This window comes from Cupressus sempervirens, chromosome 5, assembly GCF_028749045.1.
Source record: "Cupressus sempervirens isolate cs-2001-9-10 chromosome 5, ASM2874904v1, whole genome shotgun sequence".
In the NCBI taxonomy this organism is placed as follows: Eukaryota; Viridiplantae; Streptophyta; class Pinopsida; order Cupressales; family Cupressaceae; genus Cupressus; species Cupressus sempervirens.
In genome coordinates this window covers 324,776,099-324,848,187 of record NC_143122.1, presented here as the reverse complement: position 1 = coordinate 324,848,187, position 72,089 = coordinate 324,776,099, and the positions used below count along the sequence as shown (strand labels likewise).

Below are 72,089 nucleotides of genomic sequence, written 5' to 3'. Positions count from 1 at the left end.
TCTTCCACTAGCTCTCTTACATAGTGATACTTAATTGCAATATGCTTGGTTTTAGCATGCATTAATGGATTCTTTGATATATTGATAGCACTTGTATTATCACAATAAAGTGACATAGGCTCAATTACCTCTTCCTTTATACCTTGCAGCAAATGTTTGATCCACACAATATTAGTGCAGTTTATAGTAGCTGCCACATATTCAGCTTTAGCAGTAGACTGTGAGGTTCAACTTTGTTTTTATCTTGTCCATGTAATCAACCTTTTTCCTAAGAAAAGTGCTCCTTCACTGGTGCTTTTTCTATCATCAATGTTACCTCCCCAATATGCATTAGTATAAGCTCTCAATTCAAATTTCTCATTCTTTTTGTAGTACAAACCAAATTCATCAGCTCCTTTCAAGTATCTCAATATATTCTCTTTACTACCATTAAGTGGTTTTCTCTTGGATTGGCAAAAAATCTAGCGACTATTCCAATAGCTAATGCAATGTCTAGTCTACTCTATACAACATATTGTAGCTTTCCAATCATTGACCTATACAATGTCCGATTTACTTCAGTAGACTCATCATTTTTGGATAGCTTATGTTCGGTTACCATTGGTGTGCTAACTAGTTTTGAGTCTTCTAGCCCAAATGTTTTGAGTACTTCCTTGATGTATTTGGATTGGGTTATAAATATTCCATGCTTCAACTAATGTACTTGTAATCCAACAAAGAATTTGATTTCTCCAAATATTGACATCTCAAACTCATGCTTCATTTGGTCAGCAAAATCTTTGCATAAAACATCTTTTCCTCCAAATATTATGTCATCAACAAAGATTTCTAAAATCAAAATGTCTTTACCTTCCTTAACTTTGATGTACACGTTTTTGTTGTCATCTAGTCTTTCAAATCCTATCTTCACAAGATATTTGTGTAGCCTATCATACCATGCTCTTAGCACTTGCTTCAATCCATAGAATGCTTTGTGTAGTTTGCAGACCATGTTCTTGTTCTTCTCATCAACAAACCCTTCTGGTTGTTCTATGTAGACTTCCTCTTCCAGTATACCATTTAGAAAAGTTGACTTTACATCCATCTAGTAAAATTTGAAACCTTTATATGCAGCATATGCAAGTAATGTTCTTACTCCTTCCATTCTTGCAATAGGAGCAAATGTCTCTCCATAAACCAATCCTTCTTCTTGTGCATAGCCTTTGCAAACTAGTCTAGCTTTGTTTCTTGTTATTTCACCATTCTCATCAAGTTTTTTTCTGAACACCCACTTGATACCAATCACATTCTTATTAGTTGGTCTAGGGACTAGAGACTAAGCTTTGGTTTTTTCAATCTAATCTATCTCCTCTTTCATGGCCTTAAACTAGTCATCATCTTGTAGTGCATCTTTGATTGTTTTGGGTTCAACCTTTCTCAATAGACATGATTCATTTCTGAGTCTATTCCTTGTCATTGGTCTAGCATCCTTATCACCAATGATTTTATCTATAGGGTGATGTCTTCTTACATACTTAGCTAATCTAGGTTCAATCCTTCTTTCCACGTTTCATTCTTCAGCTTCAGAGTCGTTTTGTTCTTCTTCATCAGATAATTCACCATTTCTTTCATGTATACTATTTTCAAAACTAATTTGTTCATTCTCTCCATCTTGCAGCTCGACTTTTGAATGTAACTTGGCATTCACATGCTGAGACTCAATAGATACTGAAGTTTGTTGCTAATTCCCAACTTGATTTGCAGCATTGTCTTTAGCTATCATTCCTTCATAGAAGTACACAAAGGATCTATAGTCCTCTATTTTCTTTGACTCATCATCTTGGACTTCTGCATGCTCATCAAAATTTACATTTGTACTCTTCACAACTTTGTTGGTGTTAGTATTCAAACACTTATATATCTTACTTTTAGTGGAGTACCCAACAAATATTCCTTCATTACTTTTTGCATCAAACTTTCCATTTCTAGTGTCTTTTAGAATATAGCATTTACAACCAAACACTTTGAAATGTTTAACATTAGGTGAATGACCATACCATAATTCAAAGGGTGTTGCATTTGTACCTTTTTTGACTTGAACTCTATTTAGTGTGTAGATTGCAGTACTTATAGCTTCCCTCTAGTACTTAAGTGCAACATTTTTCTCCATCATCAAGGTTTTGGCACAGTTAATCACTGACCTATTTCTCCTTTCAGCAACACCATTCTGTGGTGGAGTTCTTGGTGCTGACATTTTCCTTTTGATACCTCTTTCATTGCAAAATACCTCAAGTTCTCTTGATGTGAATTCATCTCCTCTGTCTAACCTTAGGCATTTCAGGTTCTTTCCTATTTCCTTCTCAATTCTAGCTAGATACCACTTGAACATTTGAAATGCATCAGATTTTTTTTTAAAGAACATAATAGTCATCATTTTGGAATAATCATCTACAAATAGCATTATGTATCTATCTCCTAGGTATCTTTGTACTTCTATTAGGCCACACAAATCTGTATGAACTAACTCTAGAACTTCATTAGAAGTGTATGCTTTACTTTTGAAACTAGATCTAGTCATCTTCCCTAGTTGACATTGTTTACACTCTATGTTTTCAAGTTTTTTTAACTTGGGCAATCCTCTAACTTTGTTCTTTCTACTAATGCTGATCAAATTATCAAAATCATGACAGAGCCTTTTATGCCACAACCACACATCATCAAGTCTAACAATAAGACATTTTACTTCTTTCGTATCTAGGTAAAATAGATTACTCCTAGTTTTTTCACCTTTTCCTATAAGATTTTCATCAATATCATAGATCTTGGTTGTTTTGTTTCCAAATTCCACTTTGCAACCTACATTGCTGAACTGAGATACACTCAACAAGTTGTAGTTAAATCCTTAAACATAGTATGCATTGTCAAAATAATTTTTTCTCTATAGTTTTGATAGAGCCTTTTCCTTTGATTTGACATGGGGCATCATTACCTAATCTAACGCTATTTCCATTATATTGAGTAAAGGTAATGAACTTACTTTTATCTCATGTCATGTGATGTGAGCACCCACTTTCTATGATCCAATTATCATTCTTGCTCACATAGGTAACCAATGTTGTTGCTTCATCTTCATCTTTGTCTGATTCATCCTTCATGGATACATAGACTACTTCATCATCATTTTCATCAGAATCTTCTTCAACAATGTATCATCTCTTGCCTTTCTCTTTGCTATCATCTTCTCTTTTGTTTTTGGACTTGCTTCCTACTTTAAAGTTTTTCTTCTGTAGGCATCTTGTAGCTATATGACCTACTTCATTACAATTGAAACATATGCTAGGAAGCTTACCTTTGAATTTACCTTTACCTCTATGAAATCTCCTAGCCAGTAGTGCTTATAACTATTTCACATCTTCCTCATCTATCCTGCTATCACTAGATGCATGTTTTCCTTTTCTTCTTCTTTTTCTTGATGTGTCCTCCTCAGTATCTTTTATTGTCATTTTGGCCTTGAAAGTAGTTTCAAGGCTCTTAGGTCTATAATTGTCAAAATTGGATAGCTCAAATGTGGTTAGTTTTCCAACTATTCCTTCAAAAGTTAGTGTGTCCCTTGTACACATCTTAGCTCTTGAATGGCTGAAACTCTTATGCCATAGATAGGAAGCAGATTTCTCAAGTATTTGCTCATGGATCTTTCTTCTTCTAGTTGACCACCTGGACTCCTTACTCACTACTTCTTTTATTCTTGGAACATACTGAGCAACATTCTCACCTTCCTCCATCTTAATGTCATCAAAATTCCCTACTAGGCTTTCTCCTTTTCCTCTCTGGACATTCTGATCTCCTCCATAGATTTTTGAAAAAAATTTCCACATCTTGAATGCAATGTCACAGTCTTTGACATCATCATATTTGACATAGCTAAGTGTAGAGGTAATCTCCAACATTTCTTGATTGTGCTCCTTCTTCTTGTTCAAATCATCTATAGTAATAGGTCCTGTTGGAGTTACATGTTCTATTCCAATTGAAGTTTGTGCATAGTCACCTATTGATCCAAAGTGCAACTTCATCAAACTCTGCCATGCAGCAAAGTTGTCTTTGTTAAGCTTGGGAACTTCTCTCTTAGACATCTTGATCTTCATGCTTCTAATACCTTGAAACTAAATCAGCAGAAGGCTTTGATACCAATTGTTAGAATTGCTTTAGAGTAACTAAGAGGGGGAGCGGGTGAATTAGTTATTCAAGGTCTAGATGTCCCTTGTACACTTTTTCTCCTGAGTGTGATAAATCCATTCAATCATTTATTCATGCAAACTTTACCTTTTCTAATTAGCAAGTTACTATAAATCAACATGCAAGTACAACAGATAGGAAATCAACACATGACACAGTGATTTACGTGCGAACCCAATTTGGGAAAAACCACCAGTAACATGTTACTCAATTCTCACCCTTCTGAAGTGATGCCCTATGAAAGGCCTACCCTATTAAAGGCTTACAGCACACACTATTAAATGTGACCTCGTTGGAGGATTTAACCACCCTATTAAAAGTGGGCCTAGTAAAAGGACTTTAGAACATTCTCTTGAAATGCCACCCTATTAAAGTATTTACAAATGGCTATTAGGCCAACCTAATTCCATAAGATTTTTAGATCTAATACAATTGCTAGAGAGTATTATAAAATCTTGACCTAATTACAACATACAACTTATCTTGCATATTTTAGATCACTTCTTAGCTCATATCCTTGCCTAGCCTTCTATCTCTCCAATTCTTAACTACTTTCCTTTTCTTTCAAGCTTTGTCTTTTTGAGTCTCCATACTCAATTTACCAGTGCAATCATCTCTTCATGACCACTTGTAGAAGTAGAGTCTATGTGTTCTTCCTTCTCCTAGATGTCTCCTTCTTGACACCCTTTCAATCACTTCATAGATTTTGGCACTTTTGTAGCAACAGGATCAACAGCTTCTTGCTTCTTGGTCTATGACTTCTTAAATAGAAGTCTTGAAGTTCCTTTTCCCACTCGATTCTTCCATTTTTCAATTTTAGTTCGCATGGATTAGGTAGGATACATTGTATCTATCCCATATTCTATTTCCTCTAGAAACTTCTTGATTAATCTTTTAGAATTCACCCAAAAATAGTTTACATAAGATTCTATGCCAACAACTCGCCATCCTTATCTTCCAACTTGTTCAAAAAATTCAATGCAACCACTATGTTGGCTCAGATTTGGCAAATCTTCATCATTTGAAATAATGCAGTAACTCAACACTATTGAAATACTAGTGCTCGGCACATACTATGTTACTCAGCATCAATTATGTTTATCCTGATGCTCGACACCTGAATATCACTCGACACTAACTGAAAATTTTTCTGATGCTCGGCACCTGATCTTTTACTTTGCACTTGAAGATCACTCAACACTAACTGAAATTTTTTGTTACTCAGGTCTATTAAGAATTTGATCAGCTTCAACTAACTTGCTCGGCACCTTCTAATGATCAAAGTTAAAGCTTCGTAGTCAACCTTGTTGTAACTTCTTCTTCCAATGTATCTAAGTGTGACCAACCTCTATATCTTTGAGTATGTCATCAATACATTTCTTGACCATTGTCTTAACTAATTCTTCCACTTCATTACAATATCATAACTCAACCCTTCCTTTAGGTGCTCTTATTACATCTTGTTGAACAAATCCTCTTCATCAATCAACTAAGTGATAGTGCATGGATCTTGTAAGCAAATATCATCTCTTCATATAGTAGGTTTGACATTAATGGAAAAAAAATGATTGAAAACAATCTTTTACAACAATCTCCCTCTTTGATCTTCAACAACAATAAGCTTTTCAATCAAATTTTCAACACTCGAACATGTCAAACTGAAACATCCCTAAGGATCACTAAATGCCATAGGGTAGTGATGATTGATGGATCATATCTTGGAGCTCGTACAAGGTATGGATGCGATTCTAGGTCCTATAGGACCATATTGTAGAGACCTACAATAACTTTTGTCACTTTTTGGAAATCTTACTCCATTTTGATTTTGCAATGCCATTTCGGGTGATGTTGAAACTCATGGTGTTGGCTAGTACAAAGTTTCCAACTACCAAATCTCCCTCACCATTCATCATCGGATCAAAATATCTATTTTTTTAGCTCCAAGTGGTTGGGTAAACCTTGGCCCCAAGCCTTTCCTATCCCATTGAGTGCTTGAACATTCTCAGGCATGTCGAACCAAAATGTCCCAAAGGGTCACTAAATACCATAGGGCAGTGATCTTTGACAGGGCATATCTTAGGGCTCATGTGAGGTATAGATGTTATTCTAGGTCCTAAAGAACCATGTTGTGGAGACTTACAATAAACTCTCTCATTTTTTGGAGATCTTACTTCATTTTGATTTTGTGATGCCATCTTTGGTGATGTTGAAACTCATACTATTGGCCAGTACAAAGTTTCCAACTTCCAAATCTCCCTCACCATTAGCCATCAAATTAAATTTTCTATTCTATTAGCTCCAAGTAGTCAAGTAAACCCTAGCCCCAAGCTCATCCTTCCTATTGAGCACTCAAACATTCTTAGGCATGCCAAATCGAAACATCCCTAAGGGTCACTAAATGCCATAGGGAAACGATCTTTGACGGGGCATATCTTAGAGCTTGTGCAAGGTATGGATGTGATTCTAGGTCCTATATGACTATGATGTTGCTGGAAATAGAGATGGAGTAACTAAGAGGGGAGGGGTGAATTAGTTACCACAAAAATAAATCCACAGATCCTTGGATGTCTTAAAATAAAGTTGTTGCTAACACTCGGTAACCACACAAATAAATGTTGAAACTAGATAGATGTTCTGTTAACTTGTTAAGCATTTAAAATGGTTAACATGCATGCATAAAGAAATAATCATGAACACAAGAGACACTAGATTTAATGTTGAAACCCAATTTGGGAAAACCACCAAGTAACTAGTTACCAATTTTCACTCTTCTGAAGTGAGCCCTATTAGGAGCCAACCCTGTTAAAGGTTACAAAACACACTATTAGGTGTGACCCTATTAGAGGATTTAATCACCCTGTTAGAAGTGGCATTGTCAGAGGTCTTTAAAACAATTCAACTAAATTGTCACCTTGTTAGAGGATATACAAAATGGCTATCAAACCAACTCTATTAAGAGGTTTTGAATCACTGTTACAATGATTAGAAAGCAACAATGAAGTGATCTAAAATATATGCAACTTATCTTTGCTGAATACAGATCTTTGTTCTACTTCACTAGATCCTTACTGATCGAACACAACTTTGCAGCTTCATAAGGATATCTAATCCTTCTTCAACATTCGCTCATATATCCTCTTATTCATACATTCACACTCTTATGCATCCACACTCTCACACCTTATGAATTCACAACTTGACCTTTCATATATACTTTTCAGATTGTCAAGTCGACTCAAATACAAGTTACAACAACTAAAAAAACATTAAATCAGTCGGCTCCACAAGACAATTAAACTTAATTCTTTAGAACAATAAAATTCTTTGCTAGCTGACCCAGCTCGGTGACCATTTCTCTAGAATGGTATCCCCAGTTTTAACCAAGTGAAGCTCGGTAAACATTGCAAACTTTGCAACTTTCTTCGCAGACCGAGTTAACTTGGTAAACACTGACCTTCCTTCATTTACCAAGTGAGCTTGGTAAAAGCTAAGCTTCCTTTGCTTACTGAGTGAGCTCGGTAAAAGCTAACCTTCCTTTGCTTACCGAGTGAGCTCAGTAAAAGCTAACTTTTCTCTTTGATGACCGAGTGAACTCGGTAGACATTGAACTCGATAGACATTGAATTTCCCTTTGTTAACCTTGGGAGATTAGTTAACATTAAATTTCTGCTACAAGATCCTTTAATGCCCGAGTGAACTCGGTAAGAGCTAACTTACTGTGTAATTTACATGAATGTTTGGACAACACTATAAATTGCTTTACCGACCATTTGAGCTTGGTAGACTTTGTCTGATGGCTGATATGACATTTGTGTAACATCAAAAACAATACACAATTAACAATTGTATCCAACAGTTGTAGAGATCTATAATAACCTCTCTTTCTTTTCAGAGATCTTACCCATTTTGATTTTGTGACGCCATCTCGAGTGATGCTAAAACTCGTAGTGTTGGCTAGTACAAAGTTACCAACTACCAAATCTCCCTCAACATTTGTTGTGGGATCAAACAGTCTATTCTATTAGCTCTAGATAGCCAGGTAAACCCTACCCTTAATCTTTTCCCATCTCATTGAGCACTTGAACATTCTTGGGCATGCCAAATCAAAAAGTCCTTAAGGGTCACTAAATGCCATAGGGAAGTGATCTTTGATAGGGCATATCTTAGAGCTCGTGTGAGGTATGGATGTGATTCTAGGTTTTATAAGACCATGTTGTAGGACCTAAAATAACCTCTCTCACTTTTTGGAGATCTTACTCCATTTTGATTTTGTGATGCCATCTCAGGTGATGTTGAAAATTGTAGTGTTGGCTAATACAAAGTTACCAACTACCAAATCTCCCTCATTGTTCATCATGGGATTGAACTATCTATTTTTTTAGCTCTAAGTGGCCAAGAAAACCCTAGCCCCAAGATCATCCCATCTCATTAAGCACTCAAACATTCTTGGATAGGTCGAACCAAAATGTCCTTAAGGGTCACTAAATGCCATAGGGCAGTGATATTTTATAGGGCATATCTCGAAGCTTGTGTGAGGTATGGATGTAATTCTAGGTCCTCTTGGACTATGTTATAGAGACCTACAATAACCTTTCTCACTTTTTGGAGATATTACTCCATTTTGATTTTGTGATGCCATCTTAGGTGATGTTGAAACTTGTAGTATTCGCCAATACAAAGTTGCCAACTACCAAATCTCCCTCATGTTTGCTGTGGAATCAAATTGTCTATTCCATTAGCTCTTAGTGGCTTTGTAAACCCTAGGTCCAAAATCATCCCATCCTATTGAGCACTCTAACATTCTCAAGCATGTCAAACCAAAACATCCCTAAGGGTCACCAAATGCCATAGGGCAGTGATCTTTGATGGGGCATAACTCAGAGCTCATGTGAGGTATGGATGCAATTCTAGGTCCTATAGGACTATGTTGTAGAGACCTACAATAACCTTTCTAACTTTTTGGAAATCTTACTCCATTTTGATTTTGTGATGTCATCTCAAGTGATCTTGAAACTCGTAGTGTTGGCTAGTACAAAGTTGCCAATTGCCAAATCTCCCTCACCGTTCATCATGGGATCAAACTATCTATTCCATTAGCTCCAAGTGGCTAGGTAAACCCTAGCCCCAAGCTTGTCCTATCTTGTTGAGCACTCGAACATTCTCGGGCATGCCAAACCAAAACATCCCTAAGGGTCACTAAATGTCATAGGGTAGCAATCTTTGACAGGGAATATCTCAGAGCTCATGTGAGGTATAGATGCGATTCTAGATCCTATAGGGCCATGTTGCAAAGACCTACAATAACCTCTCTCACTTTTTGGTAATATTACTCCATTTTGATTTTGCAACGTCATCTTAGATGATGCTGAAACTCGTAGTGTTGGTGAGTACAAAGTTGTCAATGGCCAAATCTCTCTCACCTTTTGTCATGGGATCAAACTATATATTCTATTAGCTCTGGGTGGCTAGGTAAACACTAGCCCCAAGCTCGTCCTATCTTGTTGAGTGCTCAAACATTCTTGGGAACATTGAACCAAAATGTCCCTAAGGGTCACTAAATGCCATAGGGTAGCGATCTTTGACTATGGCACCTAGATATGTCATCTCATCAAATGATGGAGAATCATGATAGAAGGTAAAGGGGTGATCATACACATCATTTTGAACATGTTATTTTTTTATGGTAATAAGGTAATCCTCAAATCTTTCTACTTCATCCCATGCCCTATTTTGATACTTCTTCAACCTTGGGGTTTTCACATTTAATATTCCACTAATAACAAGGCTTCATACTCCATTGTTGTATTTGTGTTATTTTATTCTAGTTCAAAAGAATAAGGGAATTTATCACTTGCGCTGATATCAAAACTATACCAAATCCTATACTATTGGATGAATAGATACCATTGAACTCAATATCCTATAGGGAATCCTTATTATTAAGTTTAGATTCAACAACCTCTTCCCCCACTAAAAAAATGTAGTTAGAAATTTAACACCTATTGCATAGAATTTGGGCTCGGGGATCTTCTGATGAAAGGAATGTACATAGACTTTCCATTTGGTTGGAGTGTCACAATTTCCTTACCCACTAGTATAGTATCTTGGGACCAATCCAATTTAACTTTTCCTCCTAGGTCCCTACAAAAACTCTTTCTCAACATGTCATTACTAACTAGGATATTAGGAACCAAAATAGTTATCTTTAGTGTCTTTCTTGGATGAGTGGCTAATGCAAATTGAGCATTTTTTATTTGTTATACTAGGGGGGCCTTCTTATAATCCATAAAAGACCATTTACCAAAGATTTTAGTTAGGAGGGAGGGGAGTGGATCAAATGATTTCAAAACATACAAGGCATTGTGTTGTTAGAGGCCCTAGAGTCAGTTATACAATTATTGATCTTATGATTGTGTATGAATATAGAAATTTAGAATGGTTTGTGCTTCATATTTAATGAGATGTATTTGTCATATGAAACAACTTTAGCCTCAAATTTAACAATGGAGGAATGAATTGCATAATTTTGACCAATTTCTAAAGATAAAACATTAGTTAATTATTTATCAACAACTTTAGGCACAAATTGATGATGAATAATTCAATCAACTTATCCAATTTGTTAGGGTTCAATCTAAGGTACTCATAGGGAGAATTTTTTAACTTTTGGATGACTTACAAAAGTATGGATTTTTTTAGCAAATGAGATTTTGGAGTCATTTAACTTTGAAATTTTGAACCAAAGGTTTGACAAAAATGATGTTTACCTTCGTTTAGCTACTTTGGGCATAATGTATCGCCCCGAGTCTTAAGGATCTATTGGCTTCTTGTTGGAATAGTGCATGAAGGATATTATGACATTACCAAGATATTGCCCCATTTTTTTACATCAAATTTATATTCAAGATGACAAACTCCAATTTTCCAAACAACGGTTCATAGACTAAGATATTTTGGATTCTTGGTTTCTAGAGGTTATTCGGTTTTGTCTTTGTCTTTATTGTTGTAGTTGTCTAAGAACATCATCTATATCTTCTTCCTCCCTAAGAATTCTACTAGCTCTATGCCAATCTTCTCGAGTTGTCCTAGACTACCAAGCATGAATATTTAACTAACTAAAAATATCTTCTTTCTTGTCATGAAAACCAATATTGGGCTCCAACATAGGTATAATATTTTTGTGTACTTTGTAAAGAAGCTTTGAAAAATCCCTAAAACCTATCCCTAACCTCAGGAGAAACCTATTTATTCTTGGAGGAGCCCTAATATAGGGTTCAAAATTCATTTCTTGTATGAATCTGTATTGTTGGAATGTATGCAACAAACTATGATAATTTTAGCACAAATTTTACTAGTTTTTAATCGTTTTTGGAGGCAAATCACATGGCTATTATCATTTTTTTGCATGTTGTAGTTGTCTTATTGTTTTTTTTTCATTTTCTATGCATTATTTATAGTTTGTGACCAAGTTATGAAAGGTTTTCTAAATTTCTTCAAAGATGTCTACTGCTAGTTTTGGACTTGTATATCATGAAAGGGTTGTAAGTCTTGTCTCCACCATGGAAATTCCATGGTCTTCTGGATTTCAAGGATAAATACCCTAATGTATTATATTATGCAATCAAGGGCCCTAAAATTGAGTGAAAATAATTCTTTGACCAAGCCCTAGGAAAGCTAAGTGATGCCTGGGTAGGGATTGTCGACAAAGAAATAGCTCTCGAGAGCAACGCTTGAAGAATGAAGACTTTCCCTTTTGAGGAATTGAAGAGGGGTATGAGGAAGTTCTAACTTTTGGAGGAGGAGTCTTGATGAAGTGTTTAAGGTTTCTTAATAGTGGGGATGGTAGATAGCCAAGAAAACCCTACCAAACCCTCAATTTTGCTATTTTTACTGTACAACCTGTATGCACCCTAAGACCCTAAAAATCCTTGAGCATAGATCCTATATCTCATTTTTTCTTAAGGCCAGAGGTGTTGAAACTCTAAGAAAAAGGAGCTATTGGCCCTAGAAATTTGGGTGGAGGCCTAATTAGGGGCTCTCCCGGTAGCCCTTTTGTGAAGAAATCTTGAAATCAAGTACAAACCCATTGTTATTATCCATTCAAGCATAGTAAAAGTGTTCCAATAACACCTTTGGACATCATGGAAACCTTGGTTCGACTAGGGAGTTCTATGGTACCCAAGTAAACCTATAAAACCTTTGGAGGGATACTGTTCCTAAAAGAGTAAGGGAGTGATGCTGCAAGGTTGGATTAGTTAACTTGGTGAGGAGGTTGGGCAAGGTTAGGGGATGTTCTAAGTAGCAAGAGATCCTATAGACCACATAGGTGTAGAGAAAACACTAAGATCCACATATAATATACAGGATTGCATAGGGACGGGGGTACTTGGGGTACTTAGGGTACAAGTATAGGTACAACTATATTTTATAATAGGGGACGGGGGTACTTGGGTATGTCAAACTTTATTTTTAATTATACTTTTATATTTATAGAAAAACTAAACATATGAGTCATGACAATGATTTTTCAAATCAAGAATAGTGATAATGTTTGCAAATGTAATGTATTGTTTTTAGTTTCAATTTTTTTATATGTTTGTAATAGTAATTAATGATAAATGTTTAGATGCATAACATAGAAGGTAGGCATTAAACATGAAAAAGAAGATCATAAATCATATGAAAATGGCATATTGTAAATGATAAATTTCTATTTTTAACACTGATAAAGTTTATTGTTGATCAATATTGTATCAAAGTTTCAAACTAATTAGTTATTGAATTAAGCTTGATAAAAAATAATAGAGAAGGAAAAATTTGAACATGAACAAGATCATAAATCATATGATGATGACATATTGGAAATGATAAAGTTATGCTTGAACAATGATAAAGTTTATTGTTAATCAATATTCTATCAAATTTTTGAACTGATTGGGTATTGAATTAAGCTTGATAAACAATGAGATGATACACAAACAAAAAACCAAAAAAAAAAAATCTAAAATCTCAGTCAAGGTCCTTAGCTATGATGCTCTCCACTGAGTACCCAATACTTGGTATATGTGTACTCAGTATATGGGTACATGGGTACAACTATCAGGGGTGTGGGTACAAGTACCCATGCAACCTCATAATATATTATGATAACGAATAATTTCATACATGAATGAACATATAATATATTATGATAACCAATAATGTCATACATGAACAAACATATAATATATTATGTTAACCAATAATGTCATACATGAAAGAACATATAATATAGTATGATAACCAATAATGTCATACATGAACAAACATATAATATAAAATGATAACCAATAATATCATACATTAACAAACACATAATATATTATGATAACCAATAATGTTGTACATGAACAAACATATCATATGTTAACCAATAATTTCATAAGTCTAATAATGTCATGCATCAAATAAATGTCATACATCAAATATAAAATGTCATATATGCATCAAATGTATATCGAATATGTCCACTAACATAAAATCCAACATATATATCCATTGATGCCCATACATGTGTGTCTATCAACTATATCTTCTCCTTCCCATGAGGGGAAGGAAACAAATCTCTAGAGGTCCTCGATCGTCATGTGGAGGGAGATGATGGGGATGATGGGGTCTTCCTCACAAGCTCGCTCATCCTCTTGTTGAGGATCTTCTCTAACTTGAGATGATACAAACAAAGTAGATATGATTCAATAATTATTATAGATTGAAATCAAATATATATACACTTAAAATTAATTATTTTCTTACTGCCATCAAATAGTCACTCTGTAAGTCCACCTCAAAGGCTCATGGACAATTGGGTGTAACAAGACCCTACAAAAATTCAATCAATATAATCACTTATAAATAAAATTAGAAATTTCAATAATAACTATTATAAACAACTAAAACCAAGAAATTTTTTTCATGTCTTAGTCAATGGCTATGAACTAGCCATAGTTGCAGCCGCTCCATGATCGATGGAATGCTAAAGATGACGAAGAGTCTTAGATGTCAAGAGCTAAATGTCATACAATAAAAATTACATATAACATGGAACATGAAATAAATATAATAAAATGAATTAAATAAACATGAAACAAATGTACCTCTACAAAGCTCATATCATGTCTAGGCTCAAAGTTCCTAGTGAATTTCAACGGTCCTATAGAGAACTGATGCACATGCATAATTTTTTTTGTCAATCCTTAATATTAAATCACTTAATAAATATATGTATTAATTTAAATGATTAAATTGATACATACCTCTGGGCTTGTTGACAGGACAAAAAATGGGGTCAGGGGATCACTACTAGGGTTGTCAAAACTTTGACCCTAAATTTTGAACAATGTCAATACATGCTAATTAATTAGTCATTCGCTATACAAATGAAATGTGATCAAATTAGTTTATTATAATTGTAATTTACCTATGTGTCAATGTCGAGTGTCTCATTCAAGAATTGATTAGTGACTAGCTAATCATCCACACCATCTCCAATGTGACTGCCAAATGTGCATAAGGATCTACATGATATGCACATGTGACCACAATACACAGAAGGATCCTCCTCAATTAATGGACTCATGCAATGAATGAGGGTTTACATCAGAGAATTAATAGTCCCTAGAGTGTTGGCCTCTACATGTTCCTTCACAACTAAAGGAATAGTCAGATGCTTACTCTATAGCTTGACAACAGGTGCCCTAACTACATTAGGGTCATGACATTCCCCTAGCCTCTCAAATGATGAACCCCCCACCTCTACCCTGAGATTCTAATATATCAAAATAATTGGGGATCTCCCCAAGGACAAACTCATGATAGAATTTCTTTAAAAAATAAATTGGGACTTCATGATTATTGTAGGGAGGGGCATAAAAAACCATCCACCATCTATCTCAAAAATTATTTCTAATACCATCTGTATGCACCAATGGATGGGGAACCATTTAGTTGTCTCTCTAATAGTATTTTGTTCACCATGCTTTCTAAACAATGCACAAATGCCACCTTTTGGTATTTCTTTTTTTTAACACCTTGATATGATAATTTGTTTGCATAATATATTTTTTGTTCATCACTCTTAACCTGCCAAATATCCAACTGAACACTAACAAAAGCTACGTGGGTTTTAATGGACTCAAGGGAGGATGCCAATTGAGCTCTCATTAGATTAGGTTTTCAGCAAGATTTCAACCTACCAATGAGTGCTTCTAATTCATTTTTGCCTCTTTCTATTTCATTTATTATGATCTCTTATGTGCTAGGAGGAGGTCTTCCAATTAGTGCACATTGTGGAATTTCTTGTTCTTGTTGTGGAGGGTTTTGATTCTCATCTTGTTGAGGGTTTTAGTTTGGATCTTGTTGAGGGTTTTTTTTTAATCTTGTTGGGGATTTTCCAATTCATTATTCACATTTTGTGATAAGAAACCAATTGCAATCTAAATAAATAAACAAATTTAAAGAAAATTTGAATAAAGCCTACAAAACAATACAAAAACATATAAAACAATGCAAAAAGAAGGCTAGACAACATACGGCGTGATCATGATCTCGAAGTTCAATGTTGAGGAGGTATATTGAGGAGGTAGGTGGAAAAAATCTTCAATTTTATGAATTCATGTACGCATTGTAAGGAGAGAAAGTTTCAAAATAAGGAAAAAATGAATGGATTGTGGGTTTACAACCCATTTATAATTTTTTTGGGTTTTAAAAAGCACGTATACCCTATAGCACATATGTGTTATGGCTTGGGATACCCAAGCCATAGTGTGGACACACTTTGTAAAGTTAGGAAAAAAAAGGGTGTCATCTTTTTGGCACCACAACTCGGTCCACTTACCCTAGAGTTGCAACTACTTTGATCAACAATAGTGTCAATAGCCAACCAATCAATAGGAACTCCCTTATTCTATTTGGTGTCCTATGTCAACAACCAGCCAGGTCAGTGGCATAGAATTGGTGGAGGGCATTTCCCAAGGATTTTCCTCCCATTGTTTATAAAGAAAAATACAACTATCTAAGAATGACACATGCAAAAGAATCCATCTAGGTACTTAATGAATCCCCCATTAAGTAGGATTGTGGTATACTAATGCCATAGTGGGAAATTAGGATGCAAACCATATTTTTTCTCTGGCACAAGTAGCAATGTGAGGAATTCCCAGTGGGCTTTCACCTAGGGGAAAGCCTATTGGCTAAATATTTAGTGAAGGAACCTACAGTGATTAAATTGTAGTCAACGTGTATGTCCATACTATAACATTTCCATTACCACCATGATATGTTAGACTAATATAGAAGTATGATCATGCCAGTTACATTACAACCAACTTGGTAGGGCACTCATAAGACATGTAAAAGATCATAATTTGGAGTAGAACATTGATAAGGATAGAAAAAGGAGATTGGAGTATTAGAACCATACAAAGACCATATCCCACTTGTCAAAGGCAGTCAAGTACATTAAGGTATGAATTCTTATTAATTACTAAAGGTATGAATGTATATCTTGTGAATTAAGGTATGAATGTTTTATTAAGGTATGAATATCACTTGGTGAATAACTTATATTTATATGCAAATGTATATGTATACATCAATATGGTGTACTAGGAAAATGCTAAACTTAATATGGTTAGTAATTTAAGATGAAGATGTTGAAAAAAATTGATCAATTATATATTGTCTTTGATGTTACACAAAATGTCATATATTTACCAATCAGTGTCAACCAAGCTCACTCGGGCGATGAAGATAGTTTCATGTGTCTGTTGAGAATTCCAGTGTTTTCTAATTTTAGAAGATAGTGTCTACTAAGTTCACTTTGGTGCCAAAGAGAAGTTCATAAAAAATCAATGTTATCTGAGCTCACTCGGTTAACAAAGGAAAGTTGGCATGGAACCAGTGTTAAATGAGATCACTCGGTTACAATAGGAAGTTTATGAAGTTGTAGTGTTAACCAAGTTCACTTGGTTAACATAGGAAAATCATTTCAAACTTAATGTGTACCAAGATGGGTTAGCTAATAAAAGATTTTCTTGTTTTGGCATATTGAAATTAATGTATTTGTTTATTGGTTTGAGCTAACTAAAGAAATGAAGAATTATTGTTATAAGTTGTTTTCAAGCTAACTTGACAATGTATATGATATAAGTATAAGGTCAAGTTGAGAATTTAAGGTGTGTGAGTATGTGTGAAAGATAATAAGATTCTTAGAGGAAGAAAATTGGAAGGATAAGAAAAATATCCATGTTGGGTGGAAAAGACTAATCTGATCAAGAAGGATCAAGTATTCAAGCTAGAATTGTGCTCTAAAATCAGCAATACAATTGCATCAACAATCATGTCATATCATTTTTACTCTCTAACCATTGTATTAGTGTATGAAATCTCTTAACAAAGTTAGCCTAATAGCTATTTTTAAATCCTCTAACAAGGTGGCATTCCTAGATTGAATTGTCTAAAGACCTCTAACAAGGCCATTCCTAACAAGGTGATTAAATCCTCCAATAAGGTCACACCTAATAGTGTGTTTTGTAACCTTTAACAGGGTTGGATCCTAATAGGGCTCACTTCAAAAGAGTGAAAAACAATAACTACTTGCAATTGGTGGTTTTTCCTAGATAGGGTTTCATGTTAATTCTTGGATGCCATTTATTGTATGTGTATGCAACTAAATTAATTAAGGTTAATCTCATTTATCCTCTTAAGATCTTCATGTTCAATATTTACCAAGTTACAGTTGATATTATAGTGCTTGCCAAGTTTCAACATATTGATAGTGTTAACTAATTGCATGTGTGTTAATCGAGTACAACAATAGTTTCAGCGGAGTTTATGTTTTGTACTGACATCTAAGGGATCTGGGATTTATTTTTGTGCTAATTGATTCACCCCTTCCCTCTTAGTTACTCCTCTTATATTTCCAACAAAAGGGAGTTTCATTGGGAAGACAATGATCTTAATACCTTAAGATCAAGAGAGTCCATTTGGAAAGACAGTGATCTTAATATGATTATAATGATGGAATATTCTATAGATGTTAACATATGCATATGTGATAAGGGCCCTAGATAGAAAATGTCTCTTCTAGGAAGGACCTTAAGGGGAGCACTTCATAGAAGACATATGATTAACCAAGAACCTATGAGTCCTCAAGAGGTTTATTTATCTTGATGTGGAGACATCCTTAATTTTTGGGTTAGGATAGAGGGAGAAATAGTATAGTTAGTTTTATTATTGTTTAAATTCTAACATTTATTTTGTAGGTATTCTTTATCCCAAAGTAACCCTAGTAGTGAGGGCATTATAGTGGTATCATAGCATGATCTTTCCTCCTATAGAGTGAATACAATCATAAAAAATTCAATCAATAAAAAGATCAGTTATTGAATACAAGTGATTTATTGTCAAGATGGGAGAGGTAGAGTAAACCTCCTTGAGATCAGTAGATTCCAAGATGGGCAAGGACATGAGATTCTATGCCTCAAGGAAAGATTCCAAGATGGGTGAAGACATGGTTTCCAAATCCTTGAGGAAAGAATCCAAGATGGGGATGAACACAATTCTAAAATCCTTGAGGAAAAAGTCCAAGATGGGTACGAACTTGCAGTTCCAATCCCTTAAGGGAGCCTACTTGTAGATGAGTATTTAGCACCCTGTGACAATAAAATTTTCCATACTCAAAAGAGGTCATGTAAGAAGCAAAAATGACTAAGAGATCTTGTAACTACTAATTTTAAAACATACTAATGTTCCTAAAAGAGACCATTAAATGAATCATCAAAGCACAACAAAAAATGCTTTAGACTTTAAAGATCAAGTTCTATATCTTTCAATTATAAAAATTATTAATCAAATTATGCCCATTCAAACATTTCATTAACCTTGACATCATGAAATCTATTATTCAATCACCAACTATAAATCAGTAATACAAAGTTAAAATGCTCACAAAATGCACCATAACAATTTATCATGTAACTCATGGTTATATTATCAAACTTAATATTTGGAATTGAAGAAAGTCATATAATAAATCCAAGGGTAAAAATTGCAATTGCTTGAGGACAAGCAATTTCGAGAGGGTAAGACTGTAATGCGCCCTCCTTGAGTTAAAATATAAATAATAAATAAAATAAATAAATAGTACTTATCTATTAGAAGCATGGAGACATATAAATAAAATTGATAACATTAAACATAGATAATTCAGCAATTATAAATTATTAAATATTATTAATATTGACAAACATATATAATACTAATTAATCTATATTTAAATGAGTGGCTAACATCGTCAATTATATAAATACATTGAGCCTAAATAAATATTCCTAAGAACATTAAAATAACTACCACTAAAGAAAACTTGCATTGGTCAAAGGGATAAAACCGATCATAAGGGTGGACCCACATACTATAAACTGGCACTGGCTAAACAAAAAAATATTTGCACCTGCTCATAGCTAGTGTCATTACATTTTTGTCCATTATTTTTTTCAATGCCAAGTACTAATCACCTATGGCTTGATGCTCTATGCTATAATGATACCTATTTTTTAATTTTATCCTGTTGTATTTGATTTAATAGGTTAAATGGTGCTATTACTAATGGGAAAAATAAAATAATAATTTGTTACACTATTTTATTTTTCTTGTAATCTAAAACATAATTAAAATTTGTATAAACTTTATTGAAAAGAACTTATAATTGTAGACAATTTATGTTTACAAATGTTAAAATTATATTAATTACTATTTTTAAAACTATTATTAATTAATAATAATTTTACAATTCAAAAATAATTAATATGTAATTTTCAAAATATGATTAAAATAAAAATCTATTATTTTTTCTAAGAATATAAAAAATAAAATAAATTTTAAATTTTCCTCAAGATGAAGAATATGGAAGTCAAATTTATGTTATTAAATATAATATTAAAAAAATCTTAAATGATATAATATAAGTAATTAATATTTTAAGATTTTTTTAATTTTTTTAATTGAATTAGTGTTAAATTGTACTTAACTAAACTAAGTATATCAAGTTTAGAAAATTATTTGGAACGAAAAGTTGAATATCTTAAAATTTTATATATTTTATAAACATTAAAAAGATATTTATTTAAGCTATTTAAGAATCTCGTAACTATTATTATACAATCATTTAAATTGATAACTAATCATAAAATATTTAATTTTTGAAATCTCTTCAACGATTTTCATTTCTAATACACATAAAAACTATCTCACCTTTTTCATTAATTAAAAAATTTAACATTTTTTTAACTCAATTTTAACATTCAATAATTAATTGTAAAAATATTACTAATTAAATGAATACTAAATTACTAAATTTTTTTAACTCAACTTTAACATTCCATTAGTATGAATTGTAAAAATATATATTAATTAATTGAATACTAAATCACTTAGTTTTAAAATAAACATAATTTTAATATACCTTTTTAAAATATAAATTTATTTTACAGAATGATAAATTTACTTATCCACTTAATATTATAATATATTTTAAAATAAGTATAAATATAATTTCAAAATAGTAATTAATTATTTTTTCAAATATATACATACACGCACGCACGCACACACACATACTAACAATTGTTATTTTTTAATAAATTTTATAAATATAATATAATATTTTCCAATATATTTGTTATTACTTACCTTCATTAAAGGATAAAATGAAATGTAAAATCAAAAGATAAAGGATAAAATAAAATAAAAAACTATAATATGAGTAAGCATATACGGGTCGATCAAATCACATCTAAGTAAGTACAGACAACAAATTGAAAACTGGCAGAAGTGAAAATAATGACACTGACGACACTAGCTATAAGTTGGTAAAAATATTTAGCTATTTAGCCAGTGCCCTATAAATATAATGAACATCAACACAAATGAGGCATGGAGTAAGTTAGAAGAAATAATAAATCAAAATTCAAATGACAAACCAATATTGGGTTATCCCATTCACATACTAAAAATATATAGAAAATAAGTAAATAACAAATAGTTATACCCTACCAATAGAAAAATGTAAAGAAGAATGTAATAACATCTATGACACACATCATGGCCTACTAAGTATCATGCCCTTGCTTACAAAATGATGGTGATATAAATACTGGATAAGTGGGATGAGTTGGGCATCAAATAATAAAGATATAATATAATAAAAAGAAGAATATATAAATGGGACAACACCCCAATCAATTGACAAGCAAAAGACATAATCCTACAAGAATAAGATAAGTAATGACATGTAAACCTCAAGGTATGCACAAGAGTTTGTAAATATTTAGTGGGAGAAACCTGGGGTGATTTAAGGGTCAATGTGTATGTTCATGCCATAACATTGGCATTACCACCATGATATGTCAAACTGACATGGAAGTACAATCCTTCCAGTCACATCACAAAAAACTTGGTGGGGCACAAATAAGACATGTAAAAGATTGTAATTTGGAGTAGAACATTGATAATGATAGAAAAAGGAGATTGGAGTATTTGAACCATACAAATATTGTGTCCCACTTGTCAAAGGTATGAATGTATATCTTAATTCTATATCTTTTGAATTAAGGTATGAATGTTTTATTAAAGAAGGTATGAATCTTATTTCTAGTGAATAACTTATATTAATATGAAAATGTATATATGTGCATGAATATGATGTAGAAGGAAAATGCTGAACTCAATATAGTTAGTGACTTAAGATCAAGAGAGTCCCTTTGGAAAGAGAGTCATCTTAATATGATTAAAGGCCAGAATATTATTTAGATGTTGAAATATGCATATGTGACAAGGGCCCAGGGTACAGAATGTCTCTTCTAGGAAAGAATTTAAATGGAGGAGTCCACATAAGACAAATGAGTAATCGAGAACCCAAGAGTCCTCAAGAGGGTTGTTGACCAAAATGTGAAGACATATTTAAGGTTGGCACTAGGATAGAGGTAGAATAGTATAGTTATTTTTATTATTTTTTATATTCTAACATTTATTTTGCAAGTATTATTTGTCCCAAACTAACCGTAGGAGTGAGGACATTACAATAATTTTGGGTCAGTTATGTACCTTCATCTAAAGATTATGTGCCTTGGCAATAAGATGTGAAAGATGGAATATCACATACTTGGTATGTTGATGTAGTTCCTTAAACATGGCATGATAGAGTATGTACACCATCAAATGTAGAACATGATTTCTCTTTAACATAAGATAACAATGTGACTCCACTATTTGAAGATTGTGTACGTTTACAATTCAATCAAGTCTTGTTGATTGTAAGAGTCTCATTGATTATTTATCTTTCCAATTCCAAATTTTTTTTCCTTCTCTTGGTGGTTCAATTTCCTCTTCCAAAGACAATTTTTCACTAATGGATTGGAATTTTATTTGTTCATTTAATAATCCCATTTTATTCCTTTCAATTGCCAAATCTCTCTCCTTCTCTTTTGTTGTTTTATTTTTTACTTTATTCCTTGGCATGATGATGATTTCTAAATTTCATATCAGTAAAACATACAAATTGCAATGAATCCTAAATATAAAATCATTCAAACATACTACTTACAATGATTTTTATGTGTTCAATATACAACAACTTGTCAACTTAAAATAAACTGTCTCTATAGTCACATTCTCCATTTAAAAGACCACACTAACCTCAAGTATGTTGCGATGTTGGTTAACACTTGAAAAATTATAGAAAATCATTGAATTTGGTGATTTATGACCTCTAGCACCATGACAAGTGTGTTTTTATCAAAATAGTAGAGAAAATCAAACAATAAAATAAAGAATGAGGGTCCTTCTCTATAGTAAGATTCCTACTTGGTATTTATCTATAATAAGATTTCTACTTTACCATTTTCTGTATTTTCACATAGTGTAATTGCACTACATAAATAAATAAATGTCCCCCTTCCACTCTCTCTCTCTCTCTCTCTCTCTATCTCTCTCTCTCTCTCTCTCTCTCTCTCTCTCTCTCTCTCTCTCTCTCACCACCTCTCCCTCTTCATATCCATTGCCCTATCTCTCTATCCATCAATCACTCTCTTCATTATATATCATCTCTCTCTCTCTCTATCACACATATTCTCTCTCTTTTCCTCCTTATTAAATTTCTACCTCTCTCTTCAAATCTCATTCCCTCCCTTCATTCCTCTCTTTTTCCTTTATAAAAAGTCATATCTATCATGTATGCTCTAAATTGTGCTCACACAATATTTTATTTACCATCCACGTACAATAGTGCAATCACATTATAGGGCATATATACTTCATAATTCATTAGAATTCACCATGTGTAACACTTGGATTTTCCTTGGAGCCTCAATCCAAAGGTTTGGTTGTTTCAAATAGGTCTGAGACATGTTTTTCAATGAGCATAACAAAAATCCAAAATATGGGATTCTTATTATGGCTACAAAGAAGAATTACATAATTTTGAAATACAATATGAAAACCCAAATGGGCACCTTCCTTACAATTATCTCCAAGATGGAGCTACAAAATATCCCCCTGAGCTATCCTAAAAATTCTACAAACCTTCCTTATATAGGAAATTTTACACCACCCATAAAGTTTCTAGACATCAACCCCTAAACCCTAAGGCTAACCATCTCTAAAACTACATATAGAGTCATCTCAAATTGATTATGACATTTATTTTGGAAATTTCCCAACTTCAGAATCCCTACAACTTGTGAATCATTGATCTGATTGGCCAATATAACCTCATTTTACAATCCACAACTTATGGAATCCACCATCATTAATTTTGTCAAATTTGTCAAACTTACATAGATCACCAATCATGTTATGTGAGAAATTACTATCAATAATCCAAAAGTCATTCTTACTAACATGTGAAATTGGGGATGCTCCATTCTCCTACCTTTTACCATTTGGATCTTCCTTGATTGCAACATAAACCATTTCAACTACTTCCTTATCATCATCAGAAATTGACTTAGTATGTTCTTCCTCAAAAATATAGCATGATTTCTTTCCTTTTTCATTTTAATCCATGCTCTTCTTGTACTTATTATCTTTCTTGTCATTTCTATTAGTTCTATCAGACTTGCTTTTCTCAAGACTTTTAGTAGCAAACTTACCAACCTCATTACATTTGAAATAGATAAAGGGAATGTTAACTTTGTATTTACCTTTACGTCTTGATAAACTTCTTGCAAGTAATGCTTCAAGTTCATCCAGATCATCTTAAGTTTCAAACTCACTTTCTTCTTTACTTTTCTTCTATTTCTTTGAATTATTGGTGGTTAGTGAAGACTTCAATTCATTTTCCATTATAACCATATTATTTTCATAATTTCTCAGTTCAAATGTAGTCAACTGACCAACCAAACTATCAAGTATCAAATCATTTCTAGGCATATCTCTTACTTCTTGAATTGCAAAAACTTCAATATCATAAATAGGTAGAAGAGTTTTGAGAACCTTACTTACAATTTCATAATCCATGATAGTTCCTCTAGAAGCTATGATTGCATTTCCAACATCCTTTATTTGGTTCACAATTGTGTAGCATCCTCACCTTATTTCATTCTCATATCATTGTAGTTACCTCTAAAACTTCCATCTTTGGATCTTCTCACATTGTTGTCTCCAACATGTACAACTTATGGTTAATCCCATATTTTTTTACCATTGGCACAGTTCTTGATATTATCAAACTCAACATCATTAAGAGAAGATGCAATCCCAATCATAAAACTATTGTGATTATGTTTCTCATTCATTTATTCCATAGTCAGGGGACCACTAGGTGCAGTATATTCATTCTCTAACCAATGTGTAACATTGTCTCTAATACCAGAAAGATGTAGTTTCATTCGATCTTATCAGGTGGAAAAGTTCTCCTTGTTAATATTTGGTGTCTCTCTCTTATACATCTTTGATCTTTAGCTCAAGTTTCTTTGAAATTCTTTCTCCAAGCACTTAGCTCTGATACCAATTGTTAGATAATTGAGAGGGGGGTGAATTACTTATATTTAGTTATCATGCAATCCCTTCAAACTATTTTAGTACCAACAAATCATCATAAACATTATCAACAATCACTTGGTCTAGTCATTCAACTTAAATCTTAACTATGTCATTCACTTCTTTGCAAAACTATTAAATCATTTTTCCTTGCATTATCAAGTATCATTAAACTTTCTAATTATTACTTAGTTATTATCAAATTGTATTAAACTATTAAAATATGTAAAACAAATTGCAACACAAATAATATTCACATATTTGACACCATAATTTTAATGTTGAAATCCTATGAAGGGAAAACCCACTTGGGACTAGCAACCCAAAAAAATTCACTCTTCTAAAGTGAACTTTGCTAGGAGCCAACCTACTTAAAGGTTACATACACATTATTAATGTGACCTTGTTAGAGGTTTCACCAAAATATCATCTATACCTTATCACTCCTTGTTCCTGACTAAAGAGTGGCATGATTTAAAGGATATACAAACACCACTAATCAATGCTATGATATAGGATTTCATAAACCCATTAGGTCCACTCACTTCTTCTGGTATTTTCTGCTACAATGCTTAAATAGTAATAGTAGAAATGATCTATTCATAATGGTAGCTATCTTTTCTTGTTTCGATCTTTGTTCTTGTTCTTTCTTGATCTGATCTCTCTCTCTCTTGGATCTCCTTTCACCTTGTACTTTTGACTTGGCTGATTAACCATTTATTTTTCTATTTCCTATGCTCAATTCACCTATCTCAACAATCATCTTTCACCTTCTTCAACTTTACATTCACAGCAACTCAATACTGCATCAATATAATCAGCAACAAACTCAACAACTAGCGACCTAAATTTTTTTTCTTTTCCTTAGATATTTTTCTCAATGCCTCCATATTCTTTGAATTTTTTCTCTTAATCACCATCGTCGATCTTAGATTCATACCATTTTTCTAGATTCAAAACTTCAAACAATGAATTAAGACACTTAAAAAATGGTTTTTTCATATAACTTTGTGTCCATCCTTAACTTCATTCAATCTTCACCATCAGATCCTTCTTGAATTTTCCTAGTTGTAAATCTTATAAAGAACTTTTGCTTGTGACTTAGACCATCTCAAACTTTCCATAAAGTGGGCCTTAGATTCCAATTCTCTAATCTTTTTCATCCATTTATCACTCAATAAACATAATATTTACTTTGGAAACATATCACTTGATTAATATTGACTCTCTCGAGCAATATTTTGTTTCTCTTTTTCTTTGTCAATCATTCAAGAAATATTGTAGTCACTCGGTGAATACACCCTCCCTTCACTAACCTTTCTACTTAGTAAGGCTTGTGTTCTTTTATACTTTACAACAATACATGATTGTAAAACAATCAAACCATTATTACTTTACCATTTTCCAACTTATCTAAGTACACATCAAATACCTTACATATTACTTCTATCTTTATCATACTTTCATCAAATCCTCTTCATCAATCAAATCCTCTTCATCATCTAATGATATAGTACTCTACTGAGTTAGTATACTATCTAGCCAACTAAGACTTTGACATTAATGATAATATAACAACTGATATGACTCTACTACATACATTCGTAGAATCATCTAATAGTCTCCCACTTATCAATTTCATTATCAGTCAGGGCTAACAATCTCCCCATTTTGAACTGATGACAACATCTACCATATGATTTTACATTACAAAACATTACATATGATAATCAAATGTATGTATTGAAAACAATACAACTTTTTAGCTCTTTTTCTATAGCTGCATAAACTCTATAAATCGATATGTACCTTCTATAGCAACAATGTCCTCAATATTTCTAACATTTATCCCTTAGGATATGATCTCTTAGTGTAGGTTTAGTCTTCAATCTCATATTCAACTCTCTGACATCTTTCTCTTTCTAGTGCGTGTTCTCTCCCTTTGCATAATAATTTCTCTTACTTGTTCTCTTTACTTTAGTTACTCTCTCCCTTTTCACTATTTGGTCATCTCATTATCTTTAATTATTTTCCCCACTCTGATTACTCTCTCCCCATTTGACAAAAAGGCCAAAGGTGATTATAAATTTCAATATGAAACTTATAAAACCTTGTAGTTATCCTTGTTAGGTCTACATATTTGTTCCAAGATTTTCTACTAAAATGGTTAAATAGTAACAATAGAAATGATCTATTAAGAATAACAACTACCTATACTTGTTCAAATGTCTATTCTTTCTCTTCTATATATGATCTCTCTCTAGGATCTCCTTTCACTTTTTACTTTTTATTTGGCTAATTAACATTTAATTTTTTTTCCTTCCACTACTCACTTAACATGGCTCAACAACCCAACACTCCATCAATATGATCAACAACAAACACAACAACTAGAAACCTAAAACTATCTTGTTCTCCTCCTTAAATAGTTTTCTCAATTCTTCGATATTCTTCCATCTTAATATGCAGAATCACCATCATTGATCTTAAGTTCATACTATATTTATAGATTCAAAACTTCATAGAATAAATATAGGTACTCAAAAAATGTAATGTTCATAGAACTTTGTGTCCATCATTATCTTCATTTAGTCTCCATCATGATATCCTTCTTGAATTTTCTCAATTGTATATCTTGTAACAAGCATTGACTCATTCCTTAAACCATCTCAAACTCTCCATATTTTCATCAAAATTCAGCCTTAGATTCCAATTATCCAACCTTGTTCATCTAGTTGTTACAAGTGGCAAACAAAAACATATCACTCAATTAATACTAACACAGTCAAGCAATACTATGTTTCTCCTTTTCTTTGTCAATCACTTGGGAAATATCCCTTCATTAACCGTACTTCTCAGTTAGGCTTGTGTTCTTCAATACTTTTCAATAATACATGATTGTAAAACAAATAAATTAGTATTACATTACTATTGTCCATCTCATTCAAGTACCTATTGAATACCTTACATATCACTTGTGTCTTCATCATATTTTCTTCAAATCCTCTTCATTAATCTAATGATATGGTACTAGCATAATGTCTAGCCAACTAAGACCTTGACATCAATGAAAATATAACAAGTGATATGTCTCTCTTACATTCATTTATAGCATCATCATCTAAAAATATGTTACTTATCAATTGCATTATTAGTTGGGGCTAACAAGAAGCACTAAATAGCTTTTCATAAGTATCCTTCAATGGCTTAATCTTATACTTTACTTCATTTTTTGTCAAAGTGTAGGTATTTGCACAACTATCATGCACAACATGTCAGTCAAACTACCATAGCCTACCTAGAAGCATATGACATATGTCCATAGGTATGATATCACATAGCTCCTCATCCTAGTAGCTTCCAATATTGAACTTCACTAAGCACTATTCATTGACCATGACCTGTAGTCATTGTGCACCTAAACAATATAGTATAGATGTGGGTGTTTATGCCTATTAATTTTTAATTTCATGACCATTTCTATGACACCATGTTGTCAGTAATTCCACTACCAATGATCACATCACAACAATTATCTTCACATTTTCACCTTGTGCAAAATAGAGTCCTCATAATTTGATCAAGTTCATTCTCACCACTCAACGAGACTCTTCTACTAACTAGGACTTTTCCTCTTTTAGCATCTTCATCAATATGAGAAACTCTTGTTTGACCTTTGGTTCTCCCATCTTTCCTTCTTTGGTGCTAAGGACACTCAAATGCTCTATGCCCTTCTTCTCTACAATGAAAACAAGTTCCACAAAAAAATTCATCTACTAGACCCCTTCCCTCTTCCTCTTCCTCTATGATCTCTATTATTCTAGTCATGAAAATTATTGGAATTGTTTCCACTCTAGTTTTGACTACTATTATTGCCTCGTCCTTCTTATTTGGATCTTCATTTTGACCTCCATAAGACAATTTGCCAAATCTTCCACCATGACCTCTATCACTATTCTTGTTATCAAACTTCTTCTTTATCTTTTCCTCAACCCTTAGGGAAAACTTGTATGCCTCTTCAATATTGTTCATTCAAATCAGACTCAATTCCTCTTAATACTTGGCCTCAAACCATTAAGATAACATATAACTTTCTCCTTTTCAGCTTCTGCATGACCCATTATGGTGAGAACTTGGTAGAGCTCTTTTCTATACTCTTGGAAATATTTTCCCTCTTTCTTTAATCCTTGCATTTTCTTCAACAAATCAAGCTCACAATCCATGAGAATGAATTTTTACTTTAGTTTAGCTATCAACCAATCACATCTTGTGATTATGTCCTTTACCCTTCTATTTCACTCTGATTGAATCTTGTGCCACCAGATCTTAGCATGACCCTTAAGTTTGGCCTTAACAAATTTCACGATATTATGATCCTCAATATCTTCATACTCAAAGTATTTTTTCAATTTATTAATCCAATCAATCAACTCCTATGGGTTAAGATTTCTTGAAAATGTGGGAACCTCAAACTTAGATTCTTTTCCAATCTTGGAGATGGCCCTAAAAAGCCTCTCATCTTGTAGGTTCAGAACTCCCTATTCTTCAAAATTTTCTTCTTCTTCTTCTTCCTCACTTTCATCTCTCATAGCAAGATTCATTCCTCTACACATTTGTTCCTCCAATGCTTGCATCTATCCCTAGAGGGCTCTAAAACCCTCAAGAATAACACATATGACTCTTCTACCATGCTCTCTTTGTAAAGGCATTTTTTCACTTTCATTGAAACCCTGGTAGAAATTGCCTCACAATTGGTGATTTGTCTATATGCTCAACCCAAACCACGGTCCTAGTGCAAACTACCTCATGGTTAGTGATCTATTTATACACTCAAGAACTCCTACTCTAATACCACTTGATGAAGGGTTCTCCCCTTAATACCTAAAACACATAATAGAAATAAAGAAATAACAAAAATATGTGAGAATAAGCTATGTGATTCTTACTATCACTCCAAATGCATAATTACAAAATTTTGAAATACAACATGAAAACCTACATGGGCACCTTACTTACAATAATCTACAAGATAAAACTAGTAACTATCACCAAGAGTTATCCTAGAAAATATACGAGCCATCTTTATAAAGGAAATTTTACACCACCTGGGAAGTTTCAAGACATCAAAACCTAACCCCTAAGTCTAATTAACCCTAAAATTACATATAGAGTTTTCTCAAAAAATTATGACAACTATTTTGGAAATTTTGGGTGGCCCAACTGTGAAAGACCATAATATGCAAACTATTGATCTGATTGGCTTTTATAGCCCCATTCTAGAAACCTCTTCTTTTGAACTCCAGTGCCTCAGTCATGAAAAGCTCCAATTGACCCCACTTCAAAGCCCATATAAATCCTTTAGGGCCTAAAAAAACAAGCCTAAAGTTTTTCTACCAAAATTACACACTAAAAGTCTTCAATAACTTCCTGAAAACTCATGATATGGTACTGAGCCTTAGTGGGTAGGGTAACATATCCAAGATGAACCTCCACCTCTAAAATTAGGACATTCTAAGCTCATATAACTGACTTACTAAGTAGTAAGCCTTAGAAAACAACAACTTTGCACTGAAACAACCCTTATCCATGAAATGTAAAAGAAATATTTTTAGGTGATGCAAGATTTATCTTACACCCAAGATGCTCCTACATCATTTTGTCATTGTTGAATATCAATATAATCCAATAATAGAATACACTAGATCTCTATGTTAGCTATATCACCATATAATTTATTTTGAATTTAGACTATTTTAAGCTATTCAACCTTAATTTCTTTTAAATGTATGTCTATTGAGATAATGGGTGTTGCACACATTGCATAGTATTGTTAATTTGTATCATTTTATTTTATTATGAAATGTTTTACCTAAATGGACTTGCAACATATAAAGATTCCCATGGGATATACTTTATGAGCTATACTGTAACATTGTGATAATATTTCATGTAATTATTTAATATTGGAGAAAAGAATTAAATACCTAATATTAAATGTGGGGTCAATGAATTAGGTAGCACATCATTTATGTAATACCACTTAGTCATTTTGTCGGACTTGCTGCTATATAAGCAGACACAAGGGTAGTTGTTGTATGAAAAAAAAAGATAGAAGGCAAAATAGTGAAAAAGGCAAAGAGCCGAGTGGGACAAGGCTTGACAGGTTAGCCAAGGGAGCATTTGTGAAGGTTGGAAGTATGGCATGGGATGTGTGGATTCATGCTTGTTCACATGGATTGTTTGGTTGTGGCTATAGCTTTGATGGCTTCTATGGTTGTATTACAATAGTATTTTTTTCTAAATAATGCATGGTGATGGATTCCTTTGGAGGTTGGGTTTTTCCCTCAATGAGGGTTTACCATGGTATATCTTATGCCACAATTTTTGTGGGTATGTTATCTATTCCCTTATATGTGGTTTTCAAATGCATATTTATTTTAGATCTATTGTGGGTTATGTGGAAACAATTATATAATTTGTTGTAAGTTTTTGTACAAGTGGTATAAGAGGTATGGTAGTGTTGTTGTAACCCTAGATTAAATCCATGGGAATGCATGAGAGGATTAAAAAAAAAGCAAGATATATGAGTTGTTTATTACAAATCTAAGGGTTTTGGGTTTTCCAAATTATGATGGATGTTGGTAAATTTTGGGCATATGAAATTGTTGGACAAAAGGGTTTTTTTAGATGTTTCATTTCAATGAGAATTTTAGGGGGAGCTTGCAAAAATGACCTTCTTAGTAAAAACAAACCTTGCCATTGGATCCGGGTCAATGTTTTCCTAAGTTTTGATATATAATATGCCTCAGTTTGGCCATATTCATGGGAAACCAAAGATTTTTTTAGTTTCAACATGTGATGGCCATCAAATTTAATCTAGTCAAAAAATTTGTCACAAAAGAAAATTACACTAAAAATGGTAAAAAGACTATCTTAGTAAAATATTCATAACTTTCTCTCAGATTTTTTGATTTTAGACTTCTTACAGGCATTGGAAAGCTAATTCAAAGCACTACAACTTAGTGTGGTTTTTTTTTTTGTGATTTTGACATTTTGTCAGATTTAAGAGCCTCAAATTTATATATTTTTTATTTTGAGCACAAATTAGGGAATAACATGGGAATACAAAATTGTATTTTGGACTTTGAGTATTCAACAGAAAGCTCTTGAAGATCTCTACACATTGGTTTAGATTTGCTATAGGTTTGGCATGGTTTATTTGGTGATATATTGATCTAAACAGTTTATGATATATATTGACTATGGTAGCATTTTAAGTTTATGACATTGTATATTTGGAGATTTAAGAGTTGATGTCATTGTATCCTTAGTTCATATTTCATATTGGTCTCATTATGATATGGTTATTAGTATTTGGTTTTGATATGTATGATGACTTGTTGGGTCTACAAGTTGTGCAGTGATGTAAGCGGTCTATACTTAAAGGTTGCAATTATAGCTTGGTTATGAGTTGCCTTTGCCCATTGATCTTTCATTATTGGTACATATTCAAATTGGTGGTTTAGATTTGGATTCTCTATGCCTTAAGTCACATGATTTGCTAATTTTTCTTCATGTAGAAGGGATGAGATGTTGTTAACAGGTACAATCATGGTGGAAGATTTTGGTTGACTATTTTATGTTGATAGGTCGAACATTTTGAGAATCAAATGTTTGGTTTATGGATGTGATCATGGTTCCATGAATTTTGGCATGACATGATTGGATATATAGGTACATCCTTGATGTTCATTGGTTTGGACTCCTAATTTAGTTATGGTGATATATCTTCTTGGTTGAAGATTATGGTTATTTTGGTTTCTTTTGAGGAGCTCATGATGTGCACATTGAGTTCTATGATGGTTTGATGCCTTGGTTGATTCTCATGGTTAGAGGATGGTTTTTCATCATGATATCATGGATAGCTTGGATACACAGTTTAGTGGGAGCTTGTGATAGTAATGAGGTGACATTACAAGATTAATTTCTAGTTTGTTTTGTATCTTCATGGGTTTGAAGATCTTGGTTTCACTTGGTACTGACACTTTGGTTGTGTGAGTGTAGACCTAGAGGATCTTTATGTAGGAGATGGATTTTATGATTCCATGGGTGACTTGGTACCATAGTTGAGTGAGAGTTCTTGGCATTGATATATTTATTGAGTCTTTGTAGATGTTGGAGGGTTGTCTTAGATCCTATTGTTGTAGAAGTATCTTTGACATTTGCATGTTGCACTTGGTTATCATAATGGTATATGGAGATGGTTTTCTTCATGATGTGTGGAGATGGTTACATTTTGAGGACTAATGGGTTCTTGGTAAAGGTGTGGTTTATGCTTTCATTTGACATGTTATCCTTAGTGCTAGGATGGTTTCTTTTTTATGTCATGATATACTCTTGATACACGTTTAGAGTTTTGACATGTTATAGTATGTTCATATGGAGCATGTTATCTCTTTGGTTGAGATGGTTAGATCATGGTGTTATGTTTATGTTCCTAAGGCCATGGTTGGAACTTTGACATTGATCTTGGTTTAGTTTCTTGGTATTTAGTACATTGATCATAACCTAGATACTTCATGATATTTATATGTTGCATTTGGAGTTGGCATGGATTGATTGGTTATAGGAACTCATGGATACTTAGAGACGGTAGTGATGTTGATTTCTCTTGGATTAGAGATGTATTTGTTATGATGATTAATGGTTTTAGTAGGAAGTCTGAGAAGAATTCACCTAATATGGACTTGAGAGGATATTGTTCTTAGATGAGTCTTGGTTTGGGACTTGGATATCTTGATGAGCATTCGCATTCGCCACTCTTGGTCTACTTGGTAGTTTTTTGCTATATGAGAGGTATAGCCCATTGTTTCTCTCAGGTGCATTATGGTTATGGATCTCTTTCATGGATATGGATCTTGAGCTATAGTACATGAGTTAGTTTTGGAGGGTTCATTTGAGAGATGGTTTAGCATTGGTTATCTATATTTTCATATGTTGTTATGCTAGTTGAGTTTGGAAGATGATTTTATATTAGGCATATTCCTTGGATTAGGAATGGTTTATGAGTTTGATCTTCTTGTGAGAGGCTTACATCCATGATTAGTTATATGGTATGGTTTGGGTGTTGTTATGGCTTCTTGGTTGGGGTTTTATGGAGCAGACCATACTTACATAGTTTGCATCTAGAGGTATGTACATAGAAGGACATTATACAGGTTATGATTTGCATGTTTTCTCATTGGTCTTGGTTATTGTTACCAATTTTTCATATCATTAAAATTGGTGAAACTTAGTAGCCTAAAATATAAAGGATTATAGACAAAGAATACAAGGAAAAAATAATAATATTTATTGGCTTAGGAGCTTTCATGGTGACAAGAATTTCATCATAGGCTAAAAATTGCATAAGCCCAATGCTACAGGAGAAAACATAATGAAGGCTATTGAAGAAAGTAAAGTGTAGCTATAGGAATAAAATGGAGAAATACATGATACAAGAAATTTGGAACCTTAAGTAGTGAATATTTTCATCAAAGGGAGTTGCTACAAGAAATCTAAAGTTACGTGATGCTATAGGAAGTGTACAATTTTACTATTATGACTACTTAAAATTTTTGGTACGGATACATATGGACTCATATAACCCTATAAATTGGTGATAAAGATATGATATTAGGAAAAAACTTTGTTCTTTCCATAAAAAATTATATGGAGTTTTAGAGGGTCATTTAGTTCATTTTCTAAAAACTACCTACTGAGAAATTAATTTTGAGCCTAGAACAAAGAAAGACAATTTTTGTACAGCCACATATCGATTCCTATGACTATAAGTTTTTTAGGAGCTATATATTGATGTTGGGAAAAAAAAAAATTCTTTCTAGAAAAATTTTCAGCAACATATAAGGGGCCATATAATTCCTTTTTTTTAAATTGTCCTCTTGAAATAGATGTTGATGCATGTTTTTAAATGGCTGAATATTTGAATTGTAAATGCCCAGATTGCAAGAAATTATGATGCATTTATTATTATTATGAAATATTAAATAAAATGATGTCTTATACATCATTTTATTTAAATTTTATCTTTAAATGCATATTTAAGTATTTGGAAAGTTAAATATGCAAGTTTTAGAATGGGATGTGTTTGGTGAATTATGCAAGATATATTAGCTGATTATGTAGGGGTATCCAAAGTTTAGATATTGGGAAGCAAGATTCATGGACTTGACTTCCTTTAGTCATGTTTTTAGATGTTGATGGATATTATTTTCCTTATTCATTCCCCAATTTGGTAGAGATGATAGATATCTGATTCAGTTTGTAGCATGATTCATGAGGATGATAGTTTGCAGTCTTCATCTGATTTGATGGAAATTATTGATTGGTTTCTAATATTGGGGATAATGCAGATTTGTGGGTTTTGGACCTATTTATAACCCATTCTTGGGCATTATTCTAGGGAGCTCTTGCATTCTATCTCATTGCAAGAGGCCTTGTTTTTCCTTGCAAGGATAGTCTTGTTTGTAGCTCATGTCTCATATTGTGATGCAACTCTTGAACCTTTGATTCTTTTGAAATAATATAGCAGTGATCCTCTTTGGTCCTATTGTTAAATTTTCATTGTCTTTTAAGCATTTCTAGCTTTAAGTTAGTGTGTTTTGCATGAAACCTTGGCTTAAGTTAAGTGTTTCAAAGATACTTGAGAGGTTGTTTATGAGAAGAGTAAGTGTGATTTGTGTGCAATATAAGTTTGAAAGTTGTGAACAAGTTTCCTGCTTTCAAACCCCGCACTTTGTTATGTTTCATGCACTTAATGTTAATATGATTTTTTTGTGATCAAACTATTATAGTCATTTCAAATTGTGAGTTTCATTCAAGGTTACATCACTCCATAGTTCTGGTGAATCACCTTCATTTTCATTTAAATTTTATTTTATGTTTACTCTCTCTACCCTTTTCCTACAAAGTTAAAGTCAATTTCAAGAGGTGATTCAAGGGAAGTCGGCCCTTTGTATTGGAGGTTGATCCTTAACATGGCACACCCATAGGCCAAGGATCATACCATGCTTCACTAGATTTCTAAAAGTTAAACTTCAACATAAGGGTGGAATCTAGGTGACAATAGTTATCTTCCTGGATGTTTGGTTTTGCTTACATTGGATTTGAGATTTTTTAGAGATTGTGATCACTAGTTTGTGCTCATGTATGTCATGTGAGAGATAACATGGTTATTCTTTTGTCTCTTTCCTCTATTGGTTGTGAATAGCTTGGGAGACTATTGGAGATTTTTTTATAAGATTTGTTCTTGCAGGTTATTGGTCTATGTATTGTAGATGTCCTTGAGACTACATGGATTCACTTCTTTGAAATTTTGTGAGTACATTGGTTATAGATTTGACATTATCTTTTGTAGTAAGAGCTTCTTGGTATATATGTGGTAGATATTTCTCTTGAGGCTTGTGATTGTAGGTTATAGATTGGATATGTTGATGATGTGAGATTCACTTGGTATACCTTTTGAGGTATGGATAGTTGGATGGGTTTGCAAGTTGTTGTGGGTGTTATTTTAGCTATGGATATTTTGACAACTATAGATAAATGTGATTAATTTTAGATCAAATTTTTTGTTCTTGGCATTTCAGTTGGTACAAGATTTTATGATCTTCTAATGTGAAAGGTTGGGTGGCTTTCTCTTTGGATGGCTTCTATGTATGTTCAATGGTAGTGGCATAATAGGAGGTGAGATCATTCATGTTTGAGATGTTGGATACTTTGATTTTGTTGTGGGTACCAAGATGGAGCACTTTATGTACTTTGATCCATGATGGTGGATGTGCTAGGAGGGATTGTTCCCTTGTTCATTTATGTGGCTACAGATTGACCCTATGCAATGTATACAACAAGTGGGAGATTGTTGAGATAATGGGTGTTGCACACATTGCATTGTATTTTTATATTGTATTATTTTATTTTATTATGTAATGTTGCACCTAGATGGACATGCAACATATAAATATTCCCATGGGATATGATTTATGAGTTGTATTGTAACATTTTGATAATATTTCATGTAATTATTAAATATTAGGGAAAAGAATTAAATGTCAAATATTAAATGTGGGGTCAATGGCTTAGGTAGCACATGGTTTATGTAATACCACTTAGTGGTTTTGTGGGACTTGCTACTATATAAGCAGACATAAGGGTAGTTGTTGTATGGAAAAAAAAAGATAGAATGCAAAAAGGTGAAAAAGGAAAAGTGCCAAGCGGGACAAGGCTTGACAAGTTAGCCAAGCGAGCATTTGTGAAGGTTGAAAGTATGTCATGAATGTGTGGATTCATGCTTGTTCACATGGATTGCTTGGTTGTGACTGTGGATTTGAAGGCTTCCGTGGTTGTATTGCAATAGTATTTTTGCTAATAATACATGGTGATGGATGCTTTTGGAGGGTGGGTTTTTCCCTCAATGAGGGTTTCCCAAGGTATATCTTGCATCATAATTTTTGTGGGTATGTTGTCTATTCTCTTGCATGTGGATTTCAAATGCATATTTGTTTTAGATCTGTTATAGATTATGTGGAAACATTTATATTCTTTGTTGCAAGTTTTCTTACAATTCCTACACCACTTGTTTGGCAAGTAAGAGTCTGAACTCAGTTTAAAAAATAGTAGATCAAACCCCTTTTCTATGGAGTCCTTGTTTTCCTTAGCTTGCCTCTCTTTCTATGTGTTCTTTCTTGATTTGTACTCAATGTTTTCATATTTAATCTAATAATTTAAATGCATGTTAATTACTATCAATTTCACACATTTGTTCTTATATCTAATACTTAACTTACATCTTTCAATACCATATTTTTTAATCAAACAAGCAATAACTAGCCTTACATTGTGATTTTTTAAAAATAATAATAATATAGGTTGAGCCAAGTGGAATTAATCTCCTAAATGTAATAATTGCAAAAAGGGTTTAGTTCCTAGTTTGTCTACATAAGCTCGTGAACACCCATTTCAATACATTATAGGTATACTAATTCTCACACCCTTGATTTTATAGCTTGCTATAGAAACAAATATTTTTAAACACATTTCTTCCTTCATAAAACTATAATATAAGAAACCCCATCATCCAAATCAATTAAATTAGAGAGATGGGATGGAAAACCTTGTTGGAGATCCCACCCAAGGTTGAAACATGAGGAGAGAAATGTTTGATTAGATAGGTTGACCATCAATTTGAACCTACAACACATCTAATAGGATATGCAAATTAAGATTAGCAATATTGAGGGTTCATTGTTCAACAAAGGATTAGTGGGAGTATCAAGCACCACGGTAGGAACCTCCATGGTCTAAATGGCTAAAGGCATAGAAAAATCCTAGTCTTAGCTACCATCAACTACATCTATTATAAGTTGAGTGAGTATGTATTTTTTACACCACGAGGAAGATATTGAGACCTTATCACATGATAAACCAAATACAAAAGAAAATCATGTTAAAGAAATGAAAAAATTATAGGGAAATAGATTTATACTTTAAAAAATGTGTCAAATAATGGTCTATGACCTACAAAAAAAAATTCACTTGAAGTGACATTTAAAGGTCCGATTCTACACGAACGTAAGCATGTGCTCTATCATATAAGAATATATTTTATTTTTCACTTTAATTGAATATGTAAAATAGTATTCCTAATACTAGGATAGTTTCAAGCTACATTGTAAATAATAAAAAATATTAGGGAGGAAAATCCAAATTGGAAAAAGTCAAGAATTCAGTGAGGATTAAGAATGAAAACCAAGGCTCCATGAAGAGAACATTATCCCCTCAAAACCATAAATGATCAAGAAGAAAGTCACTATTGGTCAAATACAGTGTGAATCTCAATTTTTCTTTCCATAATATGTCACAACTACTTAGAAATTCATAGATTAGATCTCAAAGTTAAGGTCATAGTATATTGAATTTAAGAATTAATCTCTTTTAAAGAAAAAAGAAAAAGTATTCTTTATTGATGACCTCCTCACTCATAACCACAATTATGTTAGAAAATATGCACCCATATATTGACAATTTCCACATAACCCAAAAGATAAATATATACAAACAAGTAACCAAAATCTATATGGAAAAAATGATCACACCCATAAAAAATGATAGAAGATGTGTCCTAGAAAAATGTTCATGGGGTACAAAACTAACATCTAAAAGCATCCATCCTCTAATGTACTATTCAATAATGCAACATTGCAATATATCAATAGATGCTTCTGAATCAAAAGCTCTCTACAAGAATGTCATGTGAACAAACATGTATTCAAATATCACATTTCATGCTTCAAAATCTCACAATTGATAAACAGATTGGCACTCTCAACCACTTTACCAAATTAGCCAACTCGCTAGCTTCACAAAAATAAACTTGAAAACCACAGAGTGGCATTACATAAAACCATCAGAATACAAACCATTGGACTCATCTTTAATAGTAGCTATGAATTAGAAATAGAAAACTAACAAGTAATCATAAACTTGAACAAGGGATCAATCCCTGTACTCACATATACCATGAAGGACTCAACATGATTTCATGTGCTTTATCAAGATACTTGCAACAAGAAACAATATGATATCCATTTGAAGTTACATGAATGTTCTCATCCTCCATCATGTGACTACCACCACACAAGCATAACAAGACATCCAACAAGAAGCCACACATGTCCTTCCTTAACAATCAATATTCCAAACACAAGCACTTAATCCAGAGTTATAAATATGCCTTAGTAGTTGTTGATAAATTTATCAACATTTAAAATATCACCCACAACAATTCCTGACAAACAACTAATCCTATCTCATAGGTACACAAATTATATAAAGTGAATCTCATGTCATCAACATATACAACTCACAAAATGCAATCATAAGTTCCAAATGTCAAACCTATAAATGCTAAGAGCTCCCAAAAAGAAATGTAAAAACATGATCTTCAAATAAGAACATACACCACAATAATCATTCATTAAAAACCCAAAGATAACATCTCTCACATTCCCTACTCCATCTCTTCCTTCCACTAAACACCACTCTTATAAAGTAGAACTAAATTGCACAACATTCCATAATATTCTATTTTATCCAGCCAACTTGTTTCGATACAAATTTTGGAAAGGGTTTATTATCAAACAAAATCATATTAGACTGTCAGTTACTTGAGCATATCCATGTGAGCGTAAATCATGAAATAAATATTGAAAATCAATGTATCCTGCAAAGCACTCGGAATATGAGCGGCAGCCCCATCCTCAGCTTGTATCGAAAGGCAAGGTCATTGATGGATACATATAACCCTGGGATGTTTAAGGAAACGCCAATACATGAGATTCATTAGCTGTACTGTTTTTGTTCTAAGAAAAAACGACAAATAATATGATGGAAGTGCTTGCGTCAATGTTAGGGTTGTGTATCTCCTCACCATGAACTAAGCCACAAAGTGTGGGTACTGTTATCCCATCGGGTAGTTTGCACAGTAGTTAAGGACGCTCAAGAGAAAAGGAAACGTGGTATTTTATATAAAATCTACGCTTCTCCTTAACAACATTCAGATATGCCCGTGTGTGTTGACTAACACGGTCGGACGCACGTTACAAAGAGACAAATAAAAAGCAGTTTTGTAGGACTTAAAGATGAAAGATTGACAGTGTTGAAAATAATATTATGTAACATAATTTATTAATATAGGTGTAAATTATTTTGTAGCTTCGAGACTAGGTCGTAAACGTGTACTTGTCCAAAAAGAATTATAGATACCGAGTCTGATATGGTTTGGTACCGAGAGCAATATATGTTCATATTATATTACTAGCAATCGCACTTTAGTGTGCAATAGGTACGTTGTAATTATTTGTAATACAAAAAGTTTAATCATTTTTAATTCAATCTTCAATCTATTACAATTTCAAAAATCTTATTTGGTCTACGATGTACATTTTTATTTGCAAATTCAAATTGATAATCATTGAATAAGATGGAATTGTAAAAGTGTTAGAACTATTATTTTCATAAAGTTTCATAATAATTGCAATAGATGGAAATTTTAATTTTGACTCTAGTTTGCAGAATTTCTCTAGTGGTAATTAGTTTATCTCTTTATATTTATGCATATACTATTTATGAAGCCAACGAAATCAGTAAACAAACAATAACAATATCATAAGCATTTGTCTACATTTTTTAGATAAAGTGAAGTTTTCCTAGGTTCATGAATCTCCAAACAAAATTTTGAAAAAATTAAATATTTAAAATTCAAAACAATTTTAAATTTTACAATAAAAAATATTAAAGAAAGATCCTCTCTAAAATTTGAATACACATGACATAACTCTTTTCCTTATAACTAAATATTAGGAATAATAATCTTATCAATCAATATATTTAATTATCTTTCATATTTACTTTTTATTAATAAATATACAAATAAAAAGAACTATATCTATACAAATTTGTCATAAAGATAAAAATTGTAACAAAACAATATTTGAAATAATGTTGATATAAATGACCAAAACCAATGAAACAAAAATGTTGAAATTCTAAATACCCATATTTGCTAGGTGATTGTTGTCTCTCTTTCAACCTTAAGAATATTAGGCAAAAATAAAGAGTTTCTTATTAAGTATGACAAACCATGTGGAATATGACAAGTAGCCATTTTTGACAGGGTGTTCTTTTATTTAAAAAAATAGTAATTACAATAACATCATAGTAATTATAATAACATCAGGTACTATTATCTCATATATTGCACATTATCATAAAATAAAGACAATAAAAGAAAGCTCTTTCTTAAGGTTGTATGCCTTTTTAGATTCGTACAAATGTGGTTGTGCTCCATTATGACTATATCATATTATTAGAATTTATTATCTACCCTTTTGCAATATCGATATTACTATTATATTATATTATTTGAGATCAATGAGATTAAATTTCATTTCAGTTATCTATTAAATTATGGAGCTAACCACCTGACCAGATTCTTTAAACCCAAATTTGAGATGTTATAATTTTTGGTCTATGTAGTGTGGCTTAGATCTTTTTGTTCAAATTATTCTAGATACGATCATGCTAATCTACCAATAACATCACTAATCCAAAGTAGTGGTAAAAAACATCATCTAGCAATATGATACAACATAATGATAAAGGAATGCATCAAGTAACATACTAATCATCATCGAAACATGATATCAAATGCATCCAAAGTAAAGAATACATCACAATAAAATAACTTCAAATACACCAAAGTACCGAGTGAATATGCAAGATGAAAGGAGAAGATGGTGTTGCAATGATGGATGTTTATCCCGAGAACCCATTTTAATTTGTAGAATTGACCAAATCTTATTGAAGGTGTTTGTGAATAATTGGATGATCTTATGACACAAAACATGAAACAATTGAAAGAACAATGGGTAAGAGGAAGGTACACAAGAAACACACAGAAATAGTGTTACAAGATTGAGAACATGAATGAAGTTGGATGATCTTATGACACACAACATGAAACAATTCAAAGAACAATGGGTAAGAGGAAGGTACACATGAAACACACACAAATAGTGTTACAAAATTGAGAACATGAATGAAGTTGGGTGCATTCTCATTAACTTTTTCCTTTAGTCGCTAATGTTTCTCACCAATTTTAAACCCTTAAGAATTAAAAAAAAAACCTAAAAACTCAAATATCTCTTAGCCCAAAGAAACCCAATGTGTGTATGCATTCTAAACTAACTCAACTATGAATAAGAGCAATCTAGGTATTAGAAAACCTAAATAAAATCTTCCTAGGTGTTGCTTTACTAAATTAATTTGGAGAGACAAATTTATTTGTGTTTATTCTTAATATATTGTTATTTCTTCTAGGGGATTGTAAAAGTGTAAAGAGAATGAAGGAAGACAACTTAAAAAATAGAAGAAGGGAAATTCAAAAGAAAGAGAATGAGAGAGTATAAATAGAGAAAGTATAATTTACATTTAAGACTTCTTTCATGTACTAAGTACACTCTTATTATAATTCTGGTACAAAACCTCTATCTATATCTCTCAACATTTCTCCATTTATTTTTGTTTGTTTTATAAACATAGTAGATTTGTTATCACAGAATTGGCACATGATATTCAAATAAAATTGCAATATCATGACAATCAGATTTATATAAGGACTAAGATAAGAAATCAACTGAAAGGAGCTTTCTCAAAACAACAATGTTAATCAAAATTTGATAGAGCTATGGAGGATTGATTATCACCAAAAGTAGATTATCATTGATTTTAATATATAAGGCAAATGAGAGGATCCTCCAAGAATTACTTTAACATGGTAAAATCCTAACTACCCATATTTATTAGGTGATTGTTGTCTCTCTTTCAACCTTGAGAATATTAGGAAAAAATAAAGAGTTTTTTATTTAAGTATGACAAACCAAGTGGAATCTAATAAGTAGCCATTTTTTACAAGGTGTTCTTTTATTTAAAAAATAGTAATTATAATAACATCTTACTATTATCTTGTTCTTGGACTACATAAGCAGCATATGAGTTCTTTTTTCCTCTATCTATTCACACATACAATTCACGCCCAACTAACCCTAATTCTATTTTAATTTCTCAAAATCTTAGGAAAGAAGAATAAAAGATTGTTAAGAGAAAGGTTTTTTCAGAGGGCCTCATTTTAGGGTCATCTCATATACTGCACATTATCATGAAATAAAGCAATGAAAGAAAAATCTTTCTTAAGGTTGTATGCCTTTTTAGATTTGTACAAATGTGGTTGTGCTCCATTATGACTATATCATATTATTGGAATTTATTATCTGCCCTTTTGAAATATGGATATTGATATTATATTATATTATCTAAGATCAATAAGATTAAATTTCATTTCATTTTTCTATGAAAATTATGGAGCTAACCACCTGACCAAATTCTTCAAACCCATATTTAAGATGCTATAATTATTGATATATGTAGCATGGCTTAGATATTTTTGTTCATATTATTTTGGATATGATTTTGCTTGGACAATTTTATTTCTAAAATATGAATGAGAAATAATTAATAAGAAATGGAATATACACTAATTTCGTATGGGGTGACTTAAACATCACGCATTAAGCTTCATTCCAAGACTATAAGTGTTAAATAGTCAAAGTTGACTTATTTTTTCCAACCTTAATTTTCTCTTTAGTATGTGATGTTTAAGAATACATTCTACATTTCCTCTCCCTACTTTTTTTCATTATTATATGTAGTGTGTCCTTGAAAATTTTGCTCTTTTTCTTTGTCTTCTACTTCCGTGCACTTTTCACCATTGTTTCTTAGAGAGCATCTTGGAGTGATGTCTGGCAGTGGAGGAACATGATTTCCAGTAACATTTAAATTTTGAAAAATTCTTTTTTCCTCTGATCCTTCCTTCCATTGGTTCTCATGGGGTAGTAGTAGAGCACGAGTGACAGTAGCGGCTTTTCAATTGAGAGCTCTCTTTTTTCTTTACTTCTTCTGTCATTGTTTCTTGCAGCAGAGCCTGTAGGAACGACTGGCGGTGGAGGCCTTTTGCTAAGTGATTGATTAATGTAAGTTGTTATGTGCTAGTTGTTGAGGTCAGGGGTTCAAGTCTAGAATCTATGCAAGGGCGAAGGAGAGGAAGACGGGGTAAATTGTCTCATCGTTGTTTTGTTCAACCTCCATTACCATCTTTGTTAAAACTCCCGAAATGAGAGTATGTGATCGAGCTTGGCCATGGAGTGTGTCGACTCAACAGCCAACAACACACTCAAGAATTCAGCACAAACAACACACGTGGATAGAGTAAACAAGCATGGAATCTGATCAAATTAGTCATAACAGTAGCGGAAGTGAGTAAATGTATCTAGTCAAGAACCGTGCCATAAAGTGGAGTTAATACCGTCAATGATGCTACGTTTCCTCCATGAAAAGCAAATAATACGTCTACATATGTGATGAATTACATGGTCGTCCAAGGGCTCTTAAGAATTATGGACCTTTGATTGAACCATTTACTGGGCCTCTTTCATATAGAAAATGCCTACGGCCTAAAGATATAAATTCATTTCTTATTTGATTTTAAAAATATATAATTGATTTTTTAATGATAGAATAAACTAATTATTTTATTCTACTACAAAATTACATCTATATCCTATGATCATATGTTAAAAAATCAATGTTTATTACAGAAATTCTTCAATTCATCAAAATCATATTTTAAATTTTCTAAATTGTTACAAGAATTCAGATTATCATACCCAAAAAAATAAAAACTAACTATTATTTTACATCCTTATTATTGATTAATTCCATCAATTAATATATTTTTCTTAGTACATTTTCCAATTTTTATAATAAATTAAAATTTATTTTAGTTATAATTAAATAAATTAAATAAATAAATTTACTCAAGTTTATTTCATATAATTTTATAATTTTATAGAATGTTTGTTATAATATTACGAAAGTTCTATAAAATTTGGAATAATATTTGTTCAAAAAAATTGTATATCAAATGGAAATTCTATATTTTGGTAAGAATATTCACAATTGAATAATGTATAGTAAAGTATATTGTTAGGAAATCTTAGCTTGAAATATAAAATCGTATGACATAATGAAACAATTTTAATTGTCAAATCCTTAGTTCAAAATATATTTTTCCCCCAAAAAAACTCATTAGAAATTATAAGATGGAATCTTTAAGACCTTCCAAGTCATAATGATTATTTTCCACCTTAATTTTCATAATATGCTTCTAGATATTTTCTTTTAGATTGTAAGCATCACTCTTCCTCTACATCTTATTATATTAACATCCTATTAAAAAATTATTTATCAATGTTATCCAATTCCATAGTGGATATCATACCTTTATAGATATCATTTTGTATCTAGATACATAATTATGTTCCTAGAGCTACTTTGAAAATTATGTGGTGCATCAATCATTCTCCTATCTTCTTGTATTTTTCATACCTTACCATGCAATAAGAGATATTAGGGAAAACTTTTTCCCCCATAAAACTTAGCATTTTCCTTTATTGGGGGTGATCTTATATCTTCAGATATGCAATTCTACGCTATAAAATTCAAGCCTATCTTACAATATATCTTGCTTTCTTGTTAGAAGATGTCCTCATAACACTCATTCTTCACCTAATTTTTATTCTTATATAATTTTTATGATTTTATTATTCATGTTCTTTTTTCTCCGTCCCCTAATTTCTTACATCATGGATATCAACCTTGATAGTGATAGAAAGTCTTGATTTTGATAGTTGTCTTTCTTTATCTTGATTTATTTCTACTCCATATTGTATATCTAATCTTTAAAAAGATAAAGATGATAACTCTTTCCCTTTCCTCACATCCATTGAGAGCTATCTTGGTAGATATTTATATAATGATTTTATATTTTAGTTTTTTAAAGATACAATTTCAGTATTGGTCATGTTCTAACTAGGCATTCTTCGAATTAACATTTGCCTTTATATGAAGTATATTTAAGACAAAATGTGTCACACATTAGAATTATGGCCACAATATTTGTACACTTGTCCATATTTGTCATGATTTTAAATTTCATAATTATTAACAAATAATAAAGTTACAAAAAATAACAAAATTCATGTCCATCTATTTTACGAAATGAATTTTTGTAAAATAGAATAGACCTTGACAAAACTATTACCTACTTTAATTTGAAAACAAATACACTAGATCACCTATTTTCTTATATAAGATAGTATATAATTTATGTTACATCAATCCTTTATATTCATTATTATTTCTCACCTTAACATTCAATCTCTATATATTTTCTAGAACAAAACTATTTGATATTCTTTATTATTCCAATTATATCGAAAAAAATCCATAGATCATGCTAAAGTCAAAATAATTTCTTATGGGGCAAGGGCCCTAGCTCGGTTGGCTAAATCTTCCCTGTTGCATAGGGTTGGTCACGGGTTCTAGTCTCCCTCGTCCCCGTGGTACTAGTGGGCATGTCGCGCCAGCGCTACTGGTCATGTTAAAAAGTTTACCCAACGCACTGCAGTTTATGGGGGGGCCGTGCTGCACCCGAACCCTATGAACATTCATAATGAGTTTTCAATACCTGCACCCTATGAAAATCACATGGACATATAATTAAACTCCAACAACACTTGTACATTTTCGAAATCATAAAACCGTATAATAAAACCTAAATATAAAAAATACCTCTCATTTGTCATTCCAGCTATCATTTCTTTCCAACTTTTCTCACTTTATGATTTTTAAACTTTGTTTATTAGTTGGGGTATTTGAAGTTGCAGCTATTATAGCTGTTGTCAAAATTCATAATGAGTTCAATCACTTTCATATGTATGTGCTTTCGTCATCTCATTTGTAATTTTTCTGCAATGCAAATACAAATCCAATACACCCGCCACCCAATTGAAAAAAATTCAGAGACTCTCGAACACGGTAAACTTATCCTGTGTGCATTTTGTAAAATCAATCATAAACGACCAGCAGTTGGCTGTATCTATTAACATCCACGTGAATAGCAATCGATTGTACGGATGATATTCCATCTATTTTTCCCTTGCCGGCCGCTAAGATAATTACGTCCATTCTTAGAACTCTTAACAGACATTTCAATTCTATTTATAGGCCTTTCTTGTAGCCTTAGAAGCACAGAGTTCTAAAAATTTGAATCTCAAAGTTTTTGTTTTGAGGGCTTTCTCTAAATAAGTTTGTGTTTTGAGGGAAATGGGGAGCTTAGGAGAGTTAGAGAAGAGGGCTCATGCAGTGGTGTTTCCTTATCCAGCTCAGGGACATATCAATCCATTGATGTAGTTTGCCAAGAAGCTTCTCTCCCATAATCTTTTGGTGACATTTGTTGTTAGAAATAGTCAACAGTCATGCTGTTATAACCAAACAACAAGTATGCCACACATTTCCTATTAAATTGGTAACAAGATAGGAATGTCCTCCATGAAACTAGGTCATACAACATTATCCTAAGAAGATATGGATGTCCTCCATGATACTAGGTCATTTAGCATTATCCACTTATCCTCTAGAATCATCTTCTATCAATACCCTCATCTCATAGGCTCTCTATATATAGAGACCATTGCATAGCTTTGTTAAAATCAGTTTGATGAATAAAATTTGCTTCTCTCTTAAGTGTTTATTTCTATTTTTTCCATTGCCAATTATTTGTGCTTATTTCAGATCTTAGTAAATCTTAGATCTCTTATTTTTATCATGGTATCTATTGGAATAAGTCACTAGTTTGTTGCACCAAATCTGCTATTCTGTTTAACAGTTGACTGTTGCTCCCTATTCCGTAGCCATCAGTTTTGTAGGACTGTAGTTAACTCCACCACATGTATGCACAATTGAATTTGTCTCCAAACACATGGCAAGGTTGTTAAGTGAAGTGTTAGTGCTGTCACATTAGATGATCCACATGTACGCTCTAAATAGTTGGAAGTCCTCTATTTATAGAGGCTATGTAATTTGGTTTTATGTGTGCAGTCAGATTAATGAAATAATTTTATTATCTACTGTCACCATGTTTCTTTATAGTTTCAATTTTCAATATTTGTCACCACGGAAATAGTCATAGAGCACATGGCAAAAGCTCAGAATGATGCCATTAATGGAGTTTTGCAGAACATGAGGATTGAAGCAATTTCAGATGGGCTTACTCCTGATTTTGACAGTAAGAAGAGTTCAGAAAAGCCATTAGATCTGCTGAAAAGGTTGGGAAGTGTTTCATTTGAGCATCTAATAGAAAAGCTCAATGGTCAGGGTGATAGAGTCTCTCACATAGTCTATGACTCTTTTCTGGATTGGGTTCCACAAATAGTAAAGAAACTCAGCATTCCCCTGGCCTTCTTTTGGGCACAATCTTGTGCAGTTTACTCCATCTATTATCATTATCACAAAAAAAGTGGTATGTTGGCATAACTTCCATCATTTATTTTCAAATAGGTTTTGATTTCAGATATAATCTAGCTTTGAACAAGAATTACTGTTCTCATGGTTGATGTCTCAATTTTCATTTCACTTCAAGCTATTTAACTGCATTGCTGCTTTGCAGTCAACGACTGATTATTGTTTCTATGGTTTAAAAGACTTTATAGGTTTGACATTCTAAAAATGGTTGAGCTGAGTAGTTGGGATCTAATGTTTTCTATAGTTCAATAGCTTATTATTGTTTTTGAGACCACCTGTTTAAAGTAGTCATTCTTAAAAATCACACACTAAGGGAAAAATTAAGATTTGGAAAAAAAAGTCAACTTTTACTATTTAACACTTTTGATCTAGAAATTAAACTTAGTGTGTGACATTTAAGCCGTTCCATTTAAAAGTTATGAATATATTCAATATATTGAAGATTGCTTTTTCAATGCATTTTTTCAAAAATCCAAGGAAATCCTTATTTGAGAGCGATCAGTTTTTAAGTTAGACAATATTTTTATACTGATGTCACTACTATTAATATATTTATAAGAACGTGAAATCAGTTGAGTCTCTATATTACTATTCTCCGATGACAAATGGGGCAATACCCGTTCTTCTTTTCTTGGTATTACTGTTGTTGTTTTATTCTCAATTTTGCTCTATATACTACAAGTGTGAAGTGTTTACATAAGCCATTGAAATTATAGATAGATTCAATTATTGAATGCAATAACATTTTAAAAATTCCAGGATTAACATGAATTTTATAATTTATTTACTATCAAATATATGTTGACTAACCATTTTTTAATTTTTTATGTTTAGTGAATGAAGAGGATGAATCAGAGAATGGCAGGGATGTGGAAGTTATATCTGGACTCCCACAACTGCACCCATCAGATCTACCATCATTTCTCCAATCATCAAATCCCGACCCATCTACGTTAAAGTCAGTATTGGATCAATTCAATGTCATTTCCCAGGTCACATGGATATTGGTAAACTCTTTCGTTGAACTGGAAGCAACAGAAATAAAATCAATGGACTCTCTCATTCAAATTAGAACAGTGGGTCCTCTAGTTCCATCATCTTTTCTAGAGGGAAACAATCCCAAAGATGCAGATGTTAGTGCACATTTGTGGAAAGCAACAAATTGCATAAATTGGCTGAAGACAAAAGGGAAGTCAATAGTGATATATGTTTCCTTTGGTAGCATGGCTATCCTTTCTAAAGAGCAAATCCATGAAATAGCTTTCGGACTAAAGGCTAGTGGCCATTCCTTCTTGTGGGTAATCCGCCCAAGTGATGACGATAAAGAAAATAACACAACACAAGATTTGCCAGAAGGATTCTTGGAGGAAACTAGCGGGAAAGGGTTAGTGGTGCCTTGGTGTCCACAAACTACGGTGCTTTCTCATACTTCAGTAGCATTGTTCATGACCCATTGTGGATGGAATTCCACACTAGAAAGCCTTAGTTTAGGGGTGCCTATGCTAGCATTTCCTCAATGGAGTTATCAACCAACTAATGCAATGTGCATAGAAGAGCACGGGAAGACAGGTATAAGATTGAAGAAGAGAGAAGATGGTTTGGTTGGGAGGGAAGAAGTGCATAAATCAATTATTGAAATTATGGAAACCAAACAGGGAGTTGAACTAAGAAAAGAAGCTTTGCAATGGAAGACATTAGCCATGAAAGCTATGGAGAATGGAGGATCTTCGCAAAAAAATATTGAAGCCTTTGCTGAGGAGGTTAAGAATAGTGCATCATTAATACCTTCAAGCATCATATGAATATAAAAAAATTAAAATTAAATTTATTATAAGTGCTTAATTATGCTTGTTTTTTAAAGAGTGTTTAGGGTTTGAAATTCCAAACAATATTTTGAGGTGACTACTTTCATATTAAATAAAAGAATCAATTATCTACATTTTTGTAAGTCACCCTTTTTTAATGTTAGTATATCACACACACTGTGAGAGCTAATAGTTCTACTAACTAGAATTAATATAAATAAAGATTTTCGGCAGTGGCATAAATATTGGTGAATTATATGGTATTAAACATTTCTCAAAAAATGATACCTACTTGAAGATGCATACAAAATTGTGAAATATTCTTTTATATTTGAATTTAGTTTTTAATTTTTAATTTATTTTGTGTAGTTGTCAATAAATTTATCAACATTCAAAATATCACCCACAACAGTTCCTTACAGCCAACTAATCATATCTAATAGATACACAAATCATATAAAGTGAATCCCATGTCATCAGCATATATAACTCATGAAATGCAATCATAAGCTCCAAGTGCCAAACCTATAAATGCATGGATAAACCAAGAGCTATTAAAAGGAAAACTAAAACCATGATCGTCAGATAAGAAGATACACCACAATAACCAATTAATTAAAAACCCCAATAACCAATTAATTAAAAGCCCAAAGGATAACATCTCTCACACATTCCCTACTCCATCTCTTCCTTCCAATAAACGCCAATCTTATCAAGTAGAACTCAATTGTACAACGTTCCATAATATTCCATTTTATCCAGCTAACTTGTTTCGTTACAAATTTTAGAAAGGGTTTATTATCAAATAAAATCATTTTAGACTTTCAGTTACTTAAGCATAAATCATGAAATAAATATTGAAAATCAAAGCACTGGGAATATGAGTAGCAGCCCCATCCTCAGCTTGTATAGAAAGGCAAGGTCATTAATGGATACATATGACCCTAGGATGTGTAAAGAAACGCCACTACATGAGATTCATTAGCTGCACTGTTTTTGTTCTAAGTAAAAACGACAAGTAATATGATGGAATTGCTTACGTAAATTGTTAGGGTTGTGTATCTCCTCGCCATGAACTAAGCCACAAAGTGTGGGTACTGTTATCCTATCGGATAGTTTGCACAGCAGTAAAGGACGCTCAAGAGAAAAGGAAACGTGGTATTTTATATGAAATCTACCCTTCTCCTTACAATATTCAGATATGCCCATGTGTGTTGACTAACATGGTTGGGCGTACGTTACAAAGAGAAATAAAAGGCAATTTTGTACAACTTAAAAGATGAAAGATTGACAGTGTTGAAAATAATATTATGTAACATAATTTATTAATATAGGTGTAATTTATTCTGTAGCTTCGAGACTAGGTCGTAAAGGTATAGTTTTCCAAAAAGAATTATAGATACCGAGTCTGATTTGGTTTGGCACCAGTGGAGAGTATATATATGTTCATATTATATTAAGATATAAATTCATTTCTTATTTGATTTTAAAAATATATAATTGATTTTTTAATAATAGAATAAACTAATTATTTTATTCTACCACTAAATTACATATATATTCTATGATCATATGTTAAAAAATCAATGTCTATTACAGAAATTCTTCAATTCATCAAAATCATATTTTAAATTTTATAACTTGTTACAAGAATTCAGATTAGCACACCCAAAAAAAAAAAAACTAACTATTATTTTACGTCTTTATTATTGATTAATTCCATCAATTAATATATTTTTCTTAGTACGTTTTCCAGTTTTAATAATAAGTTAAAATTTATTTTAGTTATAATTAAATAAATTTACTCAAGTTTATTTCATATAATTTTATAATTCTATAGAATGTTTGTTATAATATTATATAAGTCCTATAAAATTTGGAATAATATTTTTTTAAAAAAAATTGTATATCAAATGGAAATTCTTTATTTTGGTAAGAATATTCACAATTGAATAACATATAGTAAAGTATATTGTTAGGAGGTCTTAGCTTGAAATATAAAATTGTACGACATAATGAAACAATTTTAATTGTCAAATCCTTACTTCAAAATATATTTTTCCCCCAAAAAAACCCATTAGAAATAATAAGATGGAATCTTTAAGAACTTCCAAGTCATAATGATTATTTTCCACCTTAATTTTCATAATATGCTTCTAGATATTTTCTTTTAGATTGTAAGCATCACTTGTCCTCTACATCTTATTATATTCACATCCTATTAAAAATTTATTTATCAATGTTATCCAATTCCATAGTGGATATCATACATTTATAGATATCATTTTGTATCTAGATACAAAATTATGTTCCTAGAGCTACTTTGAAAATTGTGTGGTACATCAATCATTCTCCTATCTTCTTGTATTTTTCATACCTTACCATGCAATTAGAGATATTAGGGGAAAAAAATTCCCCCATAAAACTTAGCATTTTCCTTTACTAGGGGTGACCTTATATCTTTAGATATGCAATTCTACACTATAAAATTCAAGCCTATCTTACAATATATCTTGCTTTCTTGTTATAAGATGTCCTCATAACACTCATTCTTCACCTAATTTTTATTCTTATATAATTATTATGGTTTTATTATTCATGTTCTTTTTTTAGGATCCCCTAATTTCTTACATCATGGATACACAGAATATCATATCACATTTATAATTATTTTTTCAGACATAAAAAATATTAGGTATGTCAAAATGAAGATTTATTATCATGTCTAGATAGAATGCCATGATTGTATGGTTATCAACCTTGATAGTCTTTCTTTTTCTTGATTCATTTCTACTCCATGTTGTATATCTAATCTTTAAAAAGATAAAGATGATAACTCTTTCCCTTTCCTCATATCCATTGAGAGCTATCTTAGTAGATGTTTGTATAATGATTTTATATCTTAGTTTTTAAAGATACAATTCTAGTATTGGTCATGTTCTAAATAGGCATTCTTTGAATTAATATTTTCTTTTATATGAAGTATATTTAAAAGAAAATGTGTCACACATTAGAGAAATGGCCACAATATTTGTACACTTGTCCATATTTGTCATGATTGTAAATTTTATAATTATTAAGAGAGAATAAAGTTACAAAAAATAACAAAATTTCATGTCAATCTATTTTAGGAGTTGAATTTTTTTTAAATAGAATAGATGGAGACAAAACTATTACCTACTTTAATTTGAAAACAAATACAATAGATCACCTATTTTCTTATATAAGATTGTATATAATTTATGTTACATCAACCCTTTATATTCATAATTATTTCTCACCTTAACATTCAATCTTTATATATTTTCCAGAACAAAACTATTTGATATTCTTTATTATTCTAATTATATCAAATAAAATCCATAGATCATGCTTAAGTCAAAATAATTCCTTATAATTTTCTTCATAAAAAGGCTCAATACGGCCTCGACCCTATCAACACCACATGGAAATTGCCTTCATAAAAAGTTTACAATACCTGCACCTATGAAAATCACACGGACATATAATCAAACTCCAACAACACTTGGAAATTTTCGAAATCATAAAACCGTATAATAAAACCTAAATTTAAAAAATACCTCTTATTTCTCATTCCAGCTATCATTTCTTTCCAACTTTTCTCACTTTATGACTTTTAAACTTTGTTTATTAGTTAGGGCAATTGAAGTTGCAAACCAGTACAACGTGTTGGCTCTTTGCTTGTGGACTACAATGACTACTATTACAGCTGTTATCAAAATTCATAATAAGTTCAATCGTTTTCATACGTATGTGCTTTCGTCATCTCATTTGTCATTTTTCTGCAATACAAATACAAATCCAATGCACCCGCCACCCAATTTCAAAAATTCCAGAGACTCTCAAACACGGTAAACTTATCCTGTGTGCATTTTGTAAAATCAATCATAAACGACCAGTAGTTGGCTGTATCTATCAACATCGACGTGAATAGAATTCGATTATACAGATGATATTCCATCTATTTTTCCGTAGCCGGCCGCTAAGATAATTACGTCCATTCTTAGAACTCTGAACAGACATTTCAGTTCTATTTATAGGCCTTTCTTGTAGTCTTGGAAGCACAGAGTTCTAAAGATTTGAATCTCGAAGTTTTTGTTTTGAGGGCTTTCTCTAAATAAGTTTGAGTTTTGAGGGAAATGGGGAGCTTAGGAGAATTAGAGAAGAGGGCTCATGTAGTGGTGTTTCCTTATCCAGCTCAGGGACATATCAATCCATTGATGGAGTTTGCCAAGAGACTTCTCTCCCACAACCTCGTGGTGACATTTGTCACCACGGAGAAAGTTAGAGAGCGCATGGAAAAAGCTCAGAATGGTGCCATTAATGGAGTTTTCCAGAACATGAGGATTGAAGCAATTTCAGATGGGCTTACTCCTGATTTCGACAGTAAGAAGAGTTCAGAAAAGCCATCAGATCTGCTGAAAAGATTTGGGAGTGTTTCATTTGAGCATCTAATAGAGAAACTCAATGCTCAAGGCGAGAGAGTCTCTTGTATAGTCTATGACTCTTTTTTGGATTGGGTTCCACAAATAGCAAAGAAATTTGGCATTCCGCTGGCCTTCTTTTGGACACAATCTTGTGCAGTTTACTCCATCTATTATCATTATCACAAAAGAAGTGGTATGTTGGCATAACTTCCATTATTTATTTTCAAATAGGTTTTAATTTAAGAAATGATCTAGTTTTGAACAAGAATTACTGTTCTCATTCTCATGGTTGATGTCTCAATTTTAATTTTACTTTAAGCTTTTTAACTGCAGTGCTGCTTTGCAGTCAACAGCTGATTATTGTTTCTATGGTTTAAAAGACTTTACAGGTTTGACATTCTAAAAATGTTTGAGCTGAGTGGTTGGGATCTAATGTTTTCTATAGTCCAACAGCAATTTTCCAACCATCTGTTTAAAAGGGTCACCCTTAAAAATCATATACTAAGGGAAAAATAAAGCTTTGCAAAAAAGTCAACTTTTACTATTTAACACTTTTGTTCTAGAAATTAAGCTTAGTATGTGATGTTCAAGCCATTCTATTTCAAAGTTATGAATATGTTCAATATATTGAAGACTCTTTTTCCAGTGTATTTTTTCAAAAATCCAATGAAATCTTTAATTGAGTGTCGATCAGTTTTCAAGTTGACAATATTTTTAGACTGATGTCACTACTATTAACATATTTATAAGAACTTGAAATCAGTTGAGTCTCTATATTACTATTCTCCGATGACAAATGGTACAACACCCGGTCTTCTTTTCTTTGTATTACTATTGCTGTTCTATACTCAATTTTGCTCTATATACTGCAAGTGCCAACTGTTTACATAAGCCATTGAAATTATAGATAGATTCAATTATTGAATGCAATAATATTTTAAAAATTCCAGAATTAACATGAATTTTATAATTTTATTTATTATCAAATATATGTTGACTAACCATTTTTAATTTTTATGTTTACTGAATGAAGAGGATGAATTAGACAATGGCATGGATGTGAAAGTTATATCTGGACTCCCACAATTGCATGCATCAGATCTACCATCATTTCTTCAATCTTCAAATCCTGACCCATCTACGTTAAAGTCAGTGTTGGATCAATTCAATGTCATTTCTCAGGCCACATGGATATTGGGAAACTCTTTTGCTGAACTGGAAGCAGCAGAAATAAAATCAGTGGACTCACTCATTCAAATTAGAACAGTGGGTCCTCTAGTTCCACCATCTTTTCTAGAGGGGAACAATCCCAAAGATGCAGCTGTTAGTGTACATTTGTGGAAAGCAACAAATTGCATAAATTGGCTGAAGACAAAAGGAAAGTCAACGGTGATATATGTTTCCTTTGGTAGCATGGCTGTCCTTTCTAAAGAGCAAATCCATGAAATAGCATTTGGACTAAAGGCTAGTGGTCATTCCTTCTTGTGGGTTATCCGCCCAGGCAATGACGATAAAGAAAATAGCACAACACAAGATTTGCCGGAAGGATTCTTGGAGGAAACTAACCAGAAAGGGTTAGTGGTGCCTTGGTGTCCACAAACTATGGTGCTTTCTCATACTTCAGTAGCATTGTTCATGACCCATTGTGGATGGAATTCCACACTAGAGAGCCTTAGCTCAGGGGTGCCTTTGCTAGCATTTCCTCAATGGAGTGATCAACCAACTAATGCAATGTACATAGAAGAGCACTGGAAGACAGGTATAAGATTGAAGAAGAGAGAAGATGGTTTGGTTGGGAGGGAAGAAGTGCATAAATCAATTATTGAAATTATGGAAACCAAACAGGGAGCTGAACTAAGAAAAGAAGCTTTGCAATGGAAGACATTAGCTATGAAAGCTATGGAGAATGGAGGATCTTCACAAAAAAATATTGAAGCCTTTGTTGAGGAGGTTAAGAATAGTGCACCATTAATGCCTTCAAGTGTCATATGAATATAAACAAATTAAAATTAAATTTGTTATAAGTGCTTAGTTATGCTTGTTTTTTAAAGACCATTTAGGGTTTGAAATTTCAAACAATATTTTTAAATGGCTACTTTCATATTAAATAAAAGAATCAATTATCTACGTTATTGTAAGTCACCCTTTTTTAATGTTAGTATATCACACACACTATGAGAGCTAATATTTCTACTAACTAGAATTAATATAAATAAAGAGTTTTGGTAGTGCAATAAATATTCATGGATTATATGGTATTTGAGCATTTCTCAAAGATGATATCTCCTTGAAGATGCATACAAAATTGTGAAATATTCTTTTATATTTGAATTTAGTTTTTAATTTTTTTAATTTTGTGAATCCAGTCTTGATAGTAGGTAGCACCACATCTACTAGAATCAATGCTCTTTCTAGAGTTGTGTTCTACTATGATTTTTTTCCTCTAGCACATTATACATCTACTTAATGTACTTATTTTATGTATTCATCATCCTAATATTTTGATAAATAAAAAGTCGTTATGAGAGTAGGAGTACAAATAATTTTACCAAGAGTTAAATGTTTTTTTCCTTGGTAATAGTTATTTGTCTTATTTAGGGCAATAACCATATACTAGGTTTTTAAAAATCATTGAAGAGTTACTTTTATAGAAAAACATTGGATTCCCATATAGGTTCTTATGAGCGTTGGAGGGACATCCCTCCCAAACTACATCAAGCAACCTTTATATATCTTTTGTATTTTCATGTACCCTCAAGTTTACATAAAGATGTTCACTTCACCTTTTTTCTAAAAATTATTCATAAGAAAATATTAATCATTTATCACTTGTGATTAATTGATTCATTGGGCTCAATAAGATACTTAGTCTATACTAGGTACCCCTAGAAGAAACCCTACTAGATACTCCTTGAAGGAACTAACGTTGTAATGTATCATCTCCTTTCAAAGTAACTTTTATGAAAGTTGACAAATATCACCACTAAGAATTAATATCTTTATTAGGCAAGAAAAAAATTGAATTCACCCAATTTTTTTATAAAGAGAAATAAAGAAATTTTCCAAAACATACAATTTGGAAAAAAACAAAAAAAAAAAACATAACTAAATCAAAGCTACAAAAATAGATAACAAAAAATAGACTAAATGATATCATCTTGTCTAGATTGATTCTCATACCCATTATAGAAACATGTGAGGACCTCAAGCCTTTAATGTCCTCTCTGAATGCCATCTTCATCAACCAGAATGGCAACTCTTTAGTTTGGGTAGATTCTTCAGGGGGCCTTTACTATGTGGCCATCGGCCATCTATCCCTTGTGAGTAAAGAGGAGAAACCTATTTGGGCCAAAGCCTGGATCCCTGGGCTTACGCCTAAGATAAACATTTTCTTCTGGCTCCTCCTTCAAGATAAAATCCTCACCCAGGATAATTTAGCCAAGAGAGGCCAAATCTTACCTAATAGATGTTGCCTCTGTAAGCAAGATCTAGAAACGGTTAATCATTTGTTCATCCACTGTCCCTTCTCCTCTAGGGTGTGGAGCCATCTGACTATTAACCTAGACTTCAACTGGTGCTCTCCAACTTGCATCCAAGATTTCTTTAGTCAGTGGAGAAGCCACCACCAAGGTTTGAATTCTCATTTATTGAGCTCTTGGATCCTCCCACACTTGTGCTAGGGAATCTGGAAGGAGCACAACAATAGGATATTTAGAGACAGAGAAGCCTCTGAGGTTATAATAGCTAAGAAAACCAAAAACCTTATGATAGAGAACTATGCCATAACCAGAGAAGGAGACATAAAGGTTGGAGGGAACAGTAAAGCTAGGAAAGAAGACATGATCAAAAGAAGACAAGAGGCTATTTGGTCTTTTCCCCCTAAGAACTAGCACAAAGCCAATTTTGATGGGGTGGCCAAGGGGAATCCAGGTCCAGCTGGATGCGGAGGTATCATAAGAAATAGTTCAGGAGGTGGCATTGTTGCTATCTCTTTCCCTATTGGCCACCAAACCAATCATCTAGCTGAAGCCAGTGCTACTAGGTTCACTGTTAAGTTGGCCCTGACCTCAGGGATTAAGCAGCTGTGGCTTGAAGGTGACTCCTTAAATATAATAAATTGCATTTTAGGAGTCACAAAACCCTCCTTGACCATCAAAAGCATTATTGAGGACCTAAAATCGGACTTAAGGAAATTTAAAAACTACCACATCAGCCACGTTTATCATGAAGCAAACACGGTCGCTGACTGGTTCACCAACGAAGCGGTTGCTAGCAACTCGATGATGACGCGAGGAAGCAACAATGACTTTCTAGTGGTAGCAACTGAGCTAATCCGAAAGGAGCAAATCCATGGCACCAACATAATGTCCTTTTAATGATGATAGGATTTGCAAAATCGTACTTCAAAAATGAAATTATTTGGAGTTATGTGAAACCCCCTCCGCTCCATAATCACGTGTACAAAAGACATGAGCTGAAGGAAGCTAGGAATAAACCCATAAACACGCGCAAAATTATTTTCACTCCCAACGGCTTTTGCTACTCTGAACTCGGCAATACTGCTAGTGGTTTAGGGTTAGTTGAGCCAAAAACTACAAGGGTGGCTGAAAGGATCAGAAGAGAGCCATGGGGCAAAGCGGAGAGATGGAAAGAGAAGAGGAAGGTCTGGAGAAAGCTCTAGAAGGGAGGTATAACCAAATTTATAGAGAAGCTTCATGGATTTGATGTGGAGGTTACTAAAGGTATGGTTGATTCCTTGCAAAATGGCAGGGTCAAAATTGATGGTGTTTCCCACCAAATCATTGAGGGTCTTATTGTGAAGGTGACTAGCTTTTCTTAGGATGGCTTGAACTTCTATAGGGACAAGAAGATGTCTACCAACACTGTCATCACTTTGTCAAGGATGATAAGGAGAAAAGCAAATTGGTCAAGATTGACACCTACTACAACATTGATTCCATCAAAAAGTTCTGGAGGTATGTTCTCAGGATTATCATTGGGTATGTCACTCTTGACCCCAAGTTTGATAGAATCAGGACTCATCATTTTGTTCTGTTAAATCATTTTAGACACAAAGTGAAAATTTCTTTTCCTTTTTACATTTTCACCTCCATGGCCAAGAATATAGAGGGGTTCAAGAAATGCCCTGTCAAAAATCTTGCCCTCCATGAGGGTCTCCTGCTTCTAACTTACGAGTTGTTGAAAACCCAAACTAGAGGTAAAACCATTGGGATTTGGGTAGTGCCTCTGATCCGGGGGATATTTTCACCAAAAATTAAAGTATCTCCAAAACTCCAATAAATGGCGTAAGTTTTAAGTCCTCAAAATTTTGGATCTAATGCAATTTGAACAGATGAAAAAGGAGTTCATACGCAAAAGTTATAGCTAGTCAAAGTTTGGTCAAATCAAGTACAGAGGTCGTCAAAAGGTGAAAACAATAATCATCTCGAAAGTGGTCAACAATGGGTTTCAAATTGAAGATCTCATCAAGAGCTTTCTAGCGACGTTCGTTTCATCAAAAATGGAGCTCGTATGCAAAAGATATGCCCGATTGAAGTTTGAGGTGGAAAAAATAATAAAATAATAATAATAAAAATTAAAAAAAAAATTTAAAAAAAGTAAAATAATAAATATTTCGTAGTGGCGCCAGGTTTTGAACCCATGACCATAGGCCCCTAAAATTTGGCTGGTGGTCGTTACACCACCAACAACTGTTGAAACATATGTCACCGATGTTTATTTTATAGTTTTAAACGCAACTAAATTGGGCTAAAAGCCAAAGGCCAGTGTGGTGGTTGGAACCACTGACCTCCCTCTACTACATGTGTTTTCAAAATCTCCTTTGCCATTGTGCCATGTGTGTGGCTTGTGATATTATTTGCACATATTTTATTTAAAGTGTATCAAAGCCCGATTCCCTCTTGTCTAAGTAATAGCAATTATTAAATAAGGACAAATTTCAAAAATAGGAATGAGTCTTATTTCAAAGATAGACTGTTGTAAGGGTCTAAATATGTTAAATCTTGGTTTGCCCTATTATTAGGCAAATATTTTGTATAAAAAAGAGGGTTTAGGGGCCTTTTGAAGGCATGGAAATTAAGGGAGAAATTATGCAAATGGTGAAAGAGAGTTTGTCTATGTGGAGACTTAGTGATTTTTCCTGCACATAAAGGAATTTTGCTGCGTGTGCTTGAAGGGAATTGTCACAAATCACTTGTATTGATTTATTGGAGTTAATCGGATCAGTCCCCCTATTGGAGCTAGACCCGGAGACGTAGTCCTTCTCGGACAAACTCCAAAATCAAATGTGTTGTGTCTCTATCTCTCTTTCTATCATCTCATTCTGTGTTTTCTTATTTGCAATTATGTTAATTTTTCTTTATTAAAGCTTCAAAATTAACTTTATGTAATTGGTTAATATTATCTGTAATAGTCCTAGATCCTAGAAATTAGATCAAATTTGGTATCAGAGCTTTGTTGGACTAGTATTGCAGATTTGAATGTTAACAAGATCCAGGTTGAATCAAGGCGAAGGTGATCTTGAAGAATATAATCCTGAGATCAAAAAATGAAGAGCTAATCCACCATTTCAGATGGAAGATAAAGGTGGTGGACAAGGTTCAAAAGATCAAAATGTCCAAAAGACTCTCCAGAGTTTGCAAACAAAGGTAGAAGTTTTATTACAAGAAAGAGAAGAGAAGATGCAAAGGCGTGCAGCTCCTGATGAAAAAGGGAAAAAGAAAGGCACTGATGATGATCCTGATTGTGAGCCTCCATCTCCTCCCTCTTCTCCTTCTCCCCCTTCTTCTCCTTCTTTTACACATTCTAAGTCTTCTAATATTTTTAAAGGTGGACATGAGCTTCGAATTAAGTTGGATGTAAAGTTTGACTTGCCAAAATATTGTGGGGAGTTAAATGCTGAGAAATTAGATGATTGGATTCAGCAAGTAGAAGTCTACTGTAGAGTACAAAACCTTGTAGATGATGTTGATAGAATTTAGTTAGCCACTCTTCAGTTAGGCGGTGTAGCTCTAACTTGGTGGGAGAGTAGGACCCAGCATGAGACTTCACGACATGGTAAGTTAAATATGTCTTGGTCAGAATTTGTTAGTGCTTTAAAGAAGCAATTCTATCCCCTAGGCCATATGCAGCAGTTAATGATGAGCTGGCAACATTTTAGACAAGGGAAAAGTCAAACTGTCCAAGAGTACACCCATGAGTTTCGTAAAAGGGCTATTTCATTAAATGTTCCATTGTATACCTAGGACACTTTACTCAAGTATATAGGTGGTCTTCATTCTTACCTAAGGCACTCTATCCTCATCCTGAATCCTTGTAATTTGGATGAAGTATGTGTCCAGGCAACACATTTAGAGTCAAGAGGTAAGGGCACCTTATTGATAAGTCTGATAAAAATTCATCTAAGTCTGAGGAAAAGTCCAAAGGCAAAGGGAAGGGTAAAAAGAAAGCTACAGTAAAGAAAGAGGGTGAGAAACCCACATGCTCACATTGCAAGAAAGAAGGACATGATGATTCTAAGTGCTGGAAGCTGCATCCTGAAAAGAGGCCAAAGCAATTTGGTGGAAATAAAGCCAAACAAAAGACTGCTACTGTAGCTCAACAAGATCTTGGATCTAATTCCAGAGATGAAACAAATATTGTTGCTACCGGGATCCAAGGTAAAGGAAAAGGTATTTCTCTTTCATCAGCTACCAATTCTTCTATCATAAGTGCAAGTACAAGTGAAGATTCTTCTCCTAAGAATGATAAGAAAAGGAATGAATTGTTTCACATTCGAGTTGCCATCAAGCAAAATAAGGTTGATACATTATTTGATACAAGTTTTCAAGTTAACTTGATATCTGAGGAAATTGTTGAGAAGCTTAATCTGACTACAACACCTCATCCAAAGCCATATCCTCTTGGATGGGTTTGCAATGATGCACAATTACAGGTAACCAAGTAATGTAAGTTAAGATTTGCTATCACTGCAAACTTTGTAGATGAGGTAGAAGCTGATGTAGTCCCTCTAGATATTTGTGGTCTCGTACTTGGGAGTCCCTATTTATATGATCAACAAGCTATCTTCTATAGGGGGGAAAATAAGTATCATCTGTTTAAAGATAAAATTGAATACATTGTACGGGCACATAAGGTTAAGACTAATCTGGCACTACTTAATGCTGGTCAAATGAAAAGGTTAGTCAACTCTAGTAAGAATTTTGTGTTGATGATTATAAAAGCCAAAGAAGATGAAACCTCTAAGGCATTCAAGGGATGTGATCCAAAACATAAAGATGAAATGGTCAAGGATGTTTCTGCCTATGATGACTTGTTTCAGGAACCGAAAGGATTGCCTCCTAAAAGAGAGATACAACATGAAATTCAGTTGTAGCCAAAAGCACCACTTCCTAATATTGGCATGTATCATTTATCAGTCTTGCAGAATGAAGAAATCAAGAAGCAAGTTCAAGAGCTCATGGAGAAAGAAGTTATTCATCCTAGTACTTCTCCTTGTGGTTCTCCTATTGTGTTAGTTCCAAAGAAAGATGGGACTTGGAGAATTTGCATTGACTATAGGGCTTTGAACAAGATAACGGTAAAGAATAGGTACCCTCTTCCCAGAATTGATGATTTACTTGATCAGTTGAAACATGCAATTTATTTCACTAAGCTAGACTTAAGTAGCGGATATCATCAAATAAGAATTGCAGAAAGTGATATTTGGAAAACTGCTTTTAAGATAAAATAGGGACTTTATGAGTGGTTGGTTATGCCATTTGGGCTTTGTAATGCACTAGCTACATTCACGAGAGTCATGAATGATGTCTTTCGTCCTTTTATTGATGATTTTGTCATTGTCTATTTAGATGATATTCTTGTATTTAGTAAGTCTTGGGATGATCATGTAATTCATGTAAAAAAAGTACTTGATGTATTGAGAAAAGAAAAACTCTATGTAAAGATGTCAAAATGTGAATTTGCAAAGACATCCTTAGTGTACTTAGGGTATGTCATAGGAAATGGTCAATTGAAAGTAGACCCTGCGAAGGTCGAATGTATTGTAAAATGGCCTAAGCCAAGTACAGTTACAGAAGTCAGGAGCTTTTTGGGTGCAGTTCAGTACTGGAGAAAGTTCATTGCAAACTTCTCTTATATTGCATCACCATTGCATGCATTGACCAGTACCAAGGCAACTTTTCAGTGTGGAGGTCCACAATAGAAGGATTTCGACACTTTGAAGGAAAAGTTGAGCACCACACCAGTTCTGGCTTTACTAGATTTACATCAACCATTTGAGATTGAGACAGATGCAAGCGGGTTTGCCATGGGAGCTGTACTCATGCGAGGTAAACCAGTCTTCTACCACTCTGAAACTTTTTTAGGAGCAGTAAGTAACTATCCTACTTATGATAAGGAACTTTATGCTTTAGTTTAGAGTGTTAAAAAATGGAAGCACTACTTAATGGGAAAGGAAACTATAATCCACATTGATCACCAGCCGCTACAATATTTGCACTCACAATCTAAGTTGCAATAGAGTAGGCATTTTAGATGGATTGGTTTTCTAACACAGTTTCATTTGGTAATTAAGTATAAAAAGGGTTCCCATAACAAAGTAGCAGATATGCTCTCTAGGCCTCCTATTAAGAATGCTTTGATAATCCTTTAGAATAGTTCTATGGTTCATGAAAGTTTTCAAGAACAATATGCTAATGATAAGGACTTTAAGGATATCTATGCAACTTTAATCCAGGGTAAACATGTGGAAGAGAAAGATTACTATGTGCAAGATAATTTGTTGTAGCACTTGGTAAAAGTATGCATTCCTAAAGATGAACAAGCACATGTAATCCGTGAAGCACACACCTCTTTGATTACAGGGCATTTCGGGGTAAGTAAGACATTAGCTAAATTGCAGAAATATTGTTACTGGCCTTGTATGCAGGAAACTGTCACCAAGTATATAAAAGGATGTGTAATGTGTGCAACCAGTAAGCCAAGTAATAGGAAATTAGGTTTGTACACACCATTACCTATACCATCCCATCCTTGGGAAAGTGTGTCTATGGACTTTGTGGGGGGTTTACCTATGTCTAGGAAGGGTCATGATTATTTGTATCTAGTAGTTGATCGGTTCAGAAAAATGTGTATTTTAATGCCTTGTAAAAAGCAGGTCACTGTTGAACTAACTACTCATTTGTACTTTCAAAATGTATGGGTTCATGTTGGGTTACCCACTTCCATTGTATCGGATAGAGATTCTCAATTCTTAGGGGAATTTTGGTCATCTTTGTGGGGACTCATGGATACCAAACTGAAGAAGAGTACATCCTTCCATCCACAGACCGACGGATAGACAAAGGTAGTGAACAAGATAGTTGTGCATCTTCTTAGAGGTTATTGCAGCAAGCATCCTAAGTTGTGGGATGAAAGTCTTCACTATGTGCAACACGCTTACAACCATGCAACACACTCTTCTACAAAGAGGTCTCCTTTTGAGACTTGCTTCGATTATTTGCCAAAAACACCAATGGATTTTGAGAAGAACCTCCTTATAGCAATATCGTGAGAATGCTCGAAATAACAGAATACAAAGTGATAGCAGAACGCAGAATAAATCTACTGATCGCAGGCCACTTCGAGGGGGTAACCTCCTTTGAGCAAGCTCAATACAATAAATTCGTCCGTGCCCATCAAGGGCCTCAACCTATTCTTATATACTGGGTACGATCTAGAAAAGTAATACTACCTATGCATGTGGGATAATAAAATAAACTCACGGGACGACTTACAAAGCATATGCGTCCAACAACTCTACTCTAACAAAATAAACAGAAGGAACACACAGGTTCCTAACATCCCCTCTCCCTTAGAAAAAAGCTTTGTCCTCAAAGCTTAAGGTGTGGAAATTGTTGTTGAATCTGAAGAAGGGGTTCCCAGGTAGCATCCTCTGGTTGCATGCCATGCCACTGAATCAAGACCTCAGAGATGGAGCGAGAGCGAAGCTAGCGAGTGCGCTGGTCAATGATTGCCACCGGCTCCAGGATAATGGATCCTTTCGTATCCATTTCAGGGAGAGTAGTTTGTGCTCTGACAGTGGTACCCAGAACTTTCTTTAGACAAGAAACATGAAAGACTGGATGAATGTGGGAAGAAGGAGGAAGTTCCAGTTTATAAGCAACTGAACCAATCTTCTGCAGAACCTGATAAGGCCCATAAAATTTTGGGGCCAGCTTATGACGCCCTTTCAGCTTTAGGGAGGATTGTTTGTATGGCTGTAGACGAAGAAAAACCATATCCCCAACTTGAAATGAGCGCTCAGAACGGTGTTGATCTGCTTGTTGTTTAATCCGATTACGGGCCATGTGAAGATTATCCTGTAAGGTACGAAGAATCTGATCCCTGCTGCGGAGAACTATGTCAACTGCCTGGACTGGTGAGCTGTTGGGAGTGTAGGGAAGGAGCACTGGAGGTGCCTGACCATAGACTGCTTCATATGGAGTCATTTTAGAGGCAGTGTGGTAAGAGGTATTGTACCACCATTCAGCTAAAGGGAGCCACTTGGCCCACTGATGTTGCTGTTCGGAAGTGAAGCAACGAAGATAAGTTTCCAAGCATTTATTGACAATTTCCGTTTGACCATCAGTTTGTGGGTGATAGCCCGAACTCATCTTCAGTTTGGTGCCAGTTTTCTGAAACAGTTCAGTCCAAAAATGACTGGTAAAAGTTGCATCACGATCAGAGACAATGGAAGAAGGGAGTCCATGAAGAAGAAATATCTGGTCCATGAAGATTTGTGCAACAGAGGAGGCAGTATAGGGGTGGCTGAGGGCACAAAAATGACTATATTTTGAGAGACGATCAACCACAACCAAGATCACTGTCTTGCCACCGGATTTAGGAAGCCCTTCAATGAAATCCATAGAAATATCAATCCAAATCCGTGTAGGGATGGGCAATGGTTCGAGCAAGCCAGGAAGGAGGGTCGTTTCACCCTTGTGGCGTTGGCAAGTATCACATTCAGCCACCATCTGTTGAATCGTCTGTTTCATTCCTTTCCAAAAGAAGTTTCTCCTTGCTCGCTCATAAGTTTTGAGGAAGCCTGAGTGCCCTGCTGAAGGAGAAGCATGGAGTTCATAAAAAATAGCCTGATGTAGAGATGGGTTCTGAGGAAGCACTAGCCGACCCTTGTATCGAAGAGAAGCACCATCCCAAGAGTAATGTGGTATAGCAGAAGGATTATTGGCTAGCTGGTGAATGATTTGAGATAAAGAAGAGTCACTGTCATAGCCCTGCTGAACAGATGCTAACCAATTGGGAATGGGCTTAGAAATAGCGGAAAGGGAAGCTTGATTATCAAATGTGCGAGAAAGAGCATCTGCCACAATATTCTCCTTACCCTTCTTGTAGGTGATCTCATAATCATACCCCATGAGTTTGCTGACCCATTTCTGTTGTGTAGGAGAGGATACCCGTTGTTCCAGGAAGTATTTCAGACTGTGGTGATCGGTTCTGATGCAAAAATGACTCCCTAAGAGGTATGGCCGCCACTTCTGTACAGCATGCAAAATAGCCATCATTTCTTTTTCATAAGTAGAGAGGGCTAGATTCTTACCAGAGAGGGCTTTGCTAGTGAACGCAATAGGATGGTCATCTTGCAGGAGAACAACACCCAATCCATTGCCGCAAGCATCACTCTCAATAGTGAAGGGTTTGGAAAAATCTGGCATCGCGAGAACAGGTGTACTGCACATAGCCTGTTTCAGTTGTTCAAATGCAGTCTCAGCAACAGGGGTCCAGGAGAAGGCATCCTTTTTTAACAGAGCTGTCAATGGTGCGGCAATTTTGCCGTAATCTTTGACAAACTTGCGGTAGTAGCCAGTCAACCCCAAAAAACCCCGAAGGCTCTTGAGAGTTTTAGGATGCGGCCAAGTTTTCATGGCATCTATTTTTGTAGGATCCACCCGCACTCCATGGTGTGCAACAATATGCCCGAGATACTCCACTTCCTCCTGGCCAAACACACATTTAGATAGTTTTGCACAGAGTTGATGATCAGAGAGAAGTTGCAAGACAAGCTCCAGATGATGGAGATGCTCAGCCCAAGTTTTGCTATATATGAGGATATCATCAAAGAAGACTAGAATGAATTTCCGGAGGTATGGTCGAAATATGTTATTCATCACTGCCTGAAATGTTGAAGGAGCATTCGTGAGGCCAAAGGGCATGACTAAAAATTCATAGTGACCATCATGTGTGCGGAAGGCAGTTTTAGGTATATCCTCCTCATTAACCCGAATTTGATGATACCCAGAACGAAGATCTAACTTGGAGAAAAAATGAGCCCCGTGAAGTTCATCAAGAAGTTCATCAACAACTGGAATGGGAAACTTGTCCTTTATAGTGAGATGATTAAGTGCTCGGAAATCAATGCAGAGTCGCCATGACCCATCTTTTTTGCGAACAAGCAGAACTGGAGAAGAAAAGGAACTGGTACTAGGGCGAATAATACCTTGCTTCAGTAAGTCATGGACAAGTATCTCGATTTCAGTCTTCTGATGAAATGGGTAGCGGTAGGGCCTGATGTTGGGCGGAACACTCCCAGGAAGGAGCTGAATACGGTGGTCCTCTGGACGAGAAGGAGGTAATCCCACAGGTTCAGCAAATATACCAGAATACTTGTCCAAAATGTGTTGGAGATCGGCAGGACTGCTAGAGACTGCTGATGGCTGCATCTGAATGGAATGGAGCTGAGCGATGACACCATGTGAATTCTTCTTAAGAAGTTTTTCCATACGGTGTGAACTGATGATGCTGAGAGACCCTGGTTGTAAGCCTTTCAAAGTGTGTTGGTGCCCCTCGGCTGAAAACTGCATCCAAAGTTCAGCAAAATCCCAGAGAATGGGGCCAAGAGTGCGTAACCATTGGGCACCCAAAACCACATCACAGCCACCTAAGGGTATGGCAAACATGTCAGAGCGCATGTTATAATCTCCAATAGAGAGACGCACATTGCGACATTTCCCTTTACAAGGTAAAGTGCCCCCATTGGCAATCATGACTTCAAAGCTAGAGCAGGGATGGATAAAGCAATCAGCCTGTTTGGCTATTCGTGGATCAATGAAGTTATGAGTGCTACCAGAATCAATGAGTATAGTAAGAGGGATCTTCTTGAAGAAACCCTGGACCCGCATGGTTTGTGGAGTAGTGACTCCTGCCAAAGCATGGACAGATATCTCTGGTGGAGCTTCTGGGGAAGGAGGTTCAGGCTGGTGAGGCTCAACCTCAGCATCCACTGTTTCCTGAGCATCTACATATTCTTCCAGTTCCGGTGGAGAATCCACATCCAAGAGATAGAGCTTTTGCTGAACACATCTATGGCCCCGAGACCATTTCTCATCACAATTATAACAAAGCCCTTTGTCTCGCCTAACTCGCATCTCTGTTTCAGACAAGTGCTTGATCGGAGTAGTTCTGGGAGCTGGTATGACTGGAGGGTTGTGAGAACCTGTATTTCTGAATGGAACAAAATTAGATCTGGAGCGTTGTAGAGCACTAATCTTGTCTTCTGCTAACTTAGCCAACCCAAGGGCTTCCATCATTGTAGTAGGTCGAAACATTTTGACTTCTGAGCGAAGTGCATCCTTCAGACCACTGACAAAACAACTACGAAAGAATTCATCAGACAAGCCCTCTGTGTGATTAGCTAATTTTTCAAACTCTGTCTGGTATTCTCTTACAGTGCCTGTTTGACGCAGTTTAGTGAGTGCTCCTGTGAAATCATCAAAGGAACTAGGGCCAAAGCGCTCCAAAATGAGGGTGCACAATTCGCTCCACGTTGGGCCTACATTAGCCTTGATGTACCAATGGAACCATTGAAGAGCTTCATGTTCCAAATGAAAAGATGCAAGGGAGACTTTGTGGTTATCCAAAGTATTATGCAAGCTGAAATACTGCTCTGCCCTATAGATCCATCCAGTCGGATCAGAACCATCGAAGCGTGGAAAATCAAGCTTTGGTCCACGGAAATTGCCAGAAGAGGACCCAGTATCTCCTGAATGGTTTCGGCTCATGGCTGACTGCTGAAAGTTAAGACCCAGAATTTTGTCATCCAGATCTTGAAGTCTGGTTTTGAGGGATGCAATTTCCTCTTCCATGATTTTTGCTCCTGTACGCATAACAACCATAAAACAAGGTTTTTTTTTTTTTTTTTTTTTTTTTTTTTTTTTTTTGAAATGGGTAGAAGATGAGAAACAAAAACTTTTTTAGTTACGGCAAACTTGGATTTGGGTAAAACTCATATAGGAAATGGGTGTTCGACGGGTGGTGGGAGACTATCTGGGGACAAGGGAAAAAGAAAAATGAGGGTTTCAAGGGTAGGGAGGCGAAATGAGGCGAACAGTCCAAGAGGGATAAGGGAGCAAAATGAGGAATTGAATCTTGTGGCTCAGTTTGGTGGCGATTGGATGAGAGGTGAAAAAGATAGGGCAAACCCTAAAATTAGATAAATGAGGGATTTAGGGCTTTGATATGTAAAATTTGGGGTTGGGTCGCCAAGGAAGGAAGTATGCGAAATGATATTGCAGACGTTCTGCGGAAGTATGAGCAGAAACAGAAAGCAAACAAGGAAGCTACGACTTAGAAACAGTCGACTTAGAAAAATTCACTCAGATAGAACAACTGAAAAGAGTGATTGCAATAACAAGAGATATTAGAAGTGAGAGGAACCTGAAGGCCACGACAGAAAAAAAATTTGATGTAATTTCCACCCAGCGAGCCCAAGAGAGTGCTCTGATACCAGATGAGAAGAACCTCCTTATAGCAATATCGTGAGAATGCTCGAAATAACAGAATACAAAGTGATAGCAGAACGCAGAATAAATCTACTGATCGCAGGCCACTTCGAGGGGGTAACCTCCTTTGAGCAAGCTTAATACAATAAATTCGTCCGTGCCCATCAAGGGCCTCAACCTATTCTTATATACTGGGTACGATCTAGAAAAGTAATACTACCTATGCATGTGGGATAATAAAATAAACTCACGGGATGACTTACAAAGCATATGCGTCCAACAACTCTACTCTAACAAAATAAACAGAAGGAACACACAGGTTCCTAACAGATTTTGCTTTTGGAAAGGATGATATCATCGATGCACGCCATGATGCAGAAAAGGCTTTGAAGTTCATCCAGAAGGTCCAAGCAATCCATTAGGCAGTAGAAGCATAGTTGGAGCAGAGTCAAGCAAAATACAAGGCTCGCCATGATAACCATCACATTGATCATCATTTCCAAGTTGGTGATAGAGTTTGGTTACATATCAGTAAGGAAAGAATGCAAGGTGAAGGAAGGAAGCTCAAGCCTATTAGGTATGGTCCTTTTGAAATCTTAGAAAAGATTGGTACTAATGCCTTCCGCCTTAATCTTCCTCCATACATGCACATTTACTCAGTTGTCAATGTTGAGAATTTAAAGTTGTATGAGCCTCCAATGATCTTGGATGAAGACATC

The 72,089-nt window shown here is 33.8% G+C and overlaps 3 protein-coding genes across 3 annotated transcripts; 2 read left to right on the top strand and 1 right to left on the bottom strand.

The window, feature by feature from the left end:
* Nucleotides 1-48,973: 48,973 nt before the first annotated feature.
* On the top strand, nucleotides 48,974-51,173 carry LOC149555982 (UDP-glycosyltransferase 74E1-like). The gene is made up of 2 exons (XM_089833712.1): nucleotides 48,974-49,318; nucleotides 50,155-51,173. The coding sequence occupies exons 1-2, from the start codon at nucleotides 48,994-48,996 to the stop codon at nucleotides 51,120-51,122; spliced, it is 1,293 nt and encodes a 430-aa protein (XP_089689838.1). The 5' UTR covers nucleotides 48,974-48,993; the 3' UTR covers nucleotides 51,123-51,173.
* A 4,008-nt stretch (nucleotides 51,174-55,181) lies between these two features.
* Nucleotides 55,182-57,700, top strand: LOC149555981 (UDP-glycosyltransferase 74E1-like). Its single transcript, XM_089830102.1, has 2 exons — nucleotides 55,182-55,766; nucleotides 56,607-57,700. Exons 1-2 carry the CDS (start codon nucleotides 55,286-55,288, stop codon nucleotides 57,563-57,565), a joined length of 1,440 nt encoding a protein of 479 aa, XP_089686228.1. The 5' UTR covers nucleotides 55,182-55,285; the 3' UTR covers nucleotides 57,566-57,700.
* Nucleotides 57,701-59,459: 1,759 nt separating this feature from the next.
* On the bottom strand, nucleotides 59,460-71,431 carry LOC149555980 (uncharacterized). The gene is made up of 3 exons (XM_089829652.1): nucleotides 71,306-71,431; nucleotides 69,951-71,168; nucleotides 59,460-59,569 (listed from the first exon to the last, which is right to left on the bottom strand). Exons 2-3 carry the CDS (start codon nucleotides 70,762-70,764, stop codon nucleotides 59,460-59,462), a joined length of 924 nt encoding a protein of 307 aa, XP_089685778.1. The 5' UTR covers nucleotides 70,765-71,168; nucleotides 71,306-71,431.
* Nucleotides 71,432-72,089: the final 658 nt, after the last annotated feature.

What these genes read in the sequence shown, in the direction of transcription:
- LOC149555982 (XM_089833712.1), top strand. Translation starts at nt 48,994, where the DNA reads ATGGCAAAAGCTCAGAATGATGCCATTAATGGAGTTTTGCAGAACATG. An exon ending in TCATTATCACAAAAAAAGTG is followed by an intron (nt 49,319 to 50,154) that starts GTATGTTGGCAT and finishes TTTTATGTTTAG; the next exon opens with TGAATGAAGAGGATGAATCA.
- LOC149555981 (XM_089830102.1), top strand. Translation starts at nt 55,286, where the DNA reads ATGGGGAGCTTAGGAGAATTAGAGAAGAGGGCTCATGTAGTGGTGTTT. An exon ending in TCATTATCACAAAAGAAGTG is followed by an intron (nt 55,767 to 56,606) that starts GTATGTTGGCAT and finishes TACTGAATGAAG; the next exon opens with AGGATGAATTAGACAATGGC.
- LOC149555980 (XM_089829652.1), bottom strand. Translation starts at nt 70,764, where the DNA reads ATGGTTGTTATGCGTACAGGAGCAAAAATCATGGAAGAGGAAATTGCA. An exon ending in ATGGTCTCGGGGCCATAGAT is followed by an intron (nt 59,570 to 69,950) that starts GTGTTCAGCAAA and finishes GGTGGCCAATAG; the next exon opens with GGAAAGAGATAGCAACAATG.